Source organism: Pipistrellus kuhlii, unplaced genomic scaffold (assembly GCF_014108245.1).
Source record: "Pipistrellus kuhlii isolate mPipKuh1 unplaced genomic scaffold, mPipKuh1.p scaffold_m20_p_5, whole genome shotgun sequence".
In the NCBI taxonomy this organism is placed as follows: Eukaryota; Metazoa; Chordata; class Mammalia; order Chiroptera; family Vespertilionidae; genus Pipistrellus; species Pipistrellus kuhlii.
The window spans coordinates 66,932,835-67,004,923 of record NW_023425551.1 but is presented as its reverse complement, the minus strand read 5'-3'; the positions used below and the strand labels follow the sequence as shown (position 1 = coordinate 67,004,923).

At 40.3% G+C, this 72,089-nt stretch overlaps 1 protein-coding gene and 1 long non-coding RNA gene across 2 annotated transcripts; both read left to right on the top strand.

The window, feature by feature from the left end:
* Positions 1-19,249: 19,249 nt before the first annotated feature.
* On the top strand, positions 19,250-33,003 carry LOC123651385. Its single transcript, XR_006740059.1, has 3 exons — positions 19,250-19,724; positions 19,802-20,024; positions 31,244-33,003. It is a non-coding gene; the product is annotated as an uncharacterized LOC123651385 (long non-coding RNA).
* Positions 33,004-64,779: 31,776 nt separating this feature from the next.
* Positions 64,780-67,962, top strand: IL17A (interleukin 17A). Its single transcript, XM_036415071.2, has 3 exons — positions 64,780-64,806; positions 65,899-66,104; positions 67,683-67,962. The coding sequence occupies exons 1-3, from the start codon at positions 64,780-64,782 to the stop codon at positions 67,918-67,920; spliced, it is 471 nt and encodes a 156-aa protein (XP_036270964.1). The 3' UTR covers positions 67,921-67,962.
* Positions 67,963-72,089: the final 4,127 nt, after the last annotated feature.

Genomic DNA, 72,089 nt, shown 5'->3' with positions numbered 1-72,089 from the left:
GTGCCTATGAAGTTAAATATCCATAAAAACCCAAAAGTAGGGGTTTAGAAAATTTTTGAGTTGTTGGAGATTTGGAGGAGAGTGAAATGAAGAGCATGGAAGCTCTGCCTGCTTCCCATATGCCTTGCCCTATGCTTCTCTTTCATTTAGCTTTTCCTGAGTCATGTCCTTTTATAACAAACTAGTGACCTGGTGCATGGATTCGTGCACATTGAAAATAAATTAATTAGAAGAAATATTTTAATATCGCTATTCGCCCTTTCTCTATAATAGAAGTGTCAACCAAATTCTCAATCCACAATAAGAGATGGAAACACATGTGTGTGATTGGCACCAGTGAGAGCTCTATATGTATCACACATGCTTGAGTCAACTTAGCCTTTTATATATATATAGAATAAACTTGCTTAATTAGACTTGCTTTCTGATTTAAACTTTTCCCAGCCCAGTGAAGCACCCCAACTTCTCTTTCAGGTAATTTTCAGCAACATAGCAGTAAATATAAACATGAACTAGACTGTTATTATAGATCATACAGAGAGAAAGGGTAAAATATTTAACTGCAGCAGTGTTTGATTACATTCTGCTCAGTGAGAAAACCTGAAGTCATTTTCAAGGTCCACCATTGTTTCTTTTCAGTCGGGTCAAGTTTCTAAACTTCCTAAATCTCTGTTTTCTGGCTAATGAAAAGAAAATAGGATCCTACTGAGTCTCCTATTTACCTACTCCAGGATTTCTGTGAGGATCAAATGAGATGAGGCACGGGAAAATGCTTCACAGACACTTAAAGTGTAAAATGTTTGCACCTGGCTATAAAGCAAGTTGCATTCCTGGGCTGAAGAAACTGCAAGGAGGCTAGTTTCTAGGGAGAGAAAGCCAGGCATTGCTATGTGACATCATTATCCAACGCCCGCATCCACTGTTTCTAGGCTGGGCTGGGATGTGAGCAGCATTTTGTGCCACAGGTCTCCCAGTGATTTGGTTGGCTCTCAATCTGGGGTTGGGGTAGGGCCTGTGTCCCACTTGGGGGAAGCCGACTATGGCTTTGTTGGCTCAAGGAAATGGCCAGTGCATATCATGGCAGCTCCTATATTGAACATGTGCCCCCTGGTGGTCAGTGCATGCCATAGCGATAGATTGGACAACTGGAGGGACACAGCATATAAGACTTTTACATATATAGATTGGTAATCTAATAAAATTTCTCTCTGAGTTCTGTGAGCCACTCTAGCTAATTAATTGAACCTCTGAGGAGGAGGTCACGGGAATCTATAGCTTATCAGAAGTACTGGTAACCACCTAGACTTGTGATTGGCACCTGCAGTTGGGGAAGTCTTGTGGGACTGAGCCCTAAACTTTGTGGGATCTGACACTATTTCTGGATAGTGTCAGAATTTAGTTACATTGTAGGATAGCCCGCAGGTATAGCAGAATCGCTTAATATGTGAAGAGGCCACACACCTGGTGTCAAAGTGAAGTAGGACTGTAGTATTGAGACTAAAGGTGTTTTTTTGTTTGTGTTGTTGTATGTGTGTGTGTTTTGTTTTTTTTTTTGGGGGGGGGGGGTGTTGTCACATCTGTTTTTGAAAGTTGAATGCAAAAAAACAAAACAAAAACCCAATATGTTACCTGAAAGGAGCAACATAGTCCATAAACACCGTTTGGGACTTTAGAAATTGATTTTTGAAATAGTTCAGTACACTGTAATTATTTCCAGAGAAGCGAGCTACCAGGGCCATGAAATTTACCCTTCTGACTGCTAGTGTTGCCCTAGTGTTACTTTTTATTCACCTAAGAACTTGTGAGATGGACTTGGAGCAGAAAGATTTGATCTTAAAAGGTCTGGCACGTAGGACCAATGGAAGAGCTAAGGGACACTCTGAGAAGTAAGCAAGGGCACCATTGTTCCTTACAAATAGGACTTTTCTTATGGAACTCTGAACTGGGGGAATCCCACATGCTTCAACATGCTTCTATAAAGAGGTGATCAAATCAAGGTGTGTGTGTCTCCACTCCAATGTGTGTTTTCATTGGTCCTTCTCAGTCACATGAGTCAAACTGAGGCATGTTAGGAAAGTCATGACCACCACATAGCCCATTAGCAGGATCCATTTCCTAAGGATATGGGGCATCAGAATGAAGAGGGTTAGGACTGGAAGAGGAACCGTGTGTAGCTAGGTAGGTCAATATGGGGGAGGAGTGGGAGGGAAAGGGAGCCGGGGAAAGGGTGGTGGGGTTTGCAAAGAATCTTTAGAAGCAGAGTAGTGACATCTCCATGTCCTTGCTGATTTCCTGAGCTGGCCCACTGCACCTTAACTTTACCTTAAATGGGTCTCATTCTCTACCAGAGGCATTTGACAATGGAAAACTCTGAGGCACATTGTATGTAAGTTTTCTTGCCTCCTTTTACAAACCTAAAGTCTCTGTTTACACCATGTCCATGTTTTAAGCATATGTCCTTTCCCCTAAGGACAATGAGAGTTAATTCTAGTAGTTAAATGTTTGGGGAGATAGCAGACTGTGATGAAACTAAGGCCTCTCACCTCATACCCAGCTAAACCCCAAAGGATGGAGTCAGGTAAGGTTGGCCCCCTTTAATAGAGAGCAAGGCCCAGCACAAATCAACCTCTTAGATTTGCTCTTATTACCCCAAAGTCTCTCTAACAATATGTGCATGCAGGTGAAATATGAATAAAATGAGTTATAATTAGTGACTGAATACCTCAAAGATACAAAATAGCACTCAAGGGGAATGTGTGGAAATGGAGAGAAACCATCTCACTTGGTTGGTTTACCTTGGTTGGCTTCACAGAGTGAGGAAGAAAGAAGAGCTGTAGGTGTGGAATATTTATATCATTCCCAGAGTTTGTTGCCTGTGTGTTTTATTGTTAAACTCTAGTGGCTGCCTCATTGAATCCCTAGACATCCCCTTAGTCACCAAATTAATGCACCTTTTCCCTCCTCCACAGGGATGGGATCTAAGAAAGTCATTTGAGGGGAGTGACTGTAACAGGGTAATTGAAGACCTGCACCTCCCACTTTCTCTCTCTTCCTCCAACTCTCTTGGCCCACATTTGATCTAGAAAAGTCTGCCAGCAAGGGCTCTTCTCCCAGGGTCTTTCAAAAGATATGCAGATTAAAAAAAAAGATATGTAGATAGGTGTCTTTAGCTGAGACTCTTCTGATAAAAGGCCTCCTTCTCCTCCATCCCACTGTCTCTGTGACCCCCTTGGAGCCTGGCCCTCTGCTCTGTATACCTCATTCGGAGGCGGGGAAGCTAATGTAGAGGAAATAGAAGGTCCTGCTTTGGTTCCTGCTTCAGCATGAACATAGACAAGTGTCTCAGTCTCTGTCTTTCAGATTCTTCCTGTGCCAGATTTAGAAAGTAATTTCTGTTTTTTTTGAAGATTAGATGAGAGAGTAATTGTAAATATACTTTGTAAACTGTAAAGTGCCCTCAAACGTTGGTGTTATTTCAATATTTTACTAAGATGTATTCATGCATAACATGTGATTTAAAAGAATAGAGATGGATGGTGCCAGGGATGAGGTATGAATGATATGTTTCAATTAAATGACAATAAGAGAAAATGAGTCTACAGTAATATTATTATGTGTTTGGTACATTTTAATAAACTACTAAATTTAAATAGTTTTCATTACTGAAATTATGAAATAATTATTTTTTTTATACTTATGGAATATTTGTTACACTTCATAATTTAAATTTAAACATATTCCATATGTGTTTAATTGGATTGGAAACTAAATTGAAATGAGAAAGTTATAATAAAAAGGGAAATTAAAATGAAATAAAACAAATAACTTCTTAAAGTGTAAGTTATTTTGATAATTTGGATCCATAAAAGTTGAAGTGAAAGCTGACCGCTCTTCACCCCACCCCCACCCCTTCAGAAGACTTCTGTCCCTTCTCACCTTCCCCCTCTTCTTCCAGTGCCTCCTGACTCATCACCTCTCTATGGAGCCTTTCTACCCCCTATTGCACACTTGACAGCCATCCCACGAATTCTCAAGGGCAACAGGAGATTCCTGAAATGTGATCCCAGCTGGCTGTCCCAGGGACAGTTGTTCACAGTGGAAAAATCTCCCAGTGGTATTCAGCCTGATTGGCAGCCTCTGCTGAGGAAGGGGAAATCTGCAAGGGATTTGGTGGCATGTGGCCTCTTGCCCCACCTGCTCCCACTTCTCCCAAAGGGAGGCAGCTGCGTGTCCTGAGAGCATGACACCTCCTGCCCAAAGGTTAAAAGGCCTGAATGTACTCCCAGGTGCTTTGCAGTCAAAAGCTGCCTGCAGAAGCTGAACAGAAGACCCCAGCACAAGCAAGATATTCATTCATGACCAACAGCTGCTACGAGGAAACCTGAGTGGACGGAACAAGAGTGAATCATGCTAAGGCTAAACCCAACCAAATTTGAATGTAAAACAAAATTGAACAGGAGAGTCTATTGAACCAGTTTTAAAAGTGGAGAAAAGGGAAAAAAAAACAACCCTGTATTTCTCACTTATACCTTTCTACACTGAACTATATAATAAATATATTTTAAAAATATATATTAAATAAAGAGGAAAAAACAAGCCCAAAATAACTGTATGACTTCTTACAACTATTAAGAATAAACTAAGATAGAAAATTATCAAACTATTTATGAAACAATACCAACATCTTTGTTCAATTTAAGGTACTTCTATGAACTCTCTCTTTTTTTTTTTTAATTGATTTTAGACACACATACACACAGAGATTTGTTGTCCTATTCATTCATGGATTCAATGGTTGATTCTGGTATGTTCTGACCAGGGATTGAACTCACAACCTTGGTATTGGGAGGATGTTCTAACCAACTGAGCAACCTAGCCAGGGCCTCTTCATTTCTTGAGATACCTTTCCCCCAGATCTCATGTAACACTGAATGGGCATGGTCTGAGTACAGGTCCAAAAGCTTCAGGAAAAAACTGCTCCTTTCTGAAGCTGGCTTAAGTGATTGCCACCATCCCCTCTATACCTTCTTCACAGCCAGGTAGGTTCTTGGGGAAGACTCAGGGGTGAGAGGCAGAAGGGAAACCTGAAAACAGAACTGAGTCAAAAGACAGAGTTGCAATAATGCTCAAAATAACCCTGATGGGAGGGCTGCATGTCGGACTCAATAGAAAGTTAAGGTTCCAGGTGGAGAGTTTGAGTACTCTGACACCCGATATAGGAGTGATTTAGCAAATGAGTCTTCCCAGAGAGAAAAACCTTAAAAATGTTCGATGAATTTTGGCCCCACATGTGCAACCTAATACCTTTCATCACTTCTGTGGCCTTGTGTACTATCTATGTGTTGATGACTTTAATCTTTTAAGTTCCTGACCTGAATATCCAACAAGCCAACACAGTATTTCAACTATTTCTCAGACACTCGAAACTCAGCAAGTTCGAAGACTTTGAAACCTTCATCTTCTACCTGAAATCTCTTCCTCGTCCAGTGTTTTCTGTCCCTGGAAATAGAAAACCATTCGTACAGGTATGCATACTAGAAACCTCAGATTTGTTCTTGACACAGCTTAGCTTCCCATTTCTAATCAATCGCCACATTTTATACATCCAGCCTCTTAACTGTCTCAAATCCACCCCCTTTCTCCATCCCCACTGCCACATCCCTAATCAAGGATACCACCCTCTCTCCCAAACTATCAGAAGATCTTCCTGTGGTTATTGCTATTCAATTGCCACACCTACTCTCTGAATCCATTTGTCCCAAGTCTCCAAAGCAATCCTTTTTCTGTGGGAAACTGACTGACACTTTTCTCCTTAAACTCATCCAATGGCTTCCCTAAAGTTCAGAATATGTAATGGGACCCACCAGGTTCTCCCTAACTTTTCTTTTATTTGATAAAGGTTTATTGAAAACCACTGTGTGCCAGGCACTATTCAAGCACTGAAATATAATAGTGGCTGAGGGTAGAGGGAGGGATAGGTAAAAAACCCTACCCTCATGGAACCTACAGTCTAGATGAAGAAAGGGAAATTAAATAAGAAAGTTAAGTAAAATACATGACAGTTTAGATTGTGCTAAGTGCCAAGGAAAAATAAAGGAAGGAAGAAAATGTAAGGGTGGGGACTAAGATTTGTGATAAAGAAGTGAAGAAAGTTCTCAGATGAAAACATGAAAGCATGAAGGACAAGCCCACAGATAGTCAGGTGAGAGAGTCCCAGGCAGAGGGACAGGAAGTGCAAAGTCCTACGAGAGGCTTGGCATGTTCAATGTATACTGAGCCGGCTAGTGTGGCCAGAGTGGAGAGAAAGATGAACTGAGAGAGGTGGTGCTCTGGCACAGGAAGGTGTAGCAGATTGTATAGGATCTTGTAGGTCATCAAAATTACAAAATCTTAAGATGGGAAGAGGTGAAGTGTCATTAGCAGAGGATTGACTTGTGAGCAATCACTATATGCCATTGTAAGCATGGGGGACTGAGCATTAACTGAGGCAGTTAAAATCTGTGAAGCTTATATCATTGTAGAGGAAGATAGGCAATATACAGTGAATAATAAATGAAAAAGAGTATTACAGATAGTGAAAAACACTAATAAAATAAAAAATTATGTATTGGGATAATAAGGTTGTCTCGCCTCTTTGTATAGTCAAGGGAAGCCATTCTGAAGCAGTGAAGGGTCAGCAGAGACCAAATGTTCAGAGGGAGATAGGCGTGTGAATATCCGGGGACAGAGGATTCCACACAAGGGAGCAGCAAGTGCAGAGAGCCTAAAGTGGGCATGAGCAGAGATGTCTAATGAAGAGGAGGCGGTCACTGTGGTGGAGAATGCAGCATTGGTGAAAGTGACAACAGCTGACATGAGAGAAGCTGACAGGGTTCACATAATTTATGGAGGGAGATCACAGTAGATTTTAGATTTTATTTTAAATATTATAAAATGAAACTCTATTAGAGGGTCTACAACCATAAAATAAAATAAAATAAATAAAATAAATAAAATAAAATAAAATAAAATAACATGATTTGTGTTTTTATGGCCAATTAAGTACAATCTGATCAAAGGGAAGCAATAGTGGTCATGACCCACCCAAGAAATATTGGTGTCTTAGAACAAGATGGTGATGGACTGGAGGAGACAGATAGGGGACATATTTGGGAAGAGTTGCTGAAAGACTGAATGTGCAGAGTGAAGAAAACAAGCAATCAAAGATGATATATGGGCTGAAACCGGTTTGGCTCAGTGGATAGAGCGTCATCCACAGATTGAAAGGTCCCAGGTTTGATTCTGGTCAGGGACATGTACATTGGTTGCGGGCTTCTAGTTCTCTATCCCTCTTCCTTCCTCTCCGTGGAAAATCAATAAAATATATATATATATATATTTTTAAAAAGATGATATATGGGAAGGGAAGGAAAGGGAAGAGGAGGGGTGGGGAGAGGGAGAGAGGAAGTAAAGGAAAAAGGGAGAGAAGTGGGGGAGGGGCACAAGGAATTATATAAGATGTAAGCTTGCTGCCTTTATCATAGTTCTATTGAATAGTGTGAGTTTTTGCATGTCTTTTTTTTTCCTTTAAAACTCTTCTGTAACAGGAAGTAAACTAAAGCACTGTTAAATTAAAATTTATTAATAACCCACCTCTTCTCCACACACACACACACACACACACACACACACACACACACACTATCCACACGAAACAGAATTTATGTATGGTAAATGGCCCTCTCCTGGAGATAGGCAGAAAACCCCCATTTGACTGGTCAAGATTTTTATTTGTAATCTGCAAGGGACGTAAAGACAAACTCACGGGATTTCTTTCCCTCACATGTAAAAAGACATGTATGATGCTATAAAGACCAGCTAGATGCCAAGCCCCTAAAAGAAGGGATGCTTTGTTACTGACCTCACAACGGGGAGAGTCTACAATGACCACATAAGAAGGAAAGTCAGGCCAGTGATAGAACCACCCACCAGGGTGCTGGAGCTTGCCTGCCCACCCTGACTAAGGGAGTCTAAAAGGAAATATAGCCCATGGATTTTTGTCTGCAGGAAGAACCTGGAATCCTGCAACTCAGAGCTGGATAAAGAAACCAAAGAGAAATCTATCCTGACGGTAGCTGCTCCTGTTTCACTCCCTCCCCCTGGAAAGCCACTGGGCCTGCTTCTATGAGCAATTTATGGCTCATGCAGCTGCTCTGACAACAGGTTTGGGGCTTCTATGGTTTCAGCCATCAGCTCAGCCCCGTGCTGCCTTAGGAGTGTGCTACCAGCCACTCTCATCATAGGGCAACAGATGTTCTGCGTGTAGGGAGGGGTGAAACTAATGGTTCTCTCCTTGCCAGCCAACCAGGCTGGAGACTCAACTTTGACTTTCTGCTGGTCTGGTCAGAAATAAGCTAGGAAATGGACTTACACCACTCAGTAGCATATATATAGTGCTCCTCATATTTTTGTTTATACTGTAACAGAGATATATGGAAGAAGAAGAGAGGACCAGCCAACTTCTTTGCCTTATAGTAAAGCAAAGATGTTACTGATTCCTAAATATTCAACTTCAATCAAGTTCTCTGTGTGTGTGTGTCATGATTCAAACCATTTATCAAGCGCCCTATTGGATATCATCACAACATGTTGAAACTCAACCTATAATCTACCCTCACAACCCCCCACCTCCACCAAGTGGGCACCTTCCTAACTCATCCCTCCCCTCCAATGTCTCCACAGTTAGCCAACTCTATAAAGTCCTCTCCACATTCCCTCAAACCCAGTCACCTCCCACCTTCTCAGGCACCATCACCTTTTGCCTGAATTACCTTCTCTGTCTCCTAACAGGTCACTTCCTTAAGCCTTGTCTCCTTTCAACACTTCTCACCCTACAGGCAGTGTGGTCTTTTTAAAGCACAGGTAAGATCTGGGTTCCCCCAGCTCCAACCCTTTGACAGCTCCCCAGAGCCCTCCTGTTGAAGACCACTTTTTCCCCAAAGTAGAGTGTTTGCATTCCCCATTAGGACTTTGCCTGCACTTTCTGTCTGGAACTTTCATTTTCCCGTTCTCTTCTCTGTAACTGGCTAATTCCTACCTATCTTTTAGTTCTCGGCTTAGATATCACTTCCCTGTCCCTCTGAAGCCAAACATCCTTCCTATGTTCACCCTTAGTATTCTCCACTTCCACTGTCTCTGTACTTATATGACTCTTATAATCTCCTATTTACATGTCTAAAACCCAACAACCAGCACAGAGCAAAATGGACACAATATTTCTTAGATGAATAAGTGAATTAACTGGTCTACTTATTGTCTAAAACCAGAGAGTCAGCAAAACGTGCTCATCCATTCTGTCTACCACCCTTCTGGTCAAAGCTCAGCAAAAACAAAAAAGAGTACAAAAATATAGCAATACCATAGCACCTGGAAACAACTTCATAAAGCCCCAGAGTGGCCTGGTATCTGCTCCCTGTGCTCCGTGCTCTTAATCCCACAGGGTCTCCCCTTCTCATGGCTTCCTGATGTTGTAGTACCTTTGTTTGTCCTCATCCTGACCTCCTCTCTGTAAATAGATCCTTCATTAAATCCTTCTTCACAGGAATCTTTGAGTAAGCCATTGTTTTGTGCTGGGACCTGAACTAATATAAAAACCCTTTCCTGTTTTTACATTGTAATCTTCACTATCTTATTGATTTGCAAATTCTTTTTTATATATATTGGATATTTTATATCTTTGCTGTTATGTTACAAATATTTTATCCCAATCTGCAATTTTTTAAGTTTATATTTGTATTTCTCTGTCATACAATTATTTTTTCTTCTAGGTTTAGCTTAATGGTTACAGCACTAAACCTAAACACATCCTAATTATTTCCAGATTTTATTAGAAAACTTCTTTATATACCATTCTAAATTCTTTTTCTATAGACAGGTTAGATTTCTCCTGAAGTTAATATAACCTTGATTACATCATAAATAGCATCTATTTTCCCTATAAACCTTTAGAAATGCAATACATGGTGAAAGCACACAAAGGGGGGCACTCAGACTTCACTTGCGGATCATTTATGTACCCTGTAGCAAATATCCTGATAGACTGTAAATTGAAATTTCATCCCCTTTTCTTCATCTTAAAACTATACAGGTAGCTCCCCTATGGAAGGGGTACATGTAGGGATCTGGGTAGCTAAAACAGGAGGCAAGAAATCTATCAGTTAGAAAAAGGGGTAGAGTCAGCTTTTAGTTGATTTTTACTGGGGAAAAGGCTAAGATCAAATGCAAGAGAGACATAGCCTGGGGAGGGAGAAGGGGTACAGAAACAGTGCACTGGGGAAGCAACCACTGTATTGAGGCGCCCCTGTGCCCAGAAGTCTTAGCAGACTGTCCATCCCATCATAAGAGGTGAACCATGCATTTAGTAAACTCTGTTCTAATCAGCTAGGATACACCCATTAACAAGATGAGGACTTTATATTTTAGTCATCATCTTTTCTATGCACAAAACTCTTGCCTATCCACTCTCCAGGTATTGCCTATGTGGAAACATGACTATACAGGTAAAAGTCCTCCAATAGCTACTCCTGTGTCTACCTGTGGGATACTCATGGATCAACCTGTTATAAGCCCCAAACATTTATAATCCCTAAGGGGACCACCTCTAGACATCTAGCAGAGCAGAGAAGGGGAGATGCCCATGAAGGGTCTGCTAGGGAACCCCAAAATAGGGGTGAAAGGGGGTGAACACTCCTCTTACATGCTCTTTCATTCTTATCAAATAATTAAAAATAAAATACTGTTTATTTCAGTGGAGTCCTCCATCACCTCCGCTCCTCCAGATCACAGACTGAATGTCAAACATTTACTTGTTTCTCTTCTCTTGTTGCTCACATTTAATCAAAATTCCAAAACATTCTTCCAGTGTAGTTAGAGCTGGTTAATGATTGCCTTATCACAAAGAAAGCTGAAAGGACAGTCCTTCTCAGAAAGCACTCAAACTGTCTCCTCCACGGAATGCCCAGCTATCTTATCTGTCCTGTAGACCCACCTCATGGCCAACCTTGTGGCCAGTTTCAGTTTAAAGAGCTCAAAATAAGCACATTGGTATCCAGAGTCCACTAATCTCAGTGCTCCTCACCTTGCTCTAAAATTCTAGGCCCTTCATCACACTTTTCCCCCAACCTAAATGCTAATAATATTCTCCTGTGAGGAGCTTAACTGCCATCTCACCAAATATTATTTGAGATAACTCTGCTCATGTGAGATTTCCAAGGGAGTTTTGACACAAAGGCTTTCAGTACTGTGGGGGATTTCTTTCTGTTCAACAGGTTTTTGTCTGAAACATTAACTAGGCAACTTGCCAGCCTTGGGCTTGGAGGGCAGGGCTAAGTGGGGAACAGGTGGGAGTGCTGGTTTCTGTGGGTGGAGAGAGGCTAGGCAGTGTGCACTCATCCTTCTCCTGTCACCACTGTGAGGACCACCTTCTCATTCTCCTTCAAATGATTCCCCGGAGGCCTGGGGCCCTGTCTCTACCAGCCCATCAAAGGGCTCGAACAGGAGATTCCAGTTTTTGGTTTGGAAAAAAAGGAAGATATACTTCAACCAGAATCATACAGAAATAACCTAGCCTTTTGTGGAAAGGGGGAGGGTGCAGGGGGTGATAATTCAGAGGCAACTGACTGGGAAGAAAAAAAGGGTATCACTGGTTGATGCTCAAAAAAAGCACTGAGATTTTTATTTTTTTTAATTTCTTTTTATTGATTTCAGGGAGGAAGGGAGAGGGAGAGAGAAAGAGAGAAATATCAATGATGAGAGAGAATCATTGATCGGCTGCTCCTGTACACCCCCCAATGGGGATCAAGTCCAGAACCTGGCATGTGCCCCTTGACTGGAATCAAAACCAGTACCCTTCAGTCCTTAGGCTGACGCTCTATCCAATGAGCCAAACCAGCCAGAGTGAGAACTAAGCTTTTTATATGTAACCTGAGTTTGCACTGGACCCTCTCCTACATTGGAATGTGGTGACAAATGAAGTGTCATTAACCCAAATGTCATGGCACTTGCCCTTATCTAAGTGCTCAGTGGGAGTTTAGCTTCCTACAATTCTCTCTCAAATATGTCAAAATTGCCAAGACTCCTCAGAGTAGTTTTTATTTATTCACAAAGAAATGCACCAGCCACCAGGGGCCTCTGCTAGGTATGACTGACACTCCCCTGGTGCTGCAGGCCAAAAGGTTGATGTCACACTACTGGGAGTGCCATATACAGTACTACACCCCCCCCCCCCTCTGACTGAACTGTTCTCCAAATTTAATTTGTATCCATCTTACATACTAGTACATTAAATATTAATAAAATGCACATATACATAGAAACATGGCTCATTTACACTTGCTTGATAAGGCTCCCAGATGGAATTAGTGATATATGAAATTATCACTCCATTACTAAAAAAGTATAATTCAAAACAATGGAATCCAATCTGATGTTTTGAATAGATTTTTTTTGTTGTGAGTGAACTACGAAAAGGCATGCAAAAACTTTCCTACTTTTATAAATGGGAAAGTAATTTTCAAAAGTTCCTACTGTGTGTGTGTGTGTGTGTGTGTGTGTGTGTGTGTGTGTGTGTATTGAATGGGCTTTGGTTGGGGAGAGTGAATAAGATTGTCTGCCTGTGGAGCTGCTGCAATGCCTTGGCACAGGAGGGGCTTCTTTGCTCAGTTTTAGACCTTAATGAAACCCTGTTTTATTCATGAATAGGCCTGAGTTGCCAAAAGATTAAGTTTGAATTGGCATAGAACATTGGATGATGTCTTTAAGATGGCAAATGCTACAAACTTAGGGGCACTAGATTCCATCTTCATGCTGTATTTGAGATAATACCCATTTGAGATGTTTGAGGTAACACCCATTTATTAGTATTACCAATACTGGACCAACTGCCACAATTAAGTCATTCATTGGGCCATGGTAATGCCTGCTTGATATTCTCCCCCAAAATTAAAAACATAAATAGGGCAGGTTCTGTGAAGGATCTGGGATTTTTATCCTACTTGGAACCTAGTATAATAGTCAGTTAAGGTTTCATGGATGCAGACATGAAACTCATGGGCCAGAGATTATGACCTTTGTTACTCTTGGTGCAGCAAAAAGCTTGAGCATGGTACTGCTTTGCATTGGTTTCCTATGTCCTCCAACCCCCCCAGGGACAATGAAAGTAAATGTATAAACATATAGGTACCATATACACTGTGGCTTTGTTTCACACTGAGCTTGGGGGCTTCAACATTCAGCAAATAAAAGAAAGCCTGGCCTTTGTCTAGGAAGAGAGGCTACTGTATTTTCCGGCATATAAGACAACTTTTGAAACGAAAAAAAGTCAAGCGAAAATTGGCCATAGTCAGAGAGGCGGTCTATTAAAAAAAGAACTGGTGTTGTCTCCGAAGTGGGGGGTAGTCTTATACAGCGAATATAGGCCTAAACCTATGTTTTAACTGTGAAATTAGGGGGTCGTCTTATACACTGGAAAATATGGTACTTCATCTCAAGGATGCTTACTGCTCTGAGAAATGACCCAGATAAAAAGCAGCAAGAGCCTTGCATTGTGGGCATAGTCAGCAAGAATGTGCGAGACATTCAGGGCCCAGGGTGGTTACCTCTCCCAACAAAATACTCTCATAACTGGGTAATAGGTTCTTCTGCAAGTCATGTAGTCCCCATTTCTTAGCTTTCAACAAATCTGAAGAGGAATCTCATCAAGTTGTTTAATTGAGGATGACAAATACTTTCTTCACTGAGGCCATGAAATTTGAGAGTCACAGATCATTAACAATAATTTTGATAATAGATTACTATATAATTTCTAGCATAAAATTCAGATGTGGGGAAAAGAATTTGAGAAATTGCCATCATAAAATTCTTTCCATGCCCATCTTACTTATGTGAACAAATGCTCTCAGTGGTCATATCTATAAATGGAAAAAAGAAGATAGTTGATGCCAAACCACCACCCGAACAATCAGTAATATACATCCACGCATGGATGAACTCATTCAAAAAATGTTAAAACCCTATCAGTCTCATAAGAGCTGTTTCCATTAAGTATTAATTTTTATATGTAGTAATTATTATTTGCAACATATTTATGCTATTTTGAGTAAATGTGTACTAAAAATAATTATAATGATAATCCAATTAAGAACTGTAATACTTAGCCCTGTAGTCACAAAAAATTAAAACAATTTTTATTTTTATTTTTAATTAGAACATTTTTATCTTTAATTTCTATCTTTGTACACTCATTTGTAGAAGAAAATCTGATAGGGCAATGAATAAACCTCTCAAACATAATGCACTCATTAGGATACAATTTTTTGTGCAAAATAAGAATGGCAGGTTCCAGGGGGGTGGGGGGGTGGGGAGAGAACATTATAAAATTCCAACTGTTTAGAAGAGCTTGTTTTTGTATTCCTTTAGTGAAAGATGATGAGTGTCAAGTTGCTATAGATTGGGCTTCACTAAATGTGTTTAGAAGGATAATAAAATATTTAAACTTAAAATGACAATTTATATAATATAGCAAAAATTTTCTTTCAAATAATTATAATTTAAAAATCCAATATATAAAAATTTAAATGTGTTAGGGAATATGTCCTTTTTCCAAAATTATGAGTAGTACACAGACAAAAGATAGGCTACATTTAAAAAAAATAATAACCTGAGCAGTGATCCTGCTGTAGGAGCACACTGACAAAAGATAGGCTACATTTAAAAAAAAATAATAACCTGAGCAGTGATCCTGCTGTAGGAGCACACTGACTACCTGGGGGCAGCTCCTGCATTGGGTGTCTGACCCCTGGTGGTCAGTGTGCATCACAGTGACCAGTCAAATGGTTGTTCAGTCATTCGGTCACTTATGCTTTTAGATATATAGATATGTATAACCATGGACACACAATAGTGTGGTGAAGGCCAGGTGAGGGGTGGAGACGGTCAATGGGCGGGGGGCAGCAAAAATAAAGGGGACATTTGTAATACTTCAACAATAAGGATAAATTAAAAAGAAAGAAAGGAAGGAAGGAAGGGAGGGAGGGAGGGAGGGAGGGAGGGAGGGAGGGAGGGAGGGAGGGAGGAAAAGAAAGAAAGAAAGAATAAGAAAAGGAGGAGAGGAAGAGAGAGAGAGAAAAAGAGGGAGGGAGGGAGGGACGGAGGGAGGGAGGGAGAAAAAGCCTTTTAAACACTACATCACTGTATTTGCAAACCAAGCTCCTGGGGCAACTTTTGTGTAGATTTAAGCACGCATTTAACCAAATGAATTTTCCATTGTTCCCACCTGTTTCTCAAATAGCTTCAACTGTTCTGCCTTTGACCTGCTTTGGCTCAATCCTACATGGAATCTGCCCTCTTAGAATACCCCACTCCAGGCTCCTCCACCAGAGAGCTGGCCTTGGCAGCAGCTGGGAAAACCTCCAGGGAACAGCTGGTGCCTAAGGCCCCACATTTCTGCCATCTCTGAGGGTCAAGAGTAGTTTCCTACAATAATGGTATTTAGTGGAGAGATTCATTAAAATAACATCTTACATTGACAGATAACTCTCACATTATCTCATTTGGTCCCACTTGGTCTTCAGAATGAACCTGGCAGACGGTGAACATAATGAATCGGGAGTCAAAGCCCTGGGCCTGGGTTCTGACCCTTGCTCTGATGCTCATCTCATAGATGACAGTGGATGTGGGCAAAACCCACCTTAATGCTCATGACTCCATTTCCTTGTTCTGAAATGAGAAGGCTAGAGTAGATGATCTCCTTTTAAAATTGACATTTTTGGACAAAGGGCTCAAGCAACCTTTCCCCCAGTTAACTCCATCCACTGCTGACTGAAATTCAAACTGGTCCGGTGCCTTTATCACACCATTTATTGTTTACCCACTCAGAAATGACTAAAATAAACTCAAAGCACCTTGGGTTCTGTCATAGCAAATAAGCTACTTCATTTAATCCTCACAACAAATCCTAAATTTGGGTATTATTACCTCTAGTTTCCAAATGAGGTAACTGAAATGAGAATCAGTGATTCCTGGCAATCATACAGCAGGTAGCAAAGTTTTACCTTCTAATTCTGCAGAAACCAAACCACCTTGGAAATGAAAAACACTACCTTCATGGCATCCAGCTTCACAATGATGACAACTGTCAATTGTTGAGTTGAAAAGCGTATAATCAACTGGGACACAGAATACTAATCTGACCTCTGATCCATGCAAGTCATAGGGCCATGAGTGCCTTTATGTCAATGTTTTAAGCACACTTGCAACTTGCTAATTCCTTAAGGGTAGACGGAGATGGTGTCTAAATTAAAACCTTCACCTCCCAGGGCCTCTGCCCTGTGTGTGCCCTGTACTTCCATGTTGATTTGTTTCTCCTCTGTTGGGTGGGTCTCTCCTTGACAACTGGGGGCCACATTTAGCCAAGCAGCTGCCCACTGGTGGCTAAAGCCTGTGATATGTAGTTCTGGCAGCATCTCAAAGGATTTATTATTATCATCCCATGATTTCATTATTATTATTATCATCCTTGTGAAATTGGGTAGCTGAGCCCACTACAAAGCATTAAGCCCTAGTTTAACATGAAACAGTCTGTTTTCTGCATTCCCTCTACAGTTGAGGGATCTCCTCGCCCCCAGTTTCTGCTCACTGTTGGAGGGCTCTAAGAGGTGGCCTACAGCCATGGATAAGTCAGCTTGAGTGCCCCCCCACACACACACACATACACACTGTCCTATCCCAGTGTTTCTTTGAGGAGGAGCAGGCTCTCAAGGGGCTCTTTACCAAATTGAAGGTGATTACAATGTGATCCAAACAGCACCAAGCCAGGGGGCAGGAGATGTAGGTTCTGCAACCAAGGATAAGCCTCTTTGCTATCTTGGACCTTGGTTTTCTCATATAGTAAGTGAGGCAACCAAGAGAGATTATTTTGAAGATTAATCTCAAGATGATTTTGCTCAGACAAGCTCTAATGTACCCTTTTCCTGGCTTCTGGAGATTCCCACAGGGAAGAACACCTTGTAGGAAAGATCTCGGAGAAAAACCCTGACTCCTCACTTCCACTCTACTTCACCCAAAACCAACCTGGTTTACACAAGACTTTACAGAAAACAAATGCAGCTCTTTAGCAGGGAAATCAGAATTCCTTATCTAAAATGTGTGTGTGTGTGGGGGGGGGAAGGAATTGATTAGGAGTCCTAAAACTTAGATTTCATCCCAGCTTACTTATAACTAGCCATGTAGCCCTCAGCAAGTACCCCCTGTACACCTGATAGCTCATCTCCCTAAATTAAATATTGATACCTCTTTGACTTACCCTACCTCAAACAATCTTTGAGGATAATAAGAAAATGTGGCTTAAAAATGTCAGGTATAACTCTATATATGGTAAGTTATTAAATTAAGATCACTTCCTTCCTTTGAACCTAGATAAATCTCAGAAAAACTGCAAGTTTGATAAAACATTATAAAATGCTTATCTTCCTATCAGTAGGATAGCTGGTAGGTTTAAATTTTATAGTCGAGTTTTAAAATATGTAATTTTAGAGAGAGAGAAAGGAAGAGGGATAGAGAGATAGAAACGTTGGTAAGAAAGAAACACAACGATTGCTAGCTTCCTACAGCCTTCCTACTGGGCCTGGAGCCCAAAACCCAGCCATGTGCCCTGACCAGGAGTCAAACTGGTAACTTCTTGGTTCATGGGTTGATGCTTAATCCAAACTGGCTAGGCTTGTTGTCAAGTTTTAGCAAGTCTCCTTCTAGTTTGATTTAACAAACATCTATTAGGAGTGTGCCTTATATTGTTCTGGATACAAAAGATATTAAAAGGAATTATAAACTTGACCTCTAGGTGTTTACAGTCTTGTGGTTACAAAGAAATTGTGATTTAATTTTAAAACAGTATAATGACATGTTAAAGTGTATGTAGACATATAACAAATGCTCAATCCACCCAAACTGGGGTCTGAGCCTTCAGCAGAGGGGTAGACTGGTGTTGGCCCAAGTCTGGGCAGGCTGCATGAAGGAGTTAGAACTGGAGACAGACTGTGAATGATTGGAACTAGCAGTTTTCTACATTTATAACAGCAGACCATCAATAATGAATGCCAGAATTAAATAAGAAAAAGAATTTTAATATTGATGATTAGAGAGAAATGCCTTATTCTTCTATATTCAGAAGCATCAAATTTCAGACCGTAATTTTTTGGGTGATAACTGTGAAAGAATACAAAGTCATATTTATTGGGATGTAGAAATCATAGCACTACATGGTTACATATAAATGTGTAATCTCAAGGAACTCTTTTTAAAAACTGAGATTTCTTGCTATTGAATATATTTTCTCAAAATGGCTGCTTTGTGTCCAAAGCCTTCCCCAGGTGACCCCTTCACAAAGCACTGAATCAGTCACAGGTTAATTACTGCTTCCTGAACATGCTCTGCACACTTCTGCTTCTGCCCCTTCGCTCAAGCCATCTCCCCTCTGGGCAAGCCCTTCCCTCCCTTCTCCAGGTGTGTGAGCCCCGCCTATCTTTAGGATCCAGCTGAAACCCAACGTCTTCCATGAAGCTTCTACTGTCTGGTCCACCACCTTATCAATCTGCTTCTGAATGCCAAAAGTGCTTATTTTCTGAACTATCAATTTTGCAATTTTTTTGTGATATGTATTTTCCTAGACTCGGGTTCTATCCCCAAAAGAACCTGTTTAAGTCTCTGAAGGCAGAGAACATAGTCACTTTTTATATTTCCAGTGCTTAATATGGCACATCACGGTATGGCAGGCTCTCACTGAATATACATTATTGAGCATCTATCTAGTTAAGTCCCAAACTTGCCATGTTTTCCATAACTTCACCACAACTACCCTCCCATTTGAAAAATGACCAAAATATGTTAGAGATAAGCTAAAAGGGTTGTATCTTAGGTAATACATAGTGAGATAACCTAAAAAAAAAAAAAAGTATCCTTGAAAAAAATTAATGTTTTTACTCTTTAAAATAATGCATGCATTATTACAGTATATTCCATAAACAGAAGCATTAATATAGATTTGCCTATCTGAAAAAGGATCGAGCAATGAGACAGCTGAAGAGGTGTAATCTAACAGCTTGCAGAGGCCCGTCACTGTGGTGATTGAGGTGGACAGAAGGCATAGACATGACCAAGGCCCTTAAAAGACACAAACAGGTGGGAGAGTGTGTTGGGGGTGGGCACCAGGCTACAGAGTACAAAAAGGAGGAAGCTCGCCTTCGAGAGCAGAGACAAGAGAAGGCAGAGAGCGAGACTGCCCGAGGAATGGGAGGGGAGGAGAGAGAAGAGGAGATCTGAAGCGAGGTCACATCTAGACAGGACACAGTAGGAAGTGAAGCTAGAACAAAGACAAGTGAGCGGCCAGGCCACAGCTAGGGAGAAATGATGGACTCTCAGGACAGGGGATGCACATAAAGGAGAGACAGAGGATTTTTCTGTGTGACCAGAGAATAGCGATTAAAAAGGTAAGAATGACAGGAAAGGGAGGAAAAGGGAATACTTAAGGGAACAAAACAAGTGCTAGTTCAATGCTTAGCAAATCACCCAGCAGTTAGGCTGAGCCAGAAAGAGAGCCATAGCCATACCCGAGAGGGAAGCATCAGAAAAAGGAGGCAGGCAATTTAAGTAACTAGCTACTGAGGCAAAAATGAAAAGAAAAGAAGATGGAAAAGGTGAGAAGCAGGAGAGGGAAAACCCTAAGGAGACTCTGGCCCAGAAACCTTTTTAACTTTCTGTAAAAATCTTCAAGGCCCCAAACTAGGCCAAGATTCTGACTGACATTTCTGAGCTCACCAGCTGCTGTTTCCTTGAGAGAATTCTGACAGGAAGGCATAGAAACGCAAGCCAACACTGGCAGCTCTGGAAAAAATAATCATACTAACACTCCGTGCTCTAAACACCTCAATGGAACTCACGCCTCCCGTGGAAGAAAGCGCTCAGAGGAGGAGGGACTTGCCCACAACTTTCCCCAGGTAAGCACTGAGCTGCTCCCCCATGCTGCTTTCCCCTCTAATTGTCCTCTGGCTCTTCCTGCCTTGCCCATCTGTCTGTCTTTCTTTGTGCATTTTTGGGGAAGCCCTGGGGGGAGGGGAGGAACCTGCTTCTGTCATCGGAAGCCAGTACTGTGGTATCTGTAGGAGCAGATGAAGCACCACATCCTGTGTTCTGGGTCTCACACAGGTCGGGAAGACGGCTAGAATCCAGAGGCAGCAGGCAGAGCTAGGAGAGGGGAAATAAATGGGAGAAATCACCCCTATCCACATTATCAGGAATGGCTTGTGGGCTAGTATTGACAATGGACTTGTTTCTGTGTGCTGGGGCTTGGGGCAAAGGCAGAGGGGAAGGGTGGATGTGGAAGACAGAGGGACAATAAAAGGCAGCTCCAGCTTTTGCATGGTCACCTAGGGAGGGGCTGGTCAGTTACCTAAAGAAGAGCGAGGGTTGGAGGAGGGATGGATGAGAATTTGACAGCATATGGCCTTGAACTTGGGACTTGTCCTTCTAGTGCTGTGGTAAGATATTTTGAATGCATGTTTAAATTTTCTTCAGAGCAACTCAAAGGAAATGATTATGAATATGAAATTTATCTCAAATATGCAATCATTGAATGGAGTGGTTCCTTCAGATAACCCCACAGACTTCCCCACTAAGACAAGGTGAAGTGTTATACCTTTAAAACAAACAAACAAACAAACAAACAAAACAGCAACTAAGTTCCCCTGCAATGTATTTCTTTGGAAAACTAGGACAAGAACCAGATTCTCTGACTTGTTCTCTGGACCTTAAGCAACTCTTAATTCTCACTCAATGTACTAGGTTCAGAAAAAAGAAAAGAAAAAAGTAAACTTTGGAGCTGAAGAGCTTTATCATTATTCCATATGTTTGTCATCTTACATTACATTATCAATACGATCCCTCTGCCAATAGAACATGAGGTCATGTGAGTCAGTGCACCCTCTGCTGGCCTATCTTTTCAAGAAAAACAATCACTTCATTTTATATCCTCTTTTCACCAAACCCCACTGAAGTCTTATGGGTAAGAACTGGAAGCCAAAGGGGGTGATTCCCTGTAGTGTAAACCCCTCAGGCTGAAGACTCTAAGAAACTCCACAGACGGGTTCCCCCTCTCTGCACCCTTGTAGGTGAGAGCTCCTACCACCACGCCCTTGAAGAGCCACCTTCTTGGCTTCTGTTTGGCTTTACTCCACCTCCTCGCCTCATGATTAGGAAGCTCACAGTGTGAGGGCCAGTTTCTTGCCCTTGAATGACTGTCAGAAACTAGCGCAGTGGTTCTCCAAGTGTAGTACCCCAGATAAGCCGCATTAGAACCACCTGGGAATCTGTTAGAACCAGGGGTCTGGCCTGACAATCTGTATTTTAGCAAGCCTACCAGGTGACTCCGATGTACTGAAGTGGAAAATTAGTATTTTTTTAAAAGGGCTTTTTCCTGAACCCACAGACCTCAGATCTCCTTACAGGTGTGACTGGTCTTCTGCAGCTTCTAAAGGAGATCTTTCCCCAAACCACAACCTCTCAGGGCCTTGTGTCCTTTACCTGTATAAAAAGAATATTTATATGCCAACTACTTGTTACAGCACTGAGAACTGTGCCTGTACATAGTAGGTGTGCTAAGCAAGCTGATGGTGGTAGTGGCATCTTTATCGACTGCACCCTTACTATGTAAAAGCGCTTTACAAGAGCAAGAGGTGGTGTGGGAAATCAAAAACGAAGCTGTCAGGACCCCAGCCCTTGTGAGAGGAGATGCATGCATTATGGGCACCCAAGAAATCAAGCAGCCGGGTGAGATGTGACTGTGCCTGTGTACAGGTACAAACAACAGGAGCTAAGAAGAGGAAGAGCTACAAGTGGGAGACAACTTGGTGGAGAAAGTGCCTTTTGAACTGATCCTTCAAGGGAATAATTATAACCAATGAAGATGGGGAAAAGGAAAAGAGCTTTCCAGGCGGAAGATGAGCTCAGGGAACACTGCAAAGATAAGACGTTAGCAGTCAGGGGTGGACAAGAGTGCTTGCTCCTTTTTCTGTTACTAATACATGAACTGTTCGTGTGTGGAGAGGGATCGCCCATTTGTCACCATGATTGCTAAAATTCCTCTTATAACCCAAATTAATCATTTCTCTTAGACTGTTGTAAAATGGGTCTTTCCCAGTATCGATTTCATTAATTGAACATTCAGATTTATCTGTCTTCCTTATTACTAGAGCAATGCTTTTCGAAGTCCTCTGCTCACTGGTAATGGAATATATGGAGAATGGTTGCACAAATGCAGATTCCTGGGGCCTGGCCCAGGTGGCTATTTCAGTATCTTTGAGAGCAAGTCAGAAAAATCTTCATTTTAACAAATTCCCTTCTGATTCTAATATTCATTCAAGTTTGAGAGCCACTCTCCTAGAGCTGTTGTTTCCCCAAAATTTGCTGAGCATAGATGGAAGTCACGTGGGAGTGTTTGTTAAAAGTGTAGATTACCGGGCCAATCCCAGAGATTTCAGTTCCATGGCCCTGGAATGGGGTATATAGGAGAGGAGTTTTAATAAGTGCCTTTGTGGCACTAAGGATCGGGCAAGTTTGGGAAACGGAGTGTATTAGAGTGAATTGGGTTAGAGAAATGCTTCAGGTCATAGGTCAGCCATACTAGCTGTGTGAGTGGGTGAGTTTCTTAACCACTCTAGTTCTCCAAATTAGTTAACCTGCTGGAGACGGTTTCATCCATAATAAAAGGGACTTCACAGAATTGCTGGCAGTGTAAATAAGCATATAGCTTAGTACAATGTTGGCTCCATCTTCTTTCCCCTTCCTCCCTTGAAGTCCCAGCTCCAGCTCTCCAGCTCTGATGAGGGGCAGGCAAGAACATCAGGGATGACAAAATGCCACCAATACTCCCCTCTTCTGAGCAAGGTGGCAGGATGCTGCGGCAAGGGGGGGGGGGGGAAGACAGGCTCTTGGAGCTGCCTTGCTCTTGGCTACTCCTGGGGAGTTAAAATGGGACTCATGCCTATGATCGAATCAACATTCAGAACTGGCCAGTCCTCTAAAAATAGCAAGATGTTCTGGCTGAGCCTTGGGAAAATTAAGGTCCTCTCCCGATATACCACCCCAAGCTTGCCTTAAAAGGAGGGGCCGTTGCTTTATTTCCTATCTCCTCAGCCAGACAAGGGTAAGCCCCACATAATCTGGCTTGTATCTGTTGAGCCCCAGAATAGCCTGTTTCAGAGAACACCAGCGAGATAACAGTGCATAAGGTTACATATGCTCAGATTTGTTTAAAACAATAGATAATAGTTTCTTAAAATGTAATCAGAATTGCATACTTTTATGGGGATTAGGGCCCTGCTAGTGTCTGCAGGAGGAGTGGTCTACACCTCTGTGTCTACACCAAGTCTGACTGTGGGTCAGGAAAGGGACTAGGAGACCTAAATAGCCTATGATAGAAATTCAGAGAGCAAGATTCAGGTGATTTTCTACAAAAAGCTCTGGATTCCTCTTTTTACCCAGCAAAGGGCTGGCTGAGTAAGGTCAGGTCTGCCATCAGAAGCAAAGTCTAGTGGTCACAAAAGAGACAGTCTGAGTATCTCACCATATATTTTTTTTTATAAAGGCCCTGAAATTGAGACTGGGCCCCAGATATTCAAAATTTTTAATGATTCTTATCAGAAAGGATACTGATGAATCCTTTTCCTTAAGAAATCCTTTGCAAACATACTAAACTAGTAAAAATGGTTTTCTTAAAATGTATTTTTTTATACAATCTAAGCTTTTCCACATATTTTAGAACCACCCCTGAATAACAATTGTCATGTGAATGAAACTATAGATCAAATATAAGGACTTCCATGCAATGAGTAATTTCAGTTGCTGTATTAATATTAATCAATATTAAATATACATTAAATAACAGTAATAATAGTAGCAGAGACCATTTATTAGACTTTTAATACTGTGTTCACAGCAACATACATTAATCTATGACCTTAAAGCCTCCAACTGAGTAAACATTATTCTCACTTTATAGGTGAGGAAACAGGCTCAGGGAGGCTAAGTAGTCAGCTCAAGGTCACAAAGCTTGAATGCACAGATGCCCAAGCTGAGCTCTACCCCCCTATACCCTTCTGCTGCCAATAACCTTGAAGATGGTATTGTTGGCCTATAATTCAGACTTTTCCCTGTCTTAACCATCCTTGGTTTTCCCCTAATTAGAGAGGACCACTTTCTGAGGACCACTAATGGAAAATCACATTCTCATCTCTCTATGATATTGTGTCTGAGTCATTTATGTTCAAATCCTTCCCTGCTCAGTGAAAGAAATAGGAAAAGAATGGTGCTGACTTTTTATGCACGTGATTGTACCTTCACTGTTACTTCTGAATTCTTTTAAATGGTCCTTGCTTCTCAGGAATAAGGGAAAGGACAATTTATTAATTAAGAGTTTTGAAAAATTGTCTGACTACATGGCAAAGAGAGGGACAAATAAATCTTGTTTTCAATAACGTGTTGAATGACATTTTGTATTGCCATCGGCCTGTTCTCCTAAGAAACTCATGGTCCTCGCATGAGTGTTACCTCATTAATCTTCAACTCACCCTCTGGAAGGCAGCCTGGTTACACAACCACCACAGGAATGAGGAAAAGAAAGGTGGTGATCTTGCCAATACCACACAGCACACAAGTGGCCAGGTGACACCTCATACCTTCCCACTCTTCCTAGTAACACCATCTGCCCCATTCAGAAGATTTGGGTAGGTAAGAAACTAAATAAATAATCTGTAAAAAACTTACATCCAATGGCAATGAATGCCGTTGGTCTTATGCAAAGCTCAGAAAAACATGCCTTTATATTCCCCTTCCTAGAGTTTTCCCTTTCATTTATACCTGGTCTGAAATATTTGATGTCGCTGTAGTTGGGTGTTTGTTGTTGTTGTTGTTGTTGTTTTTGTGTGTGTGTCTGTGTGTGTGTGTATTTTTTTTCCGGCCTACTTCTCATTCCATTTTCTAATCTGTCCCCTGTATTTCCTTCCTGGCATCTTGAGTTAGATGACCAGAGAAAGGAGGAGACTCAAAGCAATCAAGCTATTATTAAAAGTTTTCCTTCCTTCCTTTTATTTTCTTTCTTTCTTTCTTTCTTTCTTTCTTTCTTTCTTTCTTTCTTTCTTTCTTTCCTTCCTTCCTTCCTTCCTTCCTTCCTTCCTTCCTTCCTTCCTTCCTTCCTTCCTCCCTTCCTTCCTTCCTCCCTTGCTTTTTTTTTTCCTTTCCTTCCTTTCTCCTTCCTTCCATCCTCCTCTCTCTCTCTTTCTCTCTCTCTCTCTCTCTCTTCCATTTTCCTTTCCCGAAGATTTTAAAGAAAACTTTTAAATGACCTTTTGAAGCAAACTTTTAAGTGACCTTTGACCATATGAGGTTGGATCTGACAGAAAGACAAAAACATTCACACACAAACGATGGGTGCAGTCTCCTGGAATGGTATCCACTGTCTTAGTTATCTTGTAGCACTTTTTTGTTTGTTTCTTTTGTATTCTTACATGAATTGATCACTTTCTGGAAGCTGGCTCTTTCTAGCTCTCTGGACCAAATAATTTGGGGGAGGGGATGTCTCTCTTGTCTAAGCAAACCCTCATTTCTGAAACTCACATGCCACTTTGGAGATCTTGTTCTGACAGATTTAACCAGCTAACCTTTACTCAGCAACTAAGTCCCCCGGTTCACTGGAAGAGATAAGACATTCTCACCTTCTCAGAGGCTCTGCCACATCTTCTCCTGGGCTCACCGCCTCCCTCCCCATCAGCCTTCACTTTTGATAGATCACAGCCCCCGGGTGTGGAGGAGGAAAAGCAGCCCCACAGCCTCACTGACCTGAGGCTTGCATTTGACAATCGGGAGGACTGCATTTTCACAGAAGCTGATTTAGCAATTGGATTAGATTAAATGAGCTACTAGATGATTCCAAAAGTCAGATTTGACTACAGTCCCAAGAACATTTCCCTAGTTTCCTGAGAAAAAGTGTGGTGTCTAAGCCATCACTACCTAGGGCACCCTTAGGGCACAGCTGCAGAGGAATAGATGTCAGGATAAATCCCACAGTGTTCTCTTCCCTTCCTTCCTTCCTTCTCAACTCTTAAACTCTACACCTTTCGCTAAGGGTTGATCCATCCCTCCAACCTGATTAGTTGTGGTGTTGTTGTTTTTTAAGAACTACTATTTACATATATGTAAGTAAACCTGTTCATTTCTATGACCTCATCTGTAAAACCAGGTAAAAATAACAGCTGCTTCACAGAGCAGTGGATGTAAGTAGCTTGAATATGCAAAGCACCAAAAGTGATCCCTGCCATAGACAGTAAGCTTGAAAACGTTCACTCTTCTTTTATTACTTTTATCATTAGATTTCATTAAGCCCTTGTCAGTGCTATGAGCCTCAAACCTTCTTTGGGGTGCAGTTCTGTTGTCACACTCCCTGTTCTGTGGCAGTGAATTAAAGGTCACGAAGCTGAAATCCCCACTGCCCTTTAGCTGGGGTGGCCTGTCCAGACCCCAGTGGCCCGACAGCTGCCAGCGTCCCTCACTCTTCCGTGGCTCTGGCTTAACAGCTTGCAGGGCAGGTGATGGGCTGGGGGAGCAGAATCTGAACAGCAAAATCCTTCCCACAATGAACAATCGCACTTGGAATGCTGCCCCGGCAGCTGCAGGCTTCCCCACGCGCGCAGCAGACATACAGTAGGAAGCCCAGGAGGGCTTGCATCTGTTTCTAAGCGGGATTTGTTCTCCATGCATACACAGAATATGTCTATTGAATTTCCTCTCTTTTTAAAAAAATGTTCCCTTCATGGGAATTCAAACATTAAAATCCTACTGAAATGTGTAGAGCAGCAGCTATTAAATTAATGAATAGTGATAACAGAGATTATAACTGCACTGAAATAAGCCGGTGAAACTTGGGCGCTGTTTATTTCTGAACAAAAAGCAGGGGGGAAATAGGGCCCCCAAAGCACTGCCATTCCTCCAAGACGGTTTGGGAGGTGGAGTGGTGGGGTCCTCGTGGTCTCACTCTCTAAGCACTTCTCAGCTGGAGGAGGAGAGAGGTGAGAGTGGCTCACAGCGGAGATGCCGGCTGCATCTGGAAGGTGGACAAAGCCTGGGCCAAAACTGCTTACTGAGGCCACATGCTTCTTTATATCCCCATACGATTACTTTGCTATGGAATGTAAGGAAGTGTGTGGTTTCGGCGAGCGCCTCTTCGCTGGTCCCATGGTCTAACCAGAGAACAGGTTTGACCCTCCTCCTCTCCAGGGCATTGTGGCACAGGCGTCTCCCTCACCAACGGAGAGAGAGCCTCCAAATCTGTCTGGCTGCTCTCCCATGGGCCCTTCTTTCGCTAGAGGTCCCATCTCGGCCCCAGAACCCTGCACGCAGCTGTGGTCCCAGCCTCACACCTCAGGCCTCCTGGGCAGGGAGAGACCCTATCGCCTAAAGGTGTTTCACAGAACCAGCCTGGCCCTCCAAGCTCCTTCCTCCAGTCATTTTGCTCCTGAAAAGAGATGTGTCCAATATTAACCAAACTGAACTGTGATTCTTTTAGATCCGTCCCTTTCCTTATCTTTAAGTCATATGTGGCCATGGCAGTTTGCACATTTCATAGGGCTCTCGCTGCAGTTAGAAAGGCAGCGACTCTGGGCCCAGGATGCCACAGCTTCTGGTCACTGAGTCAGGCCCCTGACCTGCTCTGCTATCTTCTTCACTTGGCCCTGTAGCCAAGCAGAATCTTGGAATGAGACCGTTAGGGGGAAAGATTGAGGTGCTAAATTGGGGATTCACTCATCTAATGGGCTAAGTCTCTCTCCCTCCTCCTCCCTGATCCCCCGTGTTCCCAGCCCCAACCTTAAAGGGCTGGACCCACACCAAGCAGGAGGTGGAGACAGTCTTAGGGAGAGAAGCTCTGAGCAGAAGGAGAAACTGCAGTCACCCATGGTTTAGGCCATCCCCTGCCCCAGCGTTTTGGAATGAGGGAGGAGGCTGCAGGGGTCTCCCTCCCTCATTAACCCCAGCTTCAGGCTGGCTTCCCACAGTCCACAGCATGGCTTCCCTGCTGCAGTGTAAGTGTGTGAGAGAAAGGCCCACACTAAATGTCCTAAATTCTTAAACAGAACCATGAAAGGAGACACCAGGTGTGATCCAAAGTGTACAGGAGGAGGCTATCGAAGAGAACTGAGACACAGCAAAAAGAGGACATGGGATGAGGAGGCAAGGGAAGGACAAAGGGAGGATGCACATGTTTATATTTATAGAGAGAGCAGACAGCAGATACATGCACAGTGGCTGGAGATGAAGGGTGCCTTTCCCTCAGAGGTGAAGGCATTCTGAGTACAATGAGCCAAACCCCTCACCAGGCTGTAGCAACACAGGTGACAGCACCCAGTTACCTCATCCAGACACCCACAGCTACCTATTGACCTTCAAGGACATGCTAACCTGTACTCTTTGAGGAATGAGGAGAACTTGAAAGAATGTGGGAGAATTTACTAGAGATGGAGCCATTATAAGACTGAATACACAAACTGGGAGCTTTACATCAGTGGTTCTTAACTGGAGGTGATTTTGTCCCCAGGGCATATATGGCTATGTCTGGGGACATTCCTAGTTGTAACAGCCAGTGGGTACTACTGGCATCTAATGGATATAGATCACAGATGCTGCTGCACATCCTACAATCTGCCAGGACAGCTCTCCTCAGCCAAGACTCCACTGACCCCAAGGTCAATGCACCAAGGCTGAGAAACCCTGCTTTAGGCGGCTGTGCTTTGAATGAATAAGGTTTTTGACATCAGCACATGGTGACTTATTATCTTTCAAAGAAAACTACTATCTTTGCTTTATGAACATTCTTGCCTAGAAACCAGGCAGCTGCCTCAAAATTCTGCTTCTTTCTGATGACAACTCTTCCCTTTTCTAAACCATAACTGCCCTAAAGAGAGTTTTCCCTTTCTTACCCTGGAGATTGTTTGCATGTCATTTGCTCAGAAATCAAGGGTGTACTGTGTGAGCACGGCAGGATGTGAGTAAAGAAGAAGAAAGAGATGATGAAGAGAAATGTCCTGATTGAAGAAATTAAGAGTCATGACGTTCTAACTGACGTGCTGGACCCACACACTCTTTCCATCCTGATTTCAGACTGGGTGGTTGACCTGCACCCCATGGCTGCCTACTCCCTTGTTCCCCAGGAGAACCTGAGGAAGGATGGCTGGGCTAGGGCAAAAGTTAGCCACAGGAAGAGCTGGACTGCCATCTTAAGACACCCCCTCTGCTCCCCCCCCCGTCATTGGTAGGAGAAGGAAGGTGAAGGTAAGATGCCTGGTGCTGAGCCAGCAGGAAGCATGCCAAGAAAGAGGAGACTCAGCATTAAAAAGAAGCCTCAACATCATCCTGCCAGGACATGCTTGAACCAAGCCACAGTGGGTGGGCCTGTGCTTTCCCACCGCCACCATCCCGTGTGCTTCCACCCAGCTGGTGTTTCTACGGTACCTTGTTGGGTTCTTTGATTTCTAGAATACCTTATTTATTCCAGACAGAGCACCTAAGCTGGGGTCTATCTGGAAGATGTCCTCCTGGTTGGTTATACTAGTTCTGCTTTGCCTGAAGTGGTTTCCAACTTCACAGGTGAAATGAACATACTGCGCTGATGGAAGGGATATACATGAATGAAAGGTTGGCGTTGGGAATGAAACCCTCGGCCTTAAAAACTGTCAGAATTGTGTCTAGGACTCCCCGACCCCTGAGAGTGTCCATTGTGCCCACTGGGGACTTAGTGTTGGCCACCTTTCCTTTGTTTTCACTAAGCCGTACAACAGATAGGCAAGGCAGCTGCCCTCCCCAACTACGCAGACGTAAAACAGGTTTAAAGATGTTACGTAACTTCCTAAGAGCAAAAGAGCCAGGAAGCAAGTGTTATTTGAACCCACATAAGCGTGACACCAAGACCACAGGCTTTCTACTCAATTACACTTTTCTTCATCAGGGAGGAAAAACAAAAGGACAGGTAACACCTATTCCGAGGGCAGTTCTGGCATCACTTAAAATATCCTTTCTTCCTTCCTTTCTCTTTCTGTACCTGTTCAAAAACATCATAAGATAGCCAGGCTGCCTTACTAGGGAGAGTCTCCTGCTTAATCATCTCCCTATCCCCTTGATCACACTCAGAAATAGGAAGACACAGTAGGTATCTCTCCAGTCCAGTGGTTCTCAAACTTTAGCTGTATCAGAATCACCTGAAGAACAGGTTATGTCTGGCTCCATCCCCAGATGTTGCTTTACTTTTGCAAGGTCACCCTGTAAGTTCTTTCACACTGGAATCCCGATTTATCCTTTAAAATCTACAAGAACCAAAGTTTTCCATGTCACATGTTTGTCAAACCAAACAACTTCAATGTTTATAGCCAAGAAAATTACTAAGTAAAATGTAGTGCATTCACATAGCAGAAAACTACAAAACAATAAAAATGAATAAACTGCAGCTGCCAATCACTGTAGGGGAAGCTTATAAATATCATTTGAAGTGAAAAATAACAAGTCACAAAAGAATACCTATGGTATGATGCCATTATATTAAAAAATGAACAAGATGTTATTCGGGAATATATGCATAAATGGTAAAAATTGTATTTTTAAAAGGAACTCAGAATAATAGTTACCTCTTAGGAGAAATTGAAGAACTAAATTGGTAAAAGCATTCAAAAGCCTCATAATATTGGTAAGGTTCTCTTTCTAAGTAGATGATTGTTTATGAATATTGGTTTATCATTATGTGTCACAACTTACATATGTATTACACATATTCTTCTATATATGTATCCTATTTGAATAAAAAACCATAATTTTTAATTTATTATAATAATTAAAATGTAAGGTATTTAAAGAATTTAAACCAAAATGTTACATTTATTTTGGAAGATGGGAGGAGAGAGAATTATGAGAAATTTTTGTATTTTCCAATTTCTATAACTTTTTAGTTCTTTACAATGTTTATATTTGAAAAAAGAATAAGGATCAAAGAAAGGAAATAAAACAAAGTCATGCAATTCAAAATAAAAATTATGTATGGTTTTCACCAATCCCGTGAGGGGATGTTTTGGGCAAAGAATCCACTGGGATCTGATTCATGCTAATGCTGGTTCTCTCTGTGTTGCAGGTGTGGACCAATGATACCAAGGAATCCTCACACTAGAGGTTGCCTGCAGCCACTCCCAATGGAGATGCCTCCTGCTCTGGCTGGTCAAACGGAACCAAGTCCGTCTTCCTGAGAGGTTTGGTCCCCTTCAACCAGCTACAGCAGGGCTGGCCATGCCCAGTCCTTGGAGGAACAGAAGAGATCCGCCTGTGGCTGAAATTACAGCCTAACGCTGCCCTTAAGAAAATGACTCTGATTTTATCATATACTCGTATGTTCTCAGGAAGAGAGGAAAAAGGAGCCCTTGGTTCTAAAGTCAGCAATATTTTCACACTTGACACACAGAGTTCTGTGACTTTACACCCAAAACTAGACCCACTCTCATGCTCCTGACACACACAGTCAGTAAAGATTCTGAGGAGGGAATTTTTGCCAGCTCTGGTCGAGCCAGGGTAATAGTGTGAGACCTCAGAGATAGGACTTCTGCTCACAAGGGGCTAACAGGCTATTTAAGTTAAGAAATTGGATGTATGAATACGGCACAATTAAATGGAACTGCAAGTCAGAGCATGGCTAGTTCCAAACATAATGCTTTTTACAGAGCGCATCATATATGCCTGGCACATTGTGTACCACCAAGGCTTTACTGACCCTTGCAGCCCAAGATATCTATTCACTAAGCAATATACATGGGACTCAGTTTCCTGGTCAGTAGAATGGTGATAACAATCATAGCACCTATCACATAGGATTTTGTGTAGACTGAAAGGACACATGTTAAGGAGTTAAGAAGTTAGGTTAATCCTGACCTATCCTTTCAATCTCTCTTTCAAAATGGTGTATCTTTGACAGTATACCAAGGAGTATGCCCAAAATTTAGCTAGTGCTCAATAACACTTGTTTGAATTCAGAGGTACGTGTTTTCACATGCTGGATTCTGACATAATGTGGTCTCATGATGCCCAGAGTCCACCAAGTCTACAGAGGGTGTGGCGCTCTCTGCACATGCTTTGGAGTCAGGGAGATCTGGGTTTGAATCCTGTCCTTCTCATTTATTAGCTCTGATATGTCTTCTCCAACTCTCAGTTCACATTGTATAAACTTAAGTTTCCTCTTCTGTAAAATAACAACAATGATACTTAAAGTTGATTTAGGTACTTAAAAAGATAATGCGTATACAGAGCTAACTATATAATCCCTCAATAAATGGTAGCTGTTGTTTTGCTATTGTATGTGGCCACAATTCAAGGCCAAGTTTGTGTTCATAGACACCAGAAAAGTGAAAGACAAAACAAACAAACAAAAACTAAACTAAAAATAAATAAAACCTCATTATAGGGTATTTTTATGCTCTAACTACTAATTCTACTATCCAGCAGCATGCATTCATACTTGTATGTGTTACTAGTATGTAATCCATTTTACTAAAAATAAATGCTTCAGTATCATCTTAAAGAAATATCCTGCCAAGAAAGCCCATTTGTGAGCAGTGCTGAAATGCTAGTCTTTAGTCATGTCCTCCTGAGCTGTGGAGCTTAGACACAGGCACTGGAGCCTGACTGTGTGGGATCCCAGCTCCCCAGACTCCAACCAGCTGTGCCACTTGGGCAACTTGCTTGACCTCTTTGGGCCTGAGTTTCCTGATATGTAGAATGAGGATATTAACAATAGTATCTACCTCACAGGTCTTTCATGAGAATGAAATGAAAATACATGTAAAGATCTAAAATAGGGGTGTCGAACTCAATCAGAGAAGGGGCCAAAATCTAAAATCCAGCCTAAATCGCGGGCCAAATGGTTTACTGAACAGTCATAAACTGTCATTGTGATGGAAACGCAGTGGAGTGCAGTGATGACAGCGCGGTGCGGGCCACATTGCAAGGCCTGGCGGGACGGATTTGGCCCGCGGGCCTTGTGTTTGACACATGTGATCTAAAACTAGGGCTGGGTACATAATATGCTTGTAAGACTTTTTATCTGTGACGATGGATCTGAGATGTTCTGGAAACTAAATTGGTGTTCAATAAAACCTATTTAATAAATGATCACCTTCTCTGTATTTTTATTCTAAACACAAACTATAGGATCAAATAATTCAGCCTATCTCCTTAAATACAGCACCTTGGTGCAAATCGGCAGTCAGGGGCAGGGTGCTGTCAGGGGCAGGGGGCTGGCCAGCTTCTCTCTGCCTCCCAGTTCCACAGTCTAACAAAGTTTCTCTGAGAGCTGGACATGTGCCTCTGGAGTAGAGGCAGGGTTGTCCTGAGGCACACCAACAGAGCTCCCAGGCAGGCACCAGGCTAAGCCACGTGAAAACCATTATGATGGTGTGGTTGAAAAGGCAGCCACATACTAAACCTGACAAGCTCAAGGAGGCCTACATGGTGGCCTTACAAACTCAGAGACCTAAAGTAACCATACAGGATGGTATGAAATTAAAGCTTTCTAACAAGAGCGGTTCATGGCAGGTAGTCATGTCCTAGGCCAGTATTTTTTCCCTAACTAAGGTCAATCTTTACCTTAAATGAGCCTGTTGTCTTTTTCACCTAAAATAACAGACCTAATTATGTAATCTTTGGAAGGTCAGAGTAAGCTCCTTCTCCAGATCCCTCAGGGCATAACCTTCACATAAGAGCAGGAGACTAGACCCCCTCATTGTACTTTTGTTCCCCCAATACCAACTCTAGGTGCTTGTTGTAAATGTTCATTGTGGACATCCTGTACCCACCAATGTAAATTAAGTATCTTTCCATTTTATTCTTTATCCAATCTCCCTAATCTATCACCAATGAATTTTATGTAAGTAACCCTCTTATATCTTCCTCTTTGATTCTGATGTATAAAATAAGTGGTAGAGGTGCCATTTTCTCAATCCATTGAGATTTTGCTTTACAGCAATTATCAATTTGGCTCAAATAAAGTCACAAAATTTTTTACAGGTTTGGATGTTCCTTACATTGACAATGGTCAAAAAATACATGTACTTTACAAGGAGGGCCATTTTCCATCTGGGAGAGCAGAGGTCACGTAGGTGAAGATTAGATGAATAGTGGCAGGTCTAGCAGACTAGAGAAAAACTCACCTTCCCATTTGGTATTTTATGGATAAAACACCTGATGAAACAGGATAGACCATACAAATCTAAGATTAAATAATGTTAAGAAAAAGGCAGCCCACACACAGCTTGACTTGACAGACACCAGCCACACCCACATAACTGGGTGGTTTGGGAAGCGACTCCATAACTGGGGCAGGTTCCAGGACTTGGGTAAACATTACCCTCCAAATTCCCCCACCCTTGCCCTTGACCACTCCATCTTTGAGGGCGACAGGATGAAAGCAGTTCTAGCCACAGTCTGCATCCAAATTTGAGATACCCTACTGGTCCCTCATACTCAAGTTTCCATATGAATTGCATAAAATCATGTCAACGTAAGAACCATTCAAACCTGTAGAGAATTTGTGTGAGTTTATTTGAGCCAAACTGATGACAACTGCCAGGAAGCAGAATCTCAACAGATTGAGAAAATGCTCCAGAGAATGGCAGTTTTGCAGCTTATTTTATACATTACAATCAAAGGAGGAGGTGTACCGGGGGTTATATGAAATCCATTGGTGATAGATTAGAGAGGTGGGAGAATCTGGGATTGGGTAAAAAATAAAACAAATACACATGTACTTATTTTACAGAGGTTTTTATAAGATAGTTAACAGTCAACAATTAACATGATAACAATGATGGGATTTGTGATCTCTGCTCTGCTGTGGGGGGTTGTGCCCTGGCTCAGGGACCTGGGGGCTGGGGGTGGGGAATTCCCTGAAATTCCTAAGGTATGGAATCCTAAATGCAAAAAAGGCAATAGACAAGCTCATTTCAGGTAAAGATTGTCCTTGGTCAAGAAAGATACCGAACTAGGACATGACTACCCATCGTGTCTCCCTTTTACCTAGAAAGTTTTCATTTCAGACCATCCTATGTGGTTACTTTTGGTCTCAGAGTTTGTAAGGCCATCATACAAGTGTCCCTTGAGCTTGTCAGGGTTAGTATGTTGCCCCTTTTTCATCCACAACTAGAAGTGGAGCAGATGCACCTCTGTTCCCACTAACCACTAAAAAGAAAGGCAGAACCTTTAAGAAAAAAGTTTAAAGGGTCCTGATATTTGTCCAAAAGTCCCACAAGACCCAAGTCTGCATTTTAGTAAGGAGTCAAGTTCAGTCAGAGACTTCTCTTGCTCATCCTGCCACAGTCCCTTTTCAGGGCAGAAATCTAGGTTAGGCCACCCAGCGGGGCATGTGGTTTTGCTACTGCTGCTCTGTCCCCTCATGTGTGTTCTTGTATAATCATCATTCTTGTGCCAGGAAGAGGCAGCACATGATGTCACAATGTCAAAACTGACAACTCTAGGTCACCTAAATGGATCCCACCCGCACATCGGGAAACACTATCAGCAAGAGGGAGAACATGATAACACAAAAGTGCTGATGGGGTTCTTCCTGGAGGCATTAATGGAAAATAGTGCTGGGCTATCTGTTTTGCAGAAATTCAGAAAAAGAAAAGAAAAGAAAATTCCATTAGACGAATTAACCTAAGATTTATACTAGAGGTCTGATGCACGAAATTTGTGCAAGCTGCTCAGTCCTTGCAGCTCAGGCTTCATCTGTAAGGTTGGCTGAAAGGACATCTGGAAGGTCATTTGGCTGTCTGGTCTAATTAGCATATTATACTTTTATTATTATAGATAATAATTCCAGTGCTGCCAGGACTGTTGGAAAACAGGCAGCTCACACACTGCTCCAGGGAGTGACTATTGATATATTCTCTGGAGCACAATTTATCAACACATATTCATTGGGGATGCTCTTATTTTCTCTGCCCTGAATCCTCCCTTTCTCTGTTAACAGCTTGGTCCTCTTTCCTGGGCCATTCTTCTTAAAAGTCTTTCTCCAATAGAAATTCTTCCTCCACTCCATTCATCAGGTTTGTACAAGAATCTTTCACGACCACACGGCGCTAGAGGATCTAAGCAATCCTAGTGAGCTTTTTGGTGGTTTATAGAACTCGGGGATTCATCTCCTCGGAGAGCTAAAATGGGAAGTTGTAAAACTCTACAACCAGTCGAAGTATTTCCCACTAATGTTCAATGTGAGAGAATAATGAACCAATTACATTAAAAGAAACCAGAGAGAGAAGAGGCTCAGAGAGTTAGAGGCATTAAGTCCTGGAATCCACTTATTCTCGGTGCCGTTTCTATATCCTGTCCCCTTTTTACCTAAAGCGCTTAACCCTGAAACGCTGGCACTTGGAAGCAAAGGGTCCTAAGTCCTATAGTATCAAATGTATACCCTTTGACTTAGGATTTTGTTTTAAAGATATAGTAACAAAAGCAAAATGTTATTACATGATCCATTTTTGTTTTAAATATATATCTATGCATATGTCAAGAAAATATGGAAGAATCTAGAAGGAAGGTCAATAGTAAATATTTCTGGATGGTGCATCTTGGGAAAAGTTCTCTGAATTTTCTAAATTTTGCCCATTGAGTATGTCTTAAAGCATTTTCCCACTTATCCAGGGTTTTGCTATCTGCAGTTTCAGTTACCCACCATCAACTATGGTCCAAAAATATTAAATAGAAAATGCCAGAATAAACAATTCATAAGTTTCAAATTGCACCAAGTAACATGATGTAATCTCTCACCCAGATCGTGAGTCATCCTTCTGTCCAGCATATTCATGCTGCATGCACTACTTACCCATTGGTCTTAGATATCAAATCAACAGTCCTTGTGTTCAAATAACCCATATTTTACTTAATAATGACCCCAAGGTGTAATTCAGATATGCAAAAGAGGAGCCATAAAATGCTTCCTTTAAGTAAAAAAGAACACATATATAGGAGAAAAAAACATATTATATGGGATATAGTACTATCCATGGTTTCAGGCATCCACTAGGGTTTTTGGAATGTATCCTCCTAGGCTGAGAGGAGACTGTACTTCTAAAACAAAAAAGAAGTAGCAGAGATTTAAAAAACATTTTCTTAAAGGTATACATGTACAAAGCTTCTATTTTTTAAGCTTTATTTTATTTTTTAGAATAGTTCATTGATTTTTAGAGAAAGAGAAAGGGAGGAGAGAGAAACATCAATGTGAGAGCACATTCATTTACCAGCTACCTCCTACACACCTCCCACCAGGGATGAGTGGGAAACCCAGGCATGTACCCTGACTGGGAATGGAACAGCAACGTTTTATGCAGGGATGATGTCCAATTGAACTACACTGGACAGGGAAATTTTTTAAGCTTTTAATTAAAAATCGCAGTCCTCTGTCCCATCCCCTATTTCCCCTCCCCAGTGGTATCCACATTTAAAACAATACAAATATTTAGGAGAGAACGTAGGCTATATATAATTGGACATGCAGTTTGGGGATTTATTGTGAGTGAGGACGTGTCATTCTTGCTCTAACCATGACCATTACTTAAGGTAAAAGCCTGATGGCTCTTTGAAAGGCAGGGCTGCATTCTGACACCAACTCCACCACCATGGAGGACTCTCCTTCCTTCCAACCCCCACCCCTGAATCTCTGCAAGCAGAGGGCGGGGCAGGGGTGTGTGTGTGTCACTGCAGAGGCCACTTTGTTCATTGCCCAGTGTGGACCCTGCTAACCATCCTCCGCCTCAAGGAGAGATGCTTCATACCCAGCCTAGACAGATCCTTGCTGCTGTCATCTCTCCTGTTTGCCCACATAAATCCCCTACTGCTATGTAAGCCAATGTCCTACTGAGTTTTACTCTAGTCTAAAGAAACCAGTAATAGCTCCATTTTCTTCCATCACGCACCCCCACCACCTCCAATTTGCCATTCTTTTTTCATAGGAGGCCAATAAGTGGATCTCACGTACTTATGGAATTTTCAACTTCAATATCAGGAATTCTTGGTCTCTTAAAGGAAAAACATTGTTATAAAACGATATTGTCCAAGTTAAAAAAGAAAAAGGTATTGTGATAGATTAAAAGTGCACTATGGAATCGCACTTATAAAATAAAGAAGCACATGTGTGGATACCCTAAACTCCCCGATATCCCACAGCTTGACTCAAAGGAACACATTCAAGTATTTACATTTTCTTTCCCACAAATTTAAATCCTTTCCTGGGCTTTTCTTTTCCTTAGCAAAAAACGCAAAGTGGTTTATTTTCTCATAATTCTAGAGGGGTTAGGGGATAGCAATATGACAGAAATAACTTTATGTATCCAAATGTTGCTGTTGAAAATGTCTTTACCTCTCACTTTCTCCCATGTTAGTCTAAGCACCTAACAGTTTTTGTTGCCACTTTGGCCAAGCTCTTTGACCTCAGTGATGTTTGGACATTTGCATCCATTTCATGATTCTTTAAAAACAAATCACTAAACGTTCAACCTTTTCTTAATACCAACTTACATGTACCACACTGCTTCTACAGAATACTTAGGTTACCCTATATAATAAAGAGGTAATATGCAAATTGTCTGAACAGACCGATCACCAGGAGGGCAGGGCAGCAAGCTATCAGCATCGCAGAGTACAGCAGCGGTGGGTGGGCAGCAAGCTGAGGCAAGCAGCAGTGAGCTACTCGCACATGGATGCGTGTGCAGAGCCACTAGTATATTTATAATATGCTTAAAATATTACAGATATCTTTGACCATGGAGCGAACCTGGTTTTGTATTTAGAATAGGATGCAGATTTACAGGCAAACTTTTACTTGAAGATCTCTTAAAGCTTTTTCTTTGGAGAGGGTCTGGGTTTAATTCAATAGAAGCAGTAAAGAAACAAAGAAAATAATTCACTATTAGTCTTAATGTCTGTAGCAAATTTTTTTACTATAAAAAATGCATTAATAATTATAGGCATGTTTATATCTCATTTTATTTTACACGAGAGGCCTGATGCATGAAATTCATGCAAGGGGCTTGGCTCTCAAAGCCCTGGTTTCATCCGGAAGGTCGTCCGTAAGGTTGTTCGGCTGTCTGGTCTAATTATCATATTGTGCTTTTATTATTATAGATTGGGTTGCCTCAATGATGCTACACTTGGGTTTCTTAGAAGATACACATTCTTTGGAAGTTTTGGCCCTGGGTGGTAGGTTTTTACCTCAAATATTGAAATCGGTGCCCATTCCTACCACAGAGCCTAGTGCATGGAAAATGTCCAGTAACCATTGAAGGAATATTGCTGTCCTTGCACTAAGGAACATGCTACATTGGAAACCACCCGACTTAATTCTTTTGTTTGGGCACTTCTGAATATTTATTGGCTTATAAAATTTTTTTCATTTACTGGTTTCTCATATTTGATAGATATAGAAACTCAGGCCAAGAAAATTACATTATTCCAATGTGTTATGGATATCAATCAAAGAGAATTAGACCCTATATTTTCCTGATGGCTCTGTCAGCTCTCCAAAAAGTCAATTTCCTGAAAGCAAATTCATTATTTGATCAATGCACCACACTTACAGTTTTGGGTGACCTACCTTCATAGCTGAATTTTAAGGAATCTTAAATGTTCTTGCCCCAACTCCTGCTGCAGCAGTTGGATGCTGAGAGGTGGTACAAGAGAGTGGTGGTGGTGGCTTATCCTATATAATAAAAGTGTAATATACTAATATACTAATCGACCGAATGGCAGAACAACTGGTAGCTATTATGTGTACTGACCATCAGGGGGAAGATGCTCAATGCAGGAGTGAGGGGTTCTGGATTGGGAGAGGGCGCAGGCCAGGCTGAGGGACACCAGGGACACCACCACCACCCCCTTCTCAGTGCATGACGTTGTGCACTGAACCTCTAGTTCACGATAAAAAGACTGTAAGGAAACCTTTACTTTCAAGAATATATTCATGATTATTCTTTCTTTGGATCATAGGATTCTCAATTTATTAAATATTATTATTAGTTCATTCAAAGCCTTTCTTTCTCTCCCTCTTTCATTTTATTCCTACTTCCTCTTCTCATCTTCCCTCACCTCATCCCAGGCAAGTATTAAAATGAGCTTAATGTGTATCTTTTGCTTGTATGTATTCTTGCATAATGGACAATATTTGTACACATGAGTTTTCAACTTAACCTAATGATACTGGGTAATAGATCTCATTCCTTTTCTTACCCAGTCGATCAGAACGCTCTTATAAAGGCCATCTAAGTTGTTATGAGCACACTTTGACCATTGTTTCTGACTCCGAAGTAGACACATTCCACATTTAAGCCTCTCTCCATGATGGATGCCAGATTACCGCCAACTCCGCCCTGCAACAATAAATATCAGGCCAAAAATATCCTTGTTAAAGCTCTTCTACAGACCTGCTGGGAATTTCTTGGGGCTCTATACCTAGGAGCGGAAATTCTGTCACCAGGTACAGTCTTATCTACTTTACCAAGATTTGCCAGATCCTACTTTAGCCTTCCCTTCTGCCAAAAGAACATGAGAGCTCCTAGATCCCATTCCAAACATTTTGCAAATCTTGTGGCAGCCATCTTGTGTTCACATGGGGGAATACCTCACTGTTGTTTTCATTAGCACATCTCTGATCACTATTAACTTTGAATATCTCTATTTTAGGCTTGCTAACCTTTCAATTTCTTTAGTTTATTGCTGAATGTATATTATAATACACTTCTATAATATATCATAAATATTAGTTGTTTAGACTTGCAATGCCTGTTTTATACTTTGTGGAGCACTTTGCTAATTTATTATCTATTTGTTACTGTTTCTGAGCTGTTCCTCACTGAACAGAAATTCCATACTTTTGATGTAATCGAATTCACACACCACCTCCTGCCTCTTTTTAGTTTATGCCTTGAAATTTTGTTTAAAAAGTACTTCCCCCTCCAAGGTTTCAAGGGTGGTAGCCTATATTTTCTTCTATTGACCCTCGAGCCTTCCTTTTAGCATTTAAATCTTTAATCTACCTGGAGTCTACCTCCAGGTAGAAATCCAATTTTATTTCTTTTTATAAAATGAGTCAGTCTTCTCTACACCATTTTCTAAATACTCCATCTTTTTTGTTTGACCTATGAAGCTATTTTTTCCCCTATGTTATTGGCTCTGTCTCTAAGCTCATTCATTTATTTTTCTGTTTTACATAATATTACACTAAACTAACATTGTTGTAGCATTCTGATAGGCTATTTTTTCACCCTTCAGCTTTATGAAGATACAGAGACCCAGTGCCCCAAATTCATGCCCAGGGTGGGGGCAGGAGGGATGTCCCTCAGCCCAGCTTGTACCCTCTCCAATCTGGAACCCAGGCCTAAACAGGCAGTCAGACATCCCTCTCACAATCCAGGACTGCTGGCCCCAAACTGCTCACTTGCCTGCTTCCTGATTGACCCTAACCGCTTCTGCCTAACAGCCTGATCACCCCTTAACCACTCCTCTGCCAGCCTGATTGCCCCTAACTGCCCTCCCCTGAAGGCCTGATCCCCCCACCCAACTGCCTTCCCCTGCAGGCCTGGCCCTCCAAACTGCTCTCCCCTGCAAGCCTGGGCCCCCCCCCCCCCAACTGCCCTTCCTTGTAGGCCTAGTCACCCCCAACTATCCTCCTCTTCCAGCTTAGTCACCCCTAACTGCCCTCCCCTGCAGGCTTGATCACCCCCAACTGCCCTGCCTTGCAGGCCTGGTCCTTCCCAACTGTCCTTCCCTGCTGGCCATCCTATGGCAGCCATCTTGTGTATCTTGTGTGTTGGCATGATGGTCAATTTGCATATTACTCTTTTATTAGATAGGATAATTGACATACAACACTGTGTAAGTTTAAGGTGTATAACATGATGATTTGATATATGTATACATTGTGAAATTATTATCACAATAAGATTAGTTACCACATCCATCACCTAACACTATGAACTTGGTTGTGTGTGGTGAGAACTTGGGTGTGTGTGTGGTGAGAACATTTTAAGATTCACTCTATTAGCAACTTTCAAGTATATGATATGGTATGTTAACTATAGTCATCACACTGTAAATTATATTCTCAGAACCTTATCATCTTATAACTGAAAAATCACACCATTTAACCAACATCACCCCATTCCCCCACCTCCACTGCCAGCAACCACCAATCTACTCTCAGTTTCTGTAAGTTCAGTCTGATAGGTCCTCATATCTAGTGAAGCAAGATACCTATCTTGACTTTTATGGTGACTTAATCAGCTGTTAATAATTATTCTCTCATTAATTTTTCACTGAATGTAATTGGTTCCTTAAAATGTTTAACTCAAGTGTAATTTCATTCAATTTATAGGCAAAATTTAATGCCTGGAGTATTGGGGGAGAGATTGAGAGAAAAAAGAAAAAAAAAGAATTCATGGACAAGAACAACAGTGGGGCGATTTTAGGGGGCAGAGTAGAGGTAGAAGAGGGTATAGGAAGGATAAATGGTGATGAGGGGGAGAAAATGTGATTAAAAAAAAAAAAGTTTAATGCCTGACTGCAGTGACCATCATTTCCCAACTTCCATGCACATATTTCAGATTACACTCTCTGTGTTTAAGAGCTCTAGAATCTTTGAGATTACATAGATCTCAAATACCTGATTTAGAATTTGATTTTGTAGTTTCATCATCTTAAAGATGAAGACACCTGTGTCACTATGTTGCTGTGAGGATTAAATGAACTTTGAACGAAATGAGAACCTCCAAAGCTGAGACATGGATGCATGGCAAGCCTCTGGGGCTCACTCACTTCCTAAGTGACTCACTTCCACACACCAGCCTCCACGAGAGCACAGATTCCTGTCTCAGCCAAATTACAAATGACTGCGTCATGGGCTTTTAGAGTCACTTACAGAGTCAAAACAGCAAATGCTAAAGGTTTACTGAAAGTGCTTGTGGGGGCAAGTAGGAGAGGCATAAATGATAAGCAGACACCTATCTCTATTGAGAGTCACGGGACCTGTGCTAGACACCCAACTAACGCTCTTCTCAGCTCTCACCTCCAGGAAGTCCTGGGCTTTTCCTGGTTTATTTGCCTTATTTGTCTTCCTTTCCCTGCAAGCTATGGAGGGAAGACTTGCTGGTTTAGTTCCACTACTGCAGTCACTTTGAAGCTTAGCAGCTCTGGCTGGGGGACTCAGTGACATTCCTGCAAATCACTGAAGGGGAAGGCATGGTGGCTCCCTGGGAGAGGGTGACATTCATAGACTCAGCCCCACTGGATGAGACTGTATCCTGGTAGGATGTGCAGAATTAAGGCAGGGGCCTCCCAGGGAGCAAAGGGAACACAACCGGCAGGAAGCAGGGAGTGATGAAGAGAAGCAAGAAGCAAAGAGAAGCAAATAATGTAAGGGAGAGAAATATCTGAATGTTTTTGTGGGTTTTTTAAAAATATATTTTATTGATTTTTTACAGAGTGGAAGGAAGAGAGATAGAGAGCTAAAAACATCGATGAGAGAGAGACATTGACCAGCTGCCTCCTATACACCCCCTACTGGGGATGTGCCCGCAACCAATGTACATGCCCTTGACTGGAATCGAACCCGGGACCCTTCAGTCCACAGGCCGACACTCTATCCACTGAGCCAAACCAGTTTCGGCAGAAGTATCTGAATGTTTTAGTGTTGACTCTTTTCATTGGATTTTCCTTTTCTAAATGTCTGCCTCTTCATATTTCTCCAAGTCAATTCCCCTAGAGACTGTTTCGAACGCCTTCTTTAGCAGCACCTCTGTGGGTTTGATAAAAACAGCACTACATTGGTGGAGTTTGAGAATTGGAGTTTGAAAAGGAGTCATCACCTCCTATTTAGAAACTTCCCAACATGCAGCAACTTACAACATGTAGCAACTAGTACAGAATTCAGGAATACAGGATTTGCTTTCATTATTTAAAATAAAATCCCTTCCTTTTCCCTCCACACGCTCTCCATCATTTTATTATTATTATTATTATTCTTTTGCACCTCCTTTCACACTCTCGTGTCCTCACACACATATGGGTGGTGATGAATAAGGCACATTGATATGCTTCAACACAGAGGGATGACGGTGCCATTTGCCAGTGGAAAGGCTGGGAGCCAAAGGGATGTCTGATAACACAAGAAGTTTATGTTTTAAAGGATTCCCTTTCTTTTCCCTTCTCTGGACTCTATTTCCCAACGCGCGCGCGCGCGCGCGCGTGTGTGTGTGTGTGTGTGTGTGTGTGTGTGTGTGTGTGTATAACACACACTGCCACAGGCCGGAGAGAGGTTTCCTTTGTTGCAGAGTGCAAGTGCTTTCTTTTGGCATGTGTCCCTTGCCACTGTGGAACATTCCAGCTTGGACAAGTCAAGGAGAACAGTTGGGTCACCGGCTAGCAAGCTCTACTGAGTGCCCTTGAAAGGGGTGGCCTGAAAAGCCAGTTGGTGGGTGGCTGTTTTTCTGGGATGGCATGCTTTCATTTCTCTGAGATGCTCACAGTTGCTGCCTGAGGAAGAGGATATGGAAGGCAGGAGATGGGAGGGGAGACAAAGGCTGTAAGGATTGTCACATATGCTGAACAGCTGGGCCCAGCAGTGACAAGGACATCTCTGTGAGCTTAGGCCACTGGGTGGAATTTCTCTGGCAAGTAGTCCTTCTCTGTATTGCCTTTAAAAGGAAAACGTGTGCAAATTCCTCTACAGGGTGCCACTATTCATTTCACTTGCTCTCCAAGGCCTACCAAACACATTGAGACCTCTACCTTAGGTACCTCCTGGGCCCTGGGCCTCAACCTAAGCTTTCAAGTGTGGAAACTGAAGAAATATTTTAAAAAGCCATTGTAGCTGGGACCAGTTTGGCTCAGTGGATAGAGCGTCGGCCTGTGAACTAAAAGGTCCCGGGTTCGATTCCGGTCAAGGGCATGCACCTTGGTTGCGGGCACATCCCCGGTAGCGGGTGTGCAAGAGGCAGCTGATCAATGATTCTCTCTCATCAATGTTTCTAACTCTCTATCCCTCTCTCTTCCTTTCTGTGAAAAATCAATAAAAAAAATTTAAAAAAAAAAGCCATTGTAGTATGGCTACTGCTATATTTCAATGAGAAGTAAAAAAGGATTCATGAACCTTTAGGTCTTTTTTAATAAAGAAAAGTTACCAAGTAACCTGCCCACATCACCTTCACTGCATCCCTTTTTTGCATGGGGTCAGAAGTCTGGAATTGGAGGAAATTAGAGGATGGGTGAGACTTGGGGTAGATGAAGGCGTAGAAAGGGGTGAGTATGGATATACATGCAGGGGTCCCCCAAAAAATGTATACACACTTTGACAGCTGATAGCTCAATGTTGAAAATTAAATAGATTTTAATAAACACTCACTTTATAATTATTCAAAGTGTGTGTATATATTTTTGGGGTACCCTATATTTCACAAAGCAAGGATAGAACCATTCACATAGGAGTGGAATTTTTATCGCTTCTCTCCTGAAGATCATAGGACCTCTTTCTCGGTGACTCTCCCTCCTACAACTGTCTAGGCATGTTCTCACCACCATGTATTCCTGAGAGACCCCAGAAGACTCCAGCCCTGTTGTTTCTAAATTTTCTTTTAGCTATTACATCATTCATAGAACCAAAACTTTAATGAGAAGAATGTCATGTAGAAAAGTGAAGGAGTGGCAGTGGTAGGAGTGAGGGTCCCCAACCCCTCTCTCACTAGCCCCAGGTATGTGAAACCACTAGCACATCACAAATTCCAGCTTGAAAACTAGTGATCCTGTCCAAGCTCAAGATCTCCCCCTCCTCCCCACCCCCGCTGCCCCCCTCATAGCAGGTGTCCAGCCCCACTCGGCTGTTCCACGCCTGTGTATGCAAATTAACCTGCCATCTTTGTTGGGTTAATTTTCATACTCACTCCTGATTGGCTGATGGGCATTGCGGAGGTATGGTCAATTTGAATCTTTCTCTTTTATTAGTGTAGATAGGCACAATAGAACTATAATTCACACCCAGTCTGGCCAGTGTGGCTTAGTGGACAAGTGTTGACTATGAACCAGGAGGTCATGGTTCAATTCCTGGTCAGGGTACATGCCCAGGTTTTCGGCTTGATCCCCAGTAGAGGGTGTGCAGGAGACATTTGATCAGTGATTCTCATCATTAATATTTCTATCTCTCTTTCCCTCGCTTTCCTCTCTGAAATCAATAAAAAGTATATTTTTTAAAATTTCACACCCACATCTCCCACTTCCAGAGTGTTCTCTCCGGGTGAGCATCTTAGCTTAAGTGTCCATTGTAACAGTGGTTAAGAGTGTGGGCACAGGAATTGGGTCTCTTGGATTATAGTTCCGGTTCTATCACTTATCAACAGTGTGATTTGGGTGAATTATTCCACCTGTAGGGGCCTCAATAAGAGAAATGATGATAATAATAATTTCTACCTCATAGAATCCTCATAAATATTAAACAAGATGTTCCAAGTAAAGCACTTGAAATAGGTTCTAATTTTTAATACATTTTCAATAAATATTGGTTATTATTATTATAACCTGAAGAAATATGGCCTAAGGTGTTTGTTTATAATAAATGCTAGCTTTATCAATAATCATTTAATTTGCTCATATGCTAGAGACAAACACAGTGAAAATAATCCACTTTGCTGGACATAAGAGGTAATTACTAAGCATACACTGAAGGTTTCTGCTCTTCTTCCAATCTGCCGCCAGATGGCAGCAGCAAATAACAGGAAACAGTTCAGATGAGGCATTTGAGTAATGAATGCTTCCTCTTGAAAGGAATAACATTAGCTAAGGGCCTTTGGATCACAGACTTTTACAAAGCCCTGTTAAGGAGTAGGCAATTTCCTTTCCTCTCTGGAATTTCTAAAATGTATGCTGACAAGAAGGGTTTAAACATAGAAGAACACACTCTTACACACGTAAATACTGAGTATTTTGAGAAAACAATGTTAATACTTTAAAATTATAGGATTACAATAAACCAAATGTTCACAAAAAATAAGCTATGCCCAAGCCAACAGAAGCAGTTGTTCACAAAATAAGATCCCAAGAATCTAAAAAAGAAGTGTTGATTCCAGTCCCAGTTCACTTTTTTTTTTTTTTTTTTTTTTTTTTCCATATAGGAAGGGAGAAGGATAGAGAAATAGAAACATCAGTGATGAGAGTCATTGATCGGCTGCCTCCTGCATGGCCACTACTAGAGATCAAGCCCTCAACCTGGGCAAGTGCCCTGACTGGGAATCAAATACCAATCTCCTGGTTCATAGGTCAATGCTCAACCACTGATCCACACTGGTCAGGCTTGGTTCACTTTTGAGTGAAGCACTGCAGAGACTGTGGCAGTCTGTGTAGGACAAATGGTTGTATGTGTCTGATTGAATCTGAAGAACTAATCTTGCTCAGTCCTTCCGGCCCAAATTTGGTAGAGAGTGAGACAGAAAGTGCCAGAGGGATTGCTTCAGAGCCGTGGTCGATAAACTGCAGCTCTTGAGCCACATGCGGCTCTTTGTCCCCTTGAGTGTGGCTCTTCCACAAAATATCACGATCTGAGTCTATTTTGAAGAAGTGGCATTAGAAGAAGTTTAAAAAATTTGACTCTCAAAAGAAATTTCAATCATTGTTCTGTTGCTATTTGGCTCTTTGACTAATGAGTTTGCTTCAGAGGATTAGTAAAAATTAGCCTCCTGAGTCCTTGGACCAGAAATGAGGAATTTTAATCTAACAGGCTCACGGTTCTGCTGGAGGAACCATTGATGGAGTGCCCACTCCAGATGGCCCACTGAGCGTGTGAGCTCAGAGTCAAACAAGTTAGGCTCAAATTCTGACTCTGCCATTTGCTATTTGGTCATCTTTATAGAATTTATTTCACCTCCTAAGCCTTACACTTTTGTTTTATGGAGTGAAAATAATAGCAGCTTCCTCAAAAACTTGTAATTGAGGGTACTGACCAGATGGCTCAGTTGGTTGGAGTGACACCCCATACAGCAAAAAGTTACGGGTTTGATTTTCAGTCAGGGCACATACTTAGTTTGTGGATTCCATCCCTGGTTGGAACCCATATGGGAGGCAATTAATCAATGTCTGTCTCTCTCTCTCTCTCTCTCTCTCTCTCTCTCTCTCTCTCTCTCTCTCTCTTTCTTTCTCTCCCAAATCAATGTAAAAACATATTCTTGGATGAGGATTTTAAAAAAAACAAAAAAAAACCCACATTATAATTCTGGATTACATGGACTTTAACTAGTGAGTGCTCAGTAAATGTTAGCTATTACTACCGTGTTTCCCCGAAAATAAGACCTACTTACAGGTTTCCTTCTGAGTGAAATATAAGGCATCCCCCCCCAAAAAAATAAGGCCCTCCCTAGGCTAAACATGAGAGATTTGGTCCACTGATTCTGAAAAAAATGGAGTCACAAGAAATTCACCAGGAAATTCAGGAATTGGATTGTTATGATGATGTTCCAGAAGATGATGACATGATTGTCATTGAATAAATGAGTAAATTCTTGATACTGTAGGACTCACAGTTTGTCTGGTTTGTGTTGACAACTACCGTACTACCATACCGTATACAGGTAATAAATTTTCTTTATTTTCATTTAACAATAAATGTGTACCGTATTCTTCTTCATGGAAAAATAAGACATCCCCTGAAAATAAGACTTAGTGCATCTTTGGGAGCAAAAATTAATATAAGACTCTGTCTTATTTTCAGGGAAACAAGGTAGTATGTGCCAAGCACATTTATAAGTACATGTATAAATGTATTTATTCCTCCCAATAATCTATATAAAGCCCTATTGCAATCCCCATTTTATAAAGAGATTAATTAGGTCACATGCTCAAGGTCATATATCTAATAGTGGCAAAGTCAGGATTTGGCTCCTGAAACTTGAGTTTCAAGGAATTAGTAGGCTCTATTGCTAGAAAGAAAAAACTACAGCAGAGTTTTCTCTAAAGTGTTATGGGCGAACTGCGAATGACGACCACCAGTCAGCCAAATTGGAATTTAGGAAGCCTTTATTATGAACTCGAGTCTGGGCTCCTGTCCCAACTGACACAGCAGCGAGCAACGAGAGCCCCGACCCACTCTAAGCATGCTATTTTTATCCCTGTCTTAGGGATGCCTGGCAGATTATGACTGGCTAAAAGTTTTAACAAAGAAACGTCAGTTATAAGTTATAGAAAAATTCCACTAGTACAGTAACATTTAAAGTTTATACAACACCTGGGGTGGGGGTTTATTTTCAGCTTAAGCAGTCTCTGTTTCACCTGGTTTGGTCTGTTTGTCCTGCCTTGCGGCTACTGGTAATAGGACATGCCTGCCTGGGGGTTGAGCCTTGCAAAAGAACTATTTTATGACTAAGTTATGCTACATTCTTTGTTGGGGGTCTGGTTGCTCGTTCCTTCCCTGGCCTGGAGTCCTGCCTCGACAGGGTGTTGCTACCCATCTGGAACTCTGCCTCCACCGGGTCTTGCCGGCCACAACAAAAGTAAGTTTGGGGAGACCTCAAAAAGACTCCCACAAACTAAACAATAAATCTTCAACCCATCAGACAGCGCTCAATAATCAATGTTAATGCCCTGAATTCTTCAGTTCTGAGAAGGAACCAGAGATTGCCCACAACTCCTGGGAGGTCTCCACATCAGACTAGCCCCAAAGGAAATGACAAGAGCCAGCTAGCACCTCTTCAGGAGAAACTGAATCTTTAAAAACAAAAAAAACAAAAAAAAAACCAACTTTTAATTACATGTGTGGTTCACATGATATCTCTATTTCACAATGCTGATCTAGGAGCCTGTGGGGTACAGAGTCATCATGTTATAGGGAAGAGTTTGATAATCTGTACCTCATTTACACTCCTTAGTGCTATGGCCTTGTGCTTTGAATGTGCGAGTTCCTTGAGCTTGAAATAGAACAAGACACAAAAAGTGGCTTACATCTTAACACCACTGATTAAAGCCAAGTGTTGCAATGACAACAGTGCTGACTAGGCACTCAGATGTCAGGAAGCTCATAAACTAGCCTTTGCCTTAACCAAATTCTCACCTGCATCCTCACTCTGGATGGGCTATCAGGGGTCCTCAAACTTTTTAAAGTGGGGGCCAGATCACGGTCCCTCAGAGAGCTGGAGGGCCGGACTATATGAACTACTAATTCCTACTGTAACACCTCGGCTGCGCTCACTGCCCAAAAAACCTGGCGGGCCGGATCAGACTCCTCTGCGGGCCACATGTGGCCCGCGGGCCGTAGTTTGAAGACCCCTGTAAGATGTTTCCTAAGATCAATTGACACTGTGGTGTCATGATTAAGTCAGGATAGTGGAATCCATTCTGCTTCCCATCAGAGAAAAGACAGTCCATGTCCACAGATTCAGCAAGGTGAGCCCTTGACGACAGAGAAGATTGTGGCAGTGTGGTAGGACCAGAATAGCACCTTCACCTGCGGGAAGGCCAAGGCCTGCAGCTCATCCACTTGGTTGCTCACATAACTCCCCCGCCACACACTTCCAATTATATGACCACGCACAGATATCTACCTGGCCCCCAGTCAAACACAACTAAAAAGATGATACTAATGTATTTAATGCACAGGAACATGATGCCAGTAGATGCTGGGGATAAGATGTTAGTAAAACTACAAAAATACCTGGATGGATGGATGGATGGATGGATGGATGGATGGATGGATGGATGTTTAATAAACTAAGACAACCAGTGGGCAATATATTTCTGCTGAGATTCAGCTTCCCAAAAACATAAAAGTATTTCTACAACCTCCCCCTGGATATATCACTCACCCTGCTGAAGTATCTCTTCTGGCAGCAAGCAAAAAGGCAGACGAGTAAGTTTCTCACCTCGGTTAACCACTTCCTTGATGGCTGTTTACATGTCTAGGAGATGCTGTGTTTAGTAACTCACACAGAATCCTGGCTCCCTGTCTCTCGCCTTCAGGTGTTATTTTTGCAGCAGATGTTACCAAAGAAAAATTTTAAAACTGCATAGGTTCAGCAGTATCCATATAAACTTATATAAAACATTTAACTACTTTTAAAAGTAACAGATAATGGGTTCATATCTAGTCTTTTCAGACAAAAAAAGTTAAAAAGATAATAAACAGGTACCATATATGCTCTGTGCAATGCTAAGAACTATAACTTAATAAGTTTAACTCTAGTGAAGACACAAAATATTGTATGTAAATATATGGATACATACAGGGTGTCCCAAAAGAATGTATACACACTTTAACAACTGATAGCTCAATTTAAAAAATGAAATGGAGCCGAAACCGGTTTGGCTCAGTGGTAGAGCGTCTGTCTGCGGACTGAGGGGTCCCGGATTCGATTCCAGTCAAGGGCATGTACCTTGGTTGCGGGCACATCCCCAGTGGGGGGCGTGCAGGAGGAAACCAATCGATGATTCTCTCTCATTGATGTTTCTAATTCTCTATCCCTCTCTCTTCCTCTCTGTAAAAAATCAATAAAATATATATTTTTACAAAATGAAATGGATTTTAATAAACACTGCTTTTATAATTATTCAAGGTATATGTATATATTTTTGGGAGATACCCTACATATACACATATTACACATATAAATTATATAATATACACAACATGTATATAAATTATATACATATACATATTTCAAATATGCCATAAACAAAATATAAATAATCATATAACCCAGGTTCAGGAAGAATAATAAATTTCAGAGAGCTAGAGGTATCCTTGTCAAGATATGAAGTACAGAGGAAAGAAATTATTTTGTTACCTACATATTTGTTTTTCTCTTAGAGTAGGAAATTTACCTAGAGTACACACACTGTTAAGAATGTCTCCCCAACCCACACTCTTGTTCTCTGAGAACAGGGCTAAATTAGCCACAAGGCTGGACCTTTAGCAGTCCAGTCCAAAGCTGATTAGTCATGCGACTCAAGTCAAAGCAATAGGCTCTCCTGAATCCATGGATTGGAACTAAGAAATGCTACCAATGGAATTGAGACTATGTGAACAGGGAGAGCCAGAAGCACAGACAAAAGGAATCCACAGAGATATAGCAATGGCATAGTTCAGGGAAGAGAGAGTTGGAGAGACTGAGGAAGCATATGCTTGACTCCTGTTTGTTGTTCACTTGTGTTCTAATATTCCTGAATTCCTGCTGTCATGCCTACCCTTGGTTTCCTTGAACCATCTTTATATCCTTATAATTAATTCTACATTTTTGCTTAAGCTAGCAAAAATGAGTTTCTATTACAAAGAACAATATAATCTTCAAGATTTCTTAGTAAAATATAGACAATACAAAAACCCTTATATGTCATATCATAAGGATATGTTTAACCCAATACCTAATTAATAAGATACTCATCATTACTGATTAATAGAGAATAATTTGAAATGAATTTGAAATGCATTAATAGAAAACTAAATAAATAAATTATGGCATATACAAATAAATTTTTAACAAATATTTAAAAATAATATGTATATAAGATAATTTTCAAAGTTAATGGCTTTTCAACTATTATTATCTTACACTTAGCATTAAATTCATGAGGTTTAACTCATACTGATCTAACATTTAAAACCCTGAATTCTGCAGTTTTTCTCCATAGCTAAAATGCATTATGACTGTAATGTCCTACTTCTTCAGATCAAACAGAAAACCAATCTGATTCATAGCTATGATATAATATTCCCCTAGATGCTTTTCATGCTTAAAGTCTACTTCTTTGAACCTCCCCTACTTTGTTTTAGAAAAAAAAGAAAAGGTTACCGATCCTCTAATTCAGCAAGGAAGTTGAGCGCTAAACCTATTACATCAATACTCAGTAAAAGAGTATAGACCCCTCTCTCTGTCCTTCCTTATTTTTGTGGAAATCTCCACTTCAAGCAGATCACAAAGTAACTACATGTTGGTTATGGCTTAGTCTAGACACAACCGCAGCAGTAGTCAAAGAAGGATTGTCAATAAAACAAAGATAATTGGCAATAAAACCAAATAAATGAAAGAGGTAATACCTTCAAATCTATATATATATAAGCTTAAGCAACCATTATGACCAGACGACCAGACAACCGACCAGTAGCTATGATACACACTGACCACCAAAGGGCAGATGCTCAATGCAGGAGCTGCCCCCTGGCGGTCAGGGTGCTCCCTCAGCCTCCTGTGGCCAGCCAACCTCCCAAAGTCCTTTCCCTCCCCACCCCCAGCCAACCAGCCCAATTGGGACTAGGTGAAATAGCCCCTATTGGCCCAATCACCAGCCCAGCCGAAGGACCCCACCTGTGTATGAATTCGTGTACCGGGCCTCTAGTGAATGAATAAAAGATAATTTGATAATTTTTAAGACTTCAAATTTTTGAAACTTCAAAAATATCCAAAAGTCAACTTTAGAAAGTTGGAAACTCAATTGCAAAATAAGTTTTTAAAATATTTTCAATATCAATGTTTGTCACAGTGAAAAGACCATAGACTTGAGAATCAGATACAGCTACAATCCATCTCAAGGCTATCACTAGTCAACTAAATGACCTTGGACAACTTACTGCAACCTGCCAAACCTTAGTTTTTCTTTTCTATAAATTTTGATAAAATTAACCTATAGAATTATTATAGAGATCAAACAAAATAAATGAATGGATAAATACAAACCAAGCAGAGCTCTATGACATTACAAAATGTATACCATTCACATTTGTTACCTACCATATGGTAGAACCTTTTTTATACCTTCATAGACCTTTCTGTTGTACATTTTTTGTTGTTGTTAATCCTCACCCGAGGATATTTTTCTAGTGATTTTTCAGAAAAAGTGTAAGGGAGAGGGAGAGACAGAGAGATAGAAACATCCATTTGCAAGAGATACAGTGATTGGTTGCCTCCTGCAAGCACCCTGACTGGCAGGACGGGAGATCAAACAACCAAGGTACATGCCCTTGACCAGAATCAAATCTGGGATCCTTAAATCTATAGGCCAATGCTCTATGCAATGAGCCAAACTGACTAGGGCCATTATAAATATTTTTGTTGATGTCTTTAATGTCTGTTGCCTTTGTAATAACACTAACTAGAATTATTAAAAAGCTTCATAGGTCTCTGTCAATTTTTTATTTTTTATTTACTTATTTTTTATTGATTAAGGTATTAACAAATGTGTCTTTATCCTCCCATTGTCAAGAAACAGAAACATTAATGATGAGAGAACACTGATCACCTGTCTCCTGCATGCCCCACACTGAGGATCGAGCCCACAATTTTGGCATGTGCCCTGACTGGGAATTGAACTGAGACCTGCTGGTTCATAGGTCAATGCTCAATCACTGAGCCATGCTGGCCGGGCTGTCAATTTATCTTAAGCATTATTTTTATTATTACTGTGTTTCCCCGAAAATAAGACATCCTCCGAAAATAAGACCTAGCGCATGGAAACATAAGGCATCCCCTGAAAATAAGACCTAGCGCAACTTAGGGAGAAAAAATTAATATAAGACACTGTCTCATTTTCGGGGAAACAGGGTATATTTGATTGTCATGCATCTGTGAATAGGTTACAGTACATTATATTTATTATCTTGTGAATGAGATAGCATATTTTCCTTAATAAAGCTATTGACATCATCACAATTTCTATTTATTCTTACCAAACAAAAATTAGTAGGGAAGTATTTTGAACCAAAATATTTACTTCTATGGACTATGGGAAAGTAAAAACCAGAAAATTGCAACTTATAAATGCCTGAATAAATATATCTTTTTAAATAATTTATCTCTTATAAAATTAAAATATTGAATATGCCCCATTACAATTAAACTTTTCATAGAACTATAACCATATGACAAGGTTTTTTCTCCTAACTCATTCTATTGGGTACTAAATTTTTATGTGCTTCTTTTTTTTTTAAACTCTTGAGTTGGAGCTGCTTCCTTCTGAGTCAAGCCAATATGAAAAACAGTATAACTTCCATTGTATTGAACTTATACAACCAAGTATATATAACTCTATCAATCTTTCTCTTCCTTTGTTTTCCTTTGCTTTTATGTCTTTTTTTTTTAATTATTAATTTCAGAGAAGAAGGGAGGAGAGAGAGCTAGAAACATCAACTATGAGAGAGAATCATTGATTGGCTGCCTCTTGCATGCCCCTCACTGGGGATTGAGCCCGCAACCTGGGCATGTGCCCTTGACCGGAATCAAACCTGGGATCCTTCAGTCCACAGGTCGATTCTTTAACCACTAAGCCAAACCAGCTAGGGCTGCTTTTATGTCTTGACATCACTGCTCTTCCATCAAATTCAGTCACTTTGCAAATTTAGAACTCTTCAATAATTCTGTTGAGCACCCAGCATTAGAATTTTCACTGCTATAGTAGCATGGCATAGAGAAGTCAAAGAGATCTTAAAAACTTGGAAAACAATAAAAATATTTAATCATAGGCAATTGGTTAAATAGTCTGATGTTCATCTATTTCTCAAGAAGTTAGGTAGCCAATCATACAGTGTGGGACAAACTCAGTTCAAACATACAGAGTGGGACAAAAATAGGTTTACAGTTGTGAGTATGCAAAACACAGTTTATTTTTGTATTATTATGTGGTGGGCTGTTTCTCTGTTTCCATGTCCATCACGGGAAACGACAGGTTCCTGGGTGGAGGAGCTGGGGATTAAGAAATTAGAGAAAGAAGAAAGAGGCATGGAGGCTGAAATAGATTCATCAAGCTGGGTGCTAGGTGGGCGCCATACTCTCTGATGGAGAGGCAGCAAGGCGGCCCTCCAAGCCACGCAGGTTTATTTATAGGGTCAAAGGAGCTTATTTGCATTCTTAACTAGACTCTAGCATTACTGGATTTACATATCTAGACCCACCCCTGCTGACACCTAAACAAAGGTACTCTGCCAGTGCCTCAGGCTCAGCTAACAATTTAAAGAATGTCCATGTGCCTTCTCAGGTGGTCCTCTACATTATTATTTATTAATTATTGTATTATTTTCAATATGAACAACTGTAAATCTATTTTTGCCTCACCCTGAATACAAAAACACACAAACAAAAAGCTTTTAAAAGGTAAAATGTTCATAAGGTTAAAAAAACAGGTTACAAAACACTATTATAATATGGTCCAATTTTATAAAATAAAATACTGCACCGGCCAGCTTTTCTCAGCGGTTGGAGCATCCCCCTGCAGACCGAAGGGTTGCGGATTCAATTCCTGGACAAAGGCACTTTCCTCAGTTGCAGGTTCCCCTACCCCAGTAGGGGTGCATGTGGGAGGTAATCAATGGATGTGACTCTCTCACGTCAATGTTTCTCCTTCTCTCCCTTGGTTCTCCCTCCCTTCCACTCGCTCTAGAAATCAGTGAAAAAAAATATCCTCAGGTGAGGATTTAAATAATAAATAAATAAATAAATAAATAAATACATACATAAAATATAGTTTTTTAATGTATTTTTAAGACCTAGAACACCATTTAAAAATAATCCCAATTTTGTAAAATAACAGCAGTATAATCCAAAAGCTTATTTCTAAGTACCAGTATTTTAATTAATTTTGCTCTTTTGCTTTTCTCACCTACCCCATACCCCATTATTTTGTATAACAAATGAGCAGCATATATTACTTCCATGGTATGGTAAACAGAAAAAAATGTATTTTTGTGTGTCTGTGCACATACATGTGAAATACATATAGACACATATATGAGTGGCAGTTCTGAGTTAAATTCAATACAATGGTAAACCTTGAAATACCTTCATTTTCAGTGTAATAATATATAAACTAAAAAAGGAAAAATTAGTAATTTGTAACTATTCTTTTAATAATCAATAATTTGGGACTACCCTTTCCACTAATCAGAATGTCTGTTTACTCTCTAGGTCACTGGATTATAGATTATCTAAGAATCTAAGAACCCTAGTTTATTGAGCAATTTGTTAAACATAGAAGAGGAATGAAGAGCCTGGATTACACTGGATCTCAGCTTCTTGAAAGCAGAGCCTTTTCTTGTATCTTCCATACCCCCAGAGCTTACCACAGTGCCTGGTACATAACAGGTGCTTAAAAAACCTTTGTTGAATGAATGGTTATTTCATCCAGGCCATGTGGAAGCCTGAAGTACCTAATCTCCTTACTTCTTCAGAGAGTAGACACAAAGTGAAAAATCACTAGTGTCCTCAGATCCTAGGTCTCTTCCAAAAAGAGCTGACAAACTCTGACAGGTTCTCATGCCCTGGAATACCCATAAAAGTTAATTTATCAACATTAAGTAAGGCACACAGCAGCTAAAGTAGAGCTGAGATCTGATTATGGGAATGTCTGATGCCAAAAATTTGTCCGTAATCAATATACTAAACAGGAGCCCTTATAAGGCCTTACTTCAAACTGTAGTGATAGGAAAAACTCCATCTCCTCTACTGGAATTAGTTAGCTTCTTCCTTTCCGATAACAAGAACTATATAACTGAGCATATCTATTTTTTTCTTTGGCTACCAGGAAGTTCAGAGACAAATGTTGACCTCAACTACAGCAACTATATTGGTCTTAACTTTTGCTTCTATGTTCTCTAAGCCTGATTCATATTTTTACATCTACTTTTGGTATAAATCATCTCAAATTTTAGAATAAAATCTTTATTTTGGAATAAGGAATATAGCATCATTATGTATTAATTTTGCTATATTTCTAATTCACAGAGCAGCCACCTAACCATAGCATCCATCTCTATATTGACTAGAGAAGAAAAACCAATTAGCAATTTGTTCCAGGTTCGTATGCTATTATTGCTCCTTTTAATTATGTTCTGTGGTTGTCTCTAGACTATATTAACTTCAAAATTGCTGAAAAGAAGATAAAGCTGATAACATGATAGCCCAAACTTAGTGTGTGGTTTGGTTTGCTTGTTTAATTTTAGACCTTACTTTTCAGTGACATCCGTTCAGACTTGAAACTTCAGTCATTTGTTGACCTTAATTCTGAGGGTATCAGATGAGGTCAGCATTATCAAAGAGAAGGCCACCAGTAAAACAAATTTGCATGTGCCTGCTAACGTATAGGTATAAAATTCTAAACTTATTTGTTTGAAAAAAATGGAAAGTTGTCTGACCCACTTTAAATCAGTGTTTCAGTAAAAGGCTAGTGAGAAACCCAACTAAGAAAGAGGCTTGGTTTCCATGAGGTTAGTAGTTATTACTCAAAGGAGAAATTGACATACTCATGTGATGGTAGATTTTAATGTAGGAATGGGGAAAACACTGATGGATTGTGGTTGTTTTATGAAAGATGACATGATGTTGTCAGGGGCAGAAATAGAATAGTCTAATACTGTTTCATAATAATAGTAGTAATAATGACATACAATCTTTTGATCAAATAAGTTTGACAATCTTCCCAGAGTTTGAAATTTAAGAAACTTTTTCTTGACCTAAAGTTGGCTTTTGATCAATCCAATAAGCCCTGGAATGCCTCAAGGATTTGTTTTCTCTCCTTATGAAGGAAAATTTTATACTTAAGATAATGAGAAACTCTGTCAAATAAAGAAATAACAACTATATTCTATTTATATATGCATATTATTAAAATAGATGTTCTGGAGATTACATAAAAATCTCTAGGAGCCTATAACTCTACTTGTTATTCTGGAATACTGTATTTTACAGAAAGGATTCCATGTCAATTACATTATAATCAAGTCCATAACCATGTCATTTTAAATGTCTTCTTGTTGTTTAGAGATAGTCACTGTTTTATTATAATGCATTTGCAAAAATGTTACATCTTCTGAGGGATCTATGGAAAGAACTCTGACTTATTTTATATCAGATATATCTGAGAATACATTTTCAGACCATTCCCTTCAAACTGGATGAACATTATTATAACTCTATAGAGTATCTGGATTTATAGAAGTACTGGCAAGAAAAATCAGGAGAAACAAAATTGACTATGGGGTGAATGAACTGAAAATATATAGTTTTTAAAAATTTTTGTTGAAAGTATCACTTATTTTTTATTTTTTTTGTAACATGAAAAATTTTCACTACTTTATTACATATTTATTATCAAATACACAGCATATTCAATACACATGTTCAATCTTTTTAGCACATTAATAAAGTTATTAGGATAATTAGTCCTCCATATACAATTCCTATGGGGATTCAAGGACAAAGAACTTATTTAGTAAACAAATGTACTAAAACATGGGTATAAAAAGTAGATTGTTAAAATAAGTTATACATATAGTTATGACTTCAAATTTTTGTGTTGTTTTTTTTTTCTTACATGTTTCACATAACAAGATATTAAAACTGACCCTTGTATTATTTTTTCTAGGACTGTAATAATAAAATACCATAAACTGGGTGGCTTAAACAATAATAATTTCCCTTTATAGTCTGAACTCTAAATCCAAGATTAAGATGGTAGGGTCAGTTGTTTTTCAACCTCTCTCCTTGACTTGTAGTCAGCTGCCTGCTCACTGTGACCTCACGAAGTATTTTCTCTATGTCATATATGTCTGTGTCCAAATTTCCTTTTCTTGTAAGGACATCCATCATACTGCATTAGGACCTTTCCATATGACCTCATTTTACCTTATTTCTTTAAATGTTCTGTCTTTAAATTCAGTCACATTTTGAGGTATTGAGAGTTAGGGCTTCAACTTTAAAATTTGGGGAAGACACAATTCAGTGTCAAGAAAACCCTCTCGGGAAGTAAGTGGAAAATTCATAAACAAGATAGTAAAGCTTTCCTTGATTAAACGTTCCCCTAATTTCTGATGCATAAAATAATTATATATAATTTTATGAGGTTTCCACTTTCTCTTTTTAAAGAAAATTTTATTTATTGTATGTGCCCTGATCTTGGCATATAAGAAAGATGCTCATTTAATAACCAACTGAGTTACAAGTCCAGGACTCCTCTCTTCTTTCTCTCTTTTTTAAAAAAAATATTTTTATTGATTTCAGAAAGGGCATATGCTTATTTTTAAACATTTTGTTTTCAAACATAATGAAACTTGTTTATTTTCTTTAAGCAATTTGGTAAATTATATCTTTTTCTCCCTACCTGATCAAAATTATATGTTTTTCTCCTACCTTATCCCTCCAGAATTTGGCAATTCTTAATGAGTAATGTAATGGCAACACATTTCTTCTCACAGTCGTGGCACCAGGCTGCAATGATAATCTTCACCATGGAGCCCTACTGACTAGATTGCTTTACCATTTTTGTTATACCAGTAATAGTAGGCTCCCTTAATGTGGAAGTGACCCAGCTAATTTGTAGCATGTTAAAGCCCTGAATGCCACTTCCAGGGATAAATCAAGACTTGAGCCAGGACAGGGAGGCACTTCTAGAGAATCATGCAGCAGTGGTTTATTTGCTATTGCAGCATGACTACAGAAGTGAGGAATTCAAAGGAATATACCACCCTAATCTTTCTGACAATTCTCAATTGTTAGAAAACAACATTCAACAAATTAAAGAAACCATCTCCAAGGTAATACAATGAGAAGGATTTTTTAGATTTTACTTATCCAAGTTGGCTACCCAGCCTGCCTAGGTTGCAGGAATTCTTTAATTTTTATCCTATTTATTTCTTTAAAAAATATATATTTCTATTGATTCCAGAGAGGAAGGGAGAGGGAAAGAGAGAAAGAAACATCAATGATGAGAGAGAATCATTGATTGGCTGCCTCTTGCATGCCCCCTGCTGGGGATCAAGCCTACAATCTGGGCATGTGCCATTGATTGGAATCAAACCTGGGACCCTTCAGTCCACAGGCTGATGCTCTATCTGCTGAGCCAAACCATTTAGGTCGTCCTATTTATTTTTTATAGTCTGATTGCTTGCTATTGTATTCAATGTATTCCTCTTTTTAGATCCTGCATTCACTGTATTCTATCCCTGTGAATTGCTTTCAAGGCAAAAGCAAATGCATTCTAGAAGAATGAGACTTTTCACTTAAAACTAATCTCATAGATCTAAGATGATAGAAATAACAATTGGGAATGCTAGAGGCAGAAATAGAGTAGTGGGAACTAGCTATAGTTATAAGAAATATTAATCGTGATTGTCCTGTTCTGATAGGAGAAAGCACATTTTAACCTGGCTGAGAGTTGTATTCCCTGGGACATGGGAGTTAACCTGAGAATGCAGCCCATTCTTCTTTTTTGAGAACTGCTTATCATCATATAAAGATTAACAACCTTGTTACAGAAACAACCTGGTCCCCGATGTGCCCACCCTGGGTGGCTGCATTGCCAGTAACCTGTAACCATTATACCTTGCCTACTTCTCCATGCCTATAATTCTTACTTTCCCATGTAATCTTTGTCCTTCTACCCAATATAGGCAGCTAGCTTATCAAGAAGATTTTCATAGATGACCAGCTCCTCTCCCATACTGCCAGAATTATTGGAATAAGCGCTCATATATCATTCAACACTGTCTCTGCTTAATTGGCTTTTTTTTTTTTTTAAGGGAGAAGTACAGTGGGTTATTTTTTTAAAATATATTTTATTGATTTCTTACAGAGAGGAAGAGAGGGATAGAGAGTTAGAAACATGGATGAGAGAGAATCATCAATCAGCTGCCTCTTGCACATGCCCTACTGGGGATGTGCCCGCAACCAAGGTACATGCCCTTGACCGGAATCAAACCTGGGACCTTTCAGTTGCAGGCCGACTCTCTATCCACTGAGCCAAACTCGTTTCAGCTGGCCATTGGCTTTAAGTTAATCACTGATGATGGTACAGTACCTCCCCCTGGGACAGGGAAGAGGGGGAAGGCTAGAAGGGGTCAATGGAAGGGAAAAGGCAATATATGCAATACTTCCAACAATATTTTTTTAAGTCTGTAGAATAAAAATAAAAATACAGATCAATCATAACAATACCTAAGCAAATACATATATATATATATATATATATATATATATATATATATGGATATAGATATAGATATATAGATATATAGATATAGATTATTTATTTATTCATGTTTTCATTTATCTTAGAGTGAAAGGAAGGGAGAGGAAGAGAGAGGTAAAAACATCGATGAGAGAGAAATATCTATCACCTGCCTTCTGCATGCCCCCTGCTGGGGATTGAGCCAGAAACTGGGGCCTGTACTCTGACTTGGAATTGAACCTGTGACCTCTTGGTCATGGGTTGATGCTCAACCATTGAGCCACACCAGGTAGGCTTCTTTTCTTTCTTTTTTTAAACAGCAATCTTTGACCACATTAAAACAAAAGATTCGATAATGCTCTCTCCCAAATACAAAAGAATTTTTTATCTTCTATCTCTTACATTATTCTCTACTGTAAATAGGAAGGAATATTGTTTGGTAAAATAATACTATCAAGAAGCCTTAAAAATCATTATTCTAATTATTCCTTGAAATGCATCATTGACTTCTAGGAATATTTCCCAGTCTGAATGGCTCATCCCTCCTCCACACTCAGCTCCCAACTGCCAATTTGTAGTTCCTCATTACTTGTGGATATCTGTTTCCAAAGTTTTCAGAGAAGGAAAATAGATAAACCTAAGGAAAATCACTAAGAAAAGCAATCACGCCTAACTTACTGCCTCTATTTGTTTTTTCTCTAAAAATTATAAATAGCAAAGATTACCTAGTGTCAAAACTAATTTATTTTTAATTTTGTATTTTTTTCTCAATTACAGTTCATAGTAATGTCGAAGGTGAGTGGAAGGCAGCCATTGGGAAGAGCAAAGGTGGCTATTAAAACAGTCCAAATGGATGATAGTGTAAGTTAGGGAATGGCAGTAGTCTGGATATAGGTAACAGATATGAGAGACACAGCAGCTTCTAAGATTGTTACCTTAACAAGGTAGAGGAGGGACAGGGGAGCTCATAGTGACTCCATGTCTTCAAGGATAGATAGTGATATCAACACTAGAACTAGGGGAATCATGAGAGGCTGCATTTTACTTTCTTTTCCATCAGAATCTGCTTTGTCATCAAAATCATCTACCATCACCCCTGAGATTCAGCTGCTCATGGCCTTCCTCATTGATAAGTCAAGACACAGTCTATCCAGTAAAGCAGAAGTCACTTTAGGCATTTGCAAAAGAGAAAATTTAATGCAAGGAACTGATTGAGATTGGCATCAACAAGAGGCTGCTACCATCCCAAGGCTGGAAACACAAAAGGAGTTAGCAGTGCTCTAGGACATAGTGAGGAAACCCCTTATATTCACCACCTTCCTTCTCTCCATTCCCACCCTCCTGCCCTCCAGCTGAACACACTAAAAGCCAGCTGGCCAGGGAGCCTGAGAAAGCAGCTTGAAGGGTCAGTTCTGTGAGACAGAGTAGATCAGGGCAAGGAGGAATGCATCTCAGGATGAACACACCCAAGATTTAGCCAACTTCTTATATACCCTAATTGTTGAGGTAGAACTGCTAGTCATAATCCCTACATTATATGAGATACTATCCTCATGAATAATACAAAATGCCAGCTGAGAGGACATGGGAGCCATGTTCACCTCACTGAGGAGAAGGGGCAAAGAGAAGATAATAAGTGGCCAGCCACATCTGTATCCACTCATCTTTATCATCCTTGAGCAGGTCGTCAGAGTTCCTAAGGAGGAACTATTCTTAAAGACCTAAAATCAAAGTTCATCTCACTAAAACAGTGGACAGAAAAGGAAGGAGAAAACCATATCCTTCTCTCTTAGTTGCTTATCTCTCCCATTCTTCGTCTTCCTTTTTATATTTGTCATTTTACTTCTATTCATTACCCTCTTGTGCTCTATCTCCATCACATTTCTCCAATCCCTTTCTACATTTCCAATTTCTTCCACTGCCTGTCTATATCTCCTCCCTCCACCTCCAACTCATTCCTCCTGAGGAACTGCATTAGTTAACAAGTTGCTTGTTAGACATATTTTTAATAGTAAGTCTCATGTCTCTTGAAGCTAGATATTAGTTCCTTAGCAGAATAAACATTCAACAAAGCAGGTGTCAATTCAATAAAATAATATATCCCATCATCATTAAACTATTTATTCCTTTTTTGTTTGTTTATATGGTGAGATTTTGAGTAGTTTCTAAAATGGCCTTTATAACATCAGTTGGGGAATATGATAAGGAAAAGAATTATCAAATGGGAAATCAAGGTGCATGACACCAAACAACTTGAACATTATGTCAAACTCGTATTTTCCCATAAGCCATTAAAATAAAGCATATCTCTTATAGCAGCTTCGTATATGCCATAAATGAATAATATCAGCTCATAAGTAGAGCACCTTTACTCAACTTCTGATGAGTAATACAATAGTTCCTTGAAGAAGGAAGAAAGGAAATAGACTTTAGAAACATAAATTTCTGTCCTTCCCAGTTTCCTTCATGCTATGAAACAGATACTATTCGCCATGAAGGAGAGGTTCTTTTCTGACCTCATTTGGTGATGGAACTGTTAACCAAAATAGTGTCACCCCGACACGCCAACGTAAGTGACCACAGAAGGATCAAAGTGCTATAAAAAGAGAGAAGATAGCGTACTACTTCATCCATCTCACAGCAGCTACAAGCTCATCCATCTCCAGCGAATCAAGAGAAACTACAATGGCTTCTGTGAAAACTTCCTCCATGGTGAGTCCTGCACTAACGTGCAATACTCTTATTGATTTGGACCAGATGATACTTCTGGACCTTGGGCATGAAATTCTGGATTCTGATTATAGAGATCATGTACAATAGGAAATGAAAGCTTTGGTAGATACTTGTCATTGTATATCATGTTAAAGAACTGGTACATATCAGTTTGAAAAATTAGATTAAAACTGAAAGATAGCTATATTGGGGCTAAATCATGCAAAGAAGTGTCACATAATTCTGTGCAGTAAGAAATAATGTTTATTGGAAATCGACTCTTCTGAGTACAAGTGGTTTAATATAATTCTCCCACAGCACTTTTCTTTAATCCAAAATTAAAGAAATTAAATCCTTAAGGATTTAATTAATTGTGGCAATAACTTTTCTTTCCATTATCCTATTATTATACTACAATCTTGGTTCACCAAACCCAAATATTATAATCAGATACAGTATAACTGTGGTTTAGAGTAAATGGTTTTTATATTCTTAAAATATCTCTTTTGAAATATAATTTGATTATAGAATTAATACATGTAAATTTAGAAAACTGTAAAATATATCTAAGAAAACATTCAGAGGATCCAGTTTTTGGCTGGATGTTTACCAATGATACTAACAGCATTTCTAACACAAATACTGATACCACCTGGATTTGCTATGGCCCTTTCTTAAGGGCACAATTGCTTTCACAAAGGGTTTCACAGAATGATAAGATAGAGCGCAATGGCACAGAAAGACATTTCCTCCTAGAAAATCAAGGTCAATATTATCCCAATGACCTGACTGTGATGCATGTACTGACAGTATGATGACTTGTAATTTTTACAAAAATTACTACCAGCCAATAAATAATGTGCCTTTCCTAAATCAAAAGATGAATGTTTAGAACTGGTAAAAACTCTGTGGTCTTAATATTATTTTAGTCATCTAGCCAGGTTTTTATTTAACTGATCTGAAAATTTACAATAGATTGTCCTAGAATATAGTATGTTCTCTCTGATTAGCAATACAATTGTTATCACAATTTGGTAACAAAAACCACTTATTAATCCAATTTCCCACCTCTCTCTCTCCTTTCCCATTCAGTTCCAGTCACTGCTACTGCTGCTGAGTCTGGTGGCTATAGTAAAGGCAGCAATAGTATTTCCACGAAATCCAGAATGCCCAAATACTGACAAGAACTTCCCTCAGAGTGTGAGGGTCAACCTAAACATCCTTAATCGAAATGAAAATGAAAAGTCTAGAAGACCATCAGATTACTACAACCGGTCCACCTCACCTTGGAATCTCCAGTACGTAAGGACCCTATATGAAATCTGTTTTCTTCTATATTTTATGCATCAAACTGCCAGTTAAATCACTTAGAGGGAAATTTTTACTCACTCATAATCATCAGTCACACCTGGAAGAGCCATTGTGCAAAACAATGGTTCTCAAACTTCATTCTGCAAACTTACTTGCTAGAGCACAAGACAACCCTACCCCCAATACCCATCCTATTAGATGTCTTTGTCATTGACACCAAAAACCCACCCCAATTTGTGATGGTCTACATTCTAATATTTATGACACTCCAAGTCTATTTTTTATTTACTCTTAGGGATTAATGCTTGAATTTTTTCTATACAAGGACCTCCATTGAGAAGATTTCTTGTAAATTACTAGTAATTAATGAGTATTTTTATGCATTTTGTCTTATCAGAACTTGGAATATGTGGCTTAAATCTCAGTGGAGAAAGAAGTATTATCTTGGGTATTGCCACCCTTTTTTAGGTTAGATAGCCTTGGTCTACATCCCAACAGATCTATATTTGGTGTGTATTTAGACCCCCATGAAGAATTAAATTTAGACCCCCATGAAGAATTAAATTTAGACCCCCATGAAGAATTAAATTTAAAAACATTTTTAGACCCCCATGAAGTACATCTAGTATTTAGACCCCCATGAGGAATTAAATTTAAAAACATATTCTGATAGTTTGGTTTTATGCAAATAAGCCTCAAATATGTGGCACCTAGAGATTTACCTGACTGTGGAGTTTTTTCTCCTCTTCCAATTACTAAGAATACTTCAAATACATCAATTAAAATTCAAAGCAGCCAGCTTGGTATGGCTTAGTTGTTGTGGGTGGGCCATGAACCAAGAGTTAATGAGTTTGATTCCTTGTCAGGGCACATGCAGGGGTTTCAAGCTCCATCCCCAGTAGGGGATGTTCAAGAGGCATTCAATTGATGTTTCTTTCTCATTAATGTTTTTATCTCTCTATTTCTCTTTCTTCCTCTCTCTCTAAAATAAATAAAACATACTTTTTAAATAAATTTTTAAAAAAACATCTCAAAGCAAATCATCAACTCAGCTGGAGGAGAGAGGAAATTAAGGTTTATATAGTGGCTAAAGCTTTTGTTTCTAGCACTTCTAATCAGCTTCTGGCTCTCTTCCAGGGATGTGTTGTCAGAAAAAAAATTTTGATGCATTCCATATTCAAACTTTATTAAGTCAGATTAACAAATATTTTATTCCTAGATGATTCTCTTGGTCTTTATCCATCTATCAAATGTATCTAAATAAAAACATCCTTAATGTCAATCAAACTTAAATCCTTCTATAGTCTGTCTACCTTATTCTGTTCATTCTTCAAAGTAAATGGGAAAAACTGATCATTGCCTTTTCTCCATATTTCATGTGCTTAAAAATCCAAGTTTTCCTGAAACTACTTCTTTTTCAGACTAATAGCCTTTAGAGAATTTGCAATAACTATAGTTTGTCACCCTCTGAATTTATCTTCCTTCAATTATTTGTCTTCCTGTTCGATATCCTTCCCGCTTTACCTGGAATTCACTTTCTTCCTGGCTTTTGTCTCTCCCTGTAGCCGCAATGAAGACCCTGAGAGATATCCCCGTGTGATCTGGGAGGCAAAGTGCCGCCACTTGTTCTGCGTCAATCCTGAAGGGGAGATCGACCACCACCTGAACTCTGTCTCCATCCAGCAGGAGATCCTGGTCTTGCGCAGGGAGCCTCGGCACTGCCCCCACTCCTTCCGGCTGGAGAAGATACTGGTGACTGTGGGCTGCACCTGTGTCACCCCCATTGTCCACCACGTGGCTTAAGATCCCAGCTCTCTGAATCTGTTAGGCTTTCTGGGGAGTAGACCTAGCCCCATTTCTGACCAATTCACTAGGGTTCTTAAATAAGTTCATTCAACTGAAATTTCATAGGTAACACTTTGGTTCAGAGATTGACTCTGAATCATCTTTCCCTCTCCCCAAGAAGGAAGGTTTAAACTAAGTACCATTTTGTTTCTTACTTGCTTTTCTATGGGCTTTAAGTTATTTATGTATTTAAGAGGCCCTGAGATAATTCTGATGGTATAAGATTCCATTTCAATGAGTTACAGGCCTAATTTTATTTTATTTTTTAAGAAGACAATATTCCAGACTTGGGAATTTTATTATTTAAAAGGTAAAACCTATATTTATATGAGCTATTTATGAAACTATTTATATGTGTTAAGTCTTTAGAGGAAGATAGTGTGATTGTTCTGCCTAGAAAAATCCTACATAGAAATAAATGTCAGGTGAAAATTTCTGATTTTGTACCACATATAGATAAAGGATTTTCTCCTCTTTGTTTCTTAGGAGTACATAACATGGCTGGGGGGAAAAATGACTATACCTAATTTCATATTTATTAATTTAATTTTTTAAACTGTTGAGGTTTCACAAAAGAGCCAGTCTAATTCTCTTCTCTGTTAAACCCTTATAATAAAAACAATTTATAATAATAAAGTTTGGAAAGAAAATGTGTTTTCTTATTCTTTCTCATTAAAAGTACTTTGGCCAGCCAATACCAGTTTGGCTCAGTGGATAGAGCATCGGTCTGCGGACTGAAAGGTCCCAGGTTCGATTCTGGTCAAGGGCATGTACATTGGTTGCAGGCACATCCCCAGTAGGGGATGTGCAAAAGGTAGCTGGTTGATGTTTCTCTCTCATCGATGTTTCTAGCTCTCTATCCCTCTCCCTTCCTCTCTGTAAAAAATCAATAAAATATATTAAATAATAATAATAATAAAAAATAAAAAATAAAAGAACTTTGGCCAGCTCAGCTCTTCTGTATTTGGAAAAGAATGCAAATTTGAGAGCAAAACAAAGTATGCCTTTGAGTAACAACACCCTGGACCCAAACAAGTCCAAGTTCTCAATTTTACATGCCCTCAAAACACTAAGGGACCAGCCTCTCCTAGTATTAACCAATGCTGTGAACACAAGCATTCCAAAATGAATTAAGCAAATAAAATGATGGCCCTGGGAAAATGGCATGCTCTTATTAAAAATCATACAGGAAAAAAGAAGAAACCCTCCCAAAAATGTGCCCTGAGATTTGACAGGAAGGGGAAAGTTCTGGGAGAAGACATAGTATTCAGACTAGAATAGTCAGTCTTTTCTCAAACTCAGGCTTCTTTTGTAGATAAATGCCAACCAGAGATCTAGAAACATTTTTCTCTTCCTCTGTCCCCATCTCTAGGATGACCCCTCCTTTTCTGGGCCTCTGTTCCAATGCATTCCAGGACACAAAGAAAAGCCATTGAGACAACATGAACTTGAAGTATGAGAAAACTTCAGCCCAAGTAAAATAAAAACTGAATCACATTCAATTCCAGACCAGTTTCAAGTTTCGAGTCAACCATTTTTTCCATGCTGTGGCCCAACATGCTACCTTGCCCTACTTCTCAGGCCCCTGGAAGTCCTCAGGCTGGTTCCACAGGCTCCCTGATTCTTTGAGCAACCACCTTCTGCACATGTTCATTCTCCTGTATGCTCCAGCCTCACTTAGAGGCCATGACTTTTCTCTGCTTCTTTTCCAATTCCAAACCCGGGGTCCACTTCTCCAGCCCCTCTATTTTCATTGACATTTGTGTGCTTTCATCTTGATTCTCATGATAATCTCCTGTCACCGTCTTTCAACAAGAGTTTCATAAGCAGTTTTTCACAGCCTCTATGCTTCAAAACCTCTCACTAAAATCCTTCCACTCAATTCCCAATTTTCCGTGAGTGGTGGTGGTAGTGGTGAAAATAAAAATTGGGTTTTGTTTTGAGATGGACAGTAAAAGAGGGTATATATATATATATATCCATAGTTCTGAATCATTACATCCCCCTAAATTGTATATGTGGAAATTCTGTGGTGGGAAGAGACAATTGCATTCCATGTCTTCCCTCCTTTTATATGCACTGCTTTTATTATCTTCATTTTCCCTAGTCAGCACCATTATCCACCAATTATATCTCTGAGGCATCCCTGACTCTTTCCTCTTTCTCTTCCTCACTCCTAACACCCACACATTCCCAAACTCATTAAATTTCACTCCCTGAAAGTCCTCAACTTAACCCCCTCCCTGTCCAAGTTTGGGACTTCATCTTTTCTCATTTCTTTCCTCGGTTACTGTGACAGCTTCCTGCCAAAATTAGATACGACAAAGTGCACCCTCTGTAATCTGGCCCTGTTCCTGCTCCAACTCTCTCTCATGCCACTTTCTCCTTGATGTTTACCCCAGGTCATAGTGAAGTCCTTATTGTGACCACCATACTGTTCTTCCCCTTAATGCCTGTGTCCTGTGGTCTCCTGGACTTTGTCTTCTCCCCTCCTGTTCCTCTATTCCGACTCCGTTGTGATGATCTGAATATTGTGTCGCCCCAAAATTCATATGTTGAGTCCTAAGCCCTAAAGTGATGAGATTAGCAAGTAGGGAGCATTGGGATGATTAGGTCATGAGGACAGAGCTCTCATGAGTGGTATTAGTAACAGAACCCCAGAGAGCTCCCTCATCCATTCTGCCAGGTGAAGAGACAATAAAAATATTTGAGTGGAAGAAAGCCCTTACTCAGTTGTGTTACACCTTCATATCAGACTTACAGCCTCCAGAACTGTGAAAAACAGATTTCTGTTGTTGATGAGCCATCCAGTATGTAGCATTTTGTTTTAGCAGCCCAAACAAACTGAGACAACTGCCCTCCCCACTGCTCTGCCCATGCTCTAAGACTCTACTTGGGTTTCATTTCTTCTAAAGATCCTTCCCAGACTCATCACTGCAGTGATCCCAGACTAGGTTCCTCTCTTCTGGCTCCAAGAGCACTGTGGTTATCCTTTATCTCTACTCTTACATGCTTTATATTGGCTTTATCTATTTAACCAGTTTTTGGTCCCTTGAGAGCCACGCCATCAGCACCTGACCTGGCACATAGCAGACACTCAATTCAAGTAAACTTTGTAACAATAGTCTATAGACAACTCCAAGTCAACAGAGAGAAAACGACTCACTAGCTCTTCTCCCAAACTAGCTTCTCCTGTTGCCTTTTTTATCTACTAAAATGATATCACCTACTCATCTGACAGAGAAACCTGAATTTCTCTGCCACTTATCCCCCTTGTCTAATCAGTGACAAACCCTTCATGAGTTTTCTTGTTTTCTCTCCCTCCTCCATCACTTCAAAGTTGCTATTAAAGCTGAATTTTATACTATGTTGTACACCTAAAACTAACATATTGAACATCAGATGTAATTGAAAAATAAATAAATAAAAGTAAATTTTAAAAATAAAGTTTCATTTAATATGATCCTAACTGGTCTCTAAGCCTTGCTTCCTATAAGTTATAATTCGTTCTCTCGCAAACTTCTGGGGGAGCCTAATCACAGTAGGTAATAAAGAACTGTTGCCACAGACAAAGCCCAAATAAACAAAAGTTTATTCCTGCTCAAGTTACTCTCCTACAGGGATCCTCAGGGAGATTTGTTCTACTTAGAACAATTCTGACAGAGATCAAGTTTGGTCTTCTTACAGCAGCACCATCGAGAATTGCACTATCTAATACAGGAGCCACTAACCACACATGGCTATTGAGCACTTGAAATGTGCTAGTCCCAAATGAGTTGTGTTATAAATATAAAATACATACTAATTTCAAAGATTATTTTATTGTTATTTTTTGGAGTAATTCTTTGCAAGAGCTCAATTATTAGTTGTGAGAGTTATCGTTTTAATGTATGGCTCACACAGACAGGGTGCTACCAATAGTACACTTAGCATGCATTTTACCTAGGTACAGAGCATGAACAATCTTATTAGAGACAGGCAGGATAGGATATAAGACAGTAGGGAAATTATGAAAAAATATTCTAAATATTTTGAGGAAGTTGGAGCAGTGAAACACTGAAATGCTTGTTTTTCATTCTGGCTCCTTAGTTCTGGTCATTTAGATATTTTCACCTTTAAAAAAAATG

Excerpts from the sequence above, each read along its gene's own strand:
- IL17A (XM_036415071.2), top strand. The coding sequence starts at position 64,780 with ATGGCTTCTGTGAAAACTTCCTCCATG. Across the intron at positions 64,807-65,898 it reads CTGTGAAAACTTCCTCCATG|TTCCAGTCACTGCTACTGCT; the intron begins GTGAGTCCTGCA and ends TTTCCCATTCAG. Across the intron at positions 66,105-67,682 it reads ACCTCACCTTGGAATCTCCA|CCGCAATGAAGACCCTGAGA; the intron begins GTACGTAAGGAC and ends CTCTCCCTGTAG.